The sequence below is a fragment of the Silene latifolia genome, chromosome Y (assembly GCF_048544455.1).
Source record: "Silene latifolia isolate original U9 population chromosome Y, ASM4854445v1, whole genome shotgun sequence".
Lineage (NCBI taxonomy): Eukaryota > Viridiplantae > Streptophyta > Magnoliopsida > Caryophyllales > Caryophyllaceae > Silene > Silene latifolia.
In genome coordinates, this window is record NC_133538.1 from 188780272 (window position 1) to 188852360 (window position 72089).

The window sequence follows — 72089 nt, forward strand, 5'->3', positions numbered from 1 at the left end:
TTTATTTTGAATGTCAGGAATTTTGAAGAAGAAGGTTTGAGAATAAAACAACATAAAACAAGTCGCGCAAAGAGACGGTGTATACAAAGAAGAGAATGACGCTGACAAATCAATCATGAAGATATGAGTAAAAAAGGAAACGTTCTTGAAGCTAAAATGTCATTAAAGACTTTTAACGTTATGTGTGATTATGATGTATACTTGCTGTAAACTTTTCACATTACTGTAATGGGGTATTGCAAATCATTTTAGCATATCAGGATCAGTTTGACTAGTGTGTATTCAATTGCCTTTTACTGTGCAAATAATTTAAGTTTGAACTTTTAACATTGTTTTAGTGATACTTTGATGAATCAATATTGTTACAATAACATAATTACTGTATCATTATTACTTTAATGAGTAAATGATGTTATAGTAATACTTGTTACTTTCTAGATGAGAAAAATTAATCTCTACCATTACATTTTAGAGCTACATTATACACCGTCTTATATAATAAACGAACTAAATAATTATTATTGTAACATTGTTGACATTTAACATAATTACGATTAGCAAATTAGGTATTACTATAATGAATAAATGATGTTACAGTAACAATGTTACTGTAACAATGTTACTGTAACATTATATTACTCTGATGAGTGACTGATGTTACAGTAACACAATTACTATAACGCGACAGAACAAGGATTAATGGTTGGATTAAAAATATGAGGAACCGCATACAATAAACAACATTAGACTATATGGTCTATTTGAAAACTTGACAATACAATCTTAAAGTAACTAAATAGGCTATATGGGATTCGAACCCATACCTTTGTACAAGTTTTGCACATTGCTCTCCCATTTGAGCTAATAGCCTTTAAACTAACTACTCAAACTTTCAAATGAAATGAATAACAATAGAGGTATCCTCCTCCTACAAGCTTAAACTTCACAATGATATAATAATAGCAATTATTCATACGGAGTTAAATTCTTTTTCATATGGCATATATGTAAACATTGAAACAACAAATCACTTCTCTAATGTTTATCTATAATAAATGATCATTATAATGAAACAACTTCATCAAAAGAAGAAGCTAAATTAACATAATACAATTATAAAAATATTATAATACAGTTTCACTATTACTGTAACACACTTACACAATTATATAGTAACACTATTTCACAATTATTTCAAATTGATTCGACATAAGCATTGTGATGAGTACGTAAATATGCACACAGGTGGTACTACAATGAGAAACTAATGAATGTTACAAAGAATTGAGATGCTACAATGTGGTGACATTAGCATTGACAGCAGAAACAGGGAATATTCACACAGTGGAGAGAGAGAAGAGCTCAAAAGCAAAGGAGTATTGAAATGTTTTGCAAAATTAATATCAAAAGTAGCAACGTATTGCTAATTTCAACGGGAAAACCAAGGACGATTTTAATCTACGGAAAGAATAAAGCAAATTTGCAGAGAAACACGATTACAAATCAAATTCGATCGAATTTGACGGAGAACAACACCGATGATAATGAAAGCAAAGGATAAAGCGAAATTGCAAATTCAAGAAAGAAAACAACGATTATAATCAAATACGATCTAATTTGACGGAGAAAACTAGGACGATTAGAAGCAAAGCAAAGGAAAAAGCGAATTTGCAGCAAAAACATAGATTATAATCAAATTCGATCGAATATGACGGAAAACAACAACGATTATCATGAAAGCAAAGGATAAAGCGAAATGGCAAATTCAAGAGAGAAAAAACGATTCTAACCAAATTTGACATGAAAAACAATAACGATTATAATCAAAGAAAAGGATAAAGCAAAAACAGAAAGCGATTACCTGCGCGCAAACTATTTTCAGTAGAATCGGCATCCATAGAAGTATCAACCATAAAGCAAAAGCGAGAACGATTGAATGTAGAAATAATTGAATGATGAATTGAAAAGTAAAATTATTTGTGTATATGTTTTTTGGATTTGTTTTATGCGAGAACGAAGAAAAAAGAGGGAAATTCGTAGAGAGAGAAAGAGTGTGAATGAAGAGAGAGAAAGTGAAAAGTAATTGTAAGGTTAGGTTAGCGTGAAATCTGAGCCTTATATAGTCTAATTATAATTTTTGAGATTTAATCTCAGCCGTTGATTAGGAGTAGATCTAATGGATGAGATTAAAATGCTAGACTCACCTAAGATACCTAGACTCACTTGATGCAATTTCTATATATATATATATATATATAGATTGTTACTGACCGTGGTTTGGGTTAAGCGCGCTCGAGCCAACGAGTCGGTTGGCTCCGATATTCAAAATCTTGCGAATTGAGCTTGTCATGATGGTAGAAAAGGTTATTGACTTAGAGTATATAGTTTACGGAGTGTTCGACTTAGCGCGGTGTATTCACTTTGATTTAGCCATAACATATCAATGATAGTCGTTTCAACCTTAAGGTATTGTTTGGTTAGTAGGATCATTATATGTGTGACATGTATCAGTTTTTAAAGAAAAAAAATATTTCCACGTGAGGATATTAATGATTTGAAATGTGAAAATGGATCACTACTTTTGAAAAAATAAGGAAGTCGAAATGGATTAACTAATCTTATCCTTACTCTTTACAAAACCCAAACTTCAGTTACTGTTCCTGTAATAGTGTTGCTGTAACACCCCCATACACCAAGGTGCCTTACCAAGACCACCTAATGCACGAGAATGCTACCATCTCGGTTACCCGAGGCATAGTAATCAAAAGTGACCATCAAGAAACGTACTTTAAGTAAATAGATTTAAAGTGTTTACATCAAAACCAAAACTGAGAGAATACGATAAAAGTGTTCCAAACCAAAACAAACTGAAATAAATAAAATGTTATGACACTACAGCGGAAGACTACTACTCGGACTTGCGGTGACTCATCCCCAGCTAACCCGCGCGCATCCATGCCATACCTGCTAAACAACTGCTCACCATCCCCGAATGGATCACCATAGTTTTTAAAACATTTAACGGGTTAGTTACTACATAAACAATATAAGATAAACCAACAAACAATTACGCAATCACAATCTCAAACACCGTCACATCACCAATCATCTGACTACACACTAAAGTGTGTAGCCCTGCCAGAATATTCACCGTATTAGATATTCCACACCGCCAGTGGGGGGCCTCAGTCGTTTCCACCTAAGCCCCGCTCATCTCTATCGAGCGAATAACCCAAGTTCCTTAATGTGCACATTACCCTTGTGACGGGAACCACAAGGGGCAAATCAAGGGCGTGAAGCCACTCCCGTAAGTGACTCCACTCAGCCGAGGGCGCACCTCACGAATCACAGACAATCAACAACAACCAATTACAATATCAACAATACCAAAACCAATTACAATATATACACATGCCAATAAGCCAACAACCATCTTATACAATTTACACAATAACTAAATAGAGAAAACTTACTTGGAATGAAATCACTGATCAACAATCACAAGCAGCGGATCAAAAGCGTTCCTCTACGAAATCACCTCCTATAATCACATAATCATACAATTACAATCTATAATCAACAAAACTCCGAAAATCCCCAATTCACCCAATTAGGGTTTAAACCAAAACAAATGAATCGACATAATGGAACAAGGACCTTACCCACAATACGACAATCTCAACGGTATAAAGAACTCCGAAATCCGACGACTCTAACCCTTGGATTTGATAGCAATGCGAGAGAAGGATTCAACGTAGTTTTGTTTTCTTTTGTAAAAAGGTTTAGAATAAAGTAAAAAGGTAAAAGAAACTGACGATAAATACTTTATATATCATTCACGCGTTGCTATCAAACCCAGCCAAAAACCCGTATAACCCGACTTACTCGATCGAGTAGGCGGGCCTACTCGATCGAGTATCCATCAGGAAGAACACACTCTAGAATAACAATCTAACTTACTCGACAGAGTAAGCCCCACTCGATAGAGTACACAACAGCTCATAAATCTGTCGTATTACAGTTGCACATTTTTCTCACGTGTCTTTCCACTCTCATGTCTCACCCTCTCATTTCCCCAAATTTCCTCTTCATTGTTCATTCCACTTTACCAATTAACAGTATTCATGTCCTCCTTCCCTAGGCACTATCTCAGTTCCTCCTTACTTTCACTTGTAATTTATATTCTCTAGATTCTTTCTTCTTCATTTCATTGCAAACACAATTTTGGGAGCCAAATACCCAACGGCTGATTCTTTTGCACTGTTTTGGACTAATTAGTAAGCGTTTGCAGATTATTTTTTTATCACTGTTAGACTGCCCAAAAATTGTTCGCCGATCTCGATGCCCATAAGCAATATTCTCCTGGTCCAACTCTTCTTAATTCAGTTATACGGTAATTTGTTTGAATCTCATCATTCCTTTATTTTTAGGTCAGTAATAATTGATTTTATTTCTGCGTTTTAATTGCTGAATTTTATAATTAAGATTGTAATAAGGTACTGGTTGTAGTTTTATCTATATTTTTGATCAATATTGTTGTTTTATTATCGAAATGTTGTATGCATGCTTTGTATGTACCTTATATAAATCGGCTACTTTATATATGCTCATTGGCCGCCGTCTCAATCCTTTGCCGTATTTGAGTCAAATCAAAGGTAGACAGGTGATTGAGAGGGAGTGAGTAGTATTTCAGAAATGTGAATGTTTTTGGAGTATGAAGAATTGTAGGTTAAAGACACAATATGCTTAGAATATTGGTTTTATTGATTTTAAATTCACTTCTAGCTGTTTTTGCTGGTACTTAATTCGAAGTTTAAGGGAACACTACTACAATTTTGCTCAAAGAGAACGGTTAAACACCGTTCTTGAAGCCTCTTTGAACCGTCCTGTGGCCAAGCGTTCTCTTTTATGTAAGAGAACGGTTGGTACGAAGTCAACCCGTTCTCTTTGTAATAACAACCAGAACGGTTGCATTACTTACCCGTGCTCATTGATATATCAAGGAGAACGGTTTCTATTGAGAACCGCTGTCTTTGATTAAGCTGTTAAATTTGGCGCCTATTTTCAAAGAGAACAGGTTTAACATGTAACCGTTCTCTTTGTTTCTGATATTTGAATTTCGCGCCTTTATTTTATATTTTCAAATAGAACAGGTTTAACATGTAACCGGTCTCTTTGATTCTGATATTTGTTTTTTAAAATTTACAATTTTTTCGTATCCCTACACGATTGAATTGGATAGCGCATATAAATTATACCTGCAATTCATATACTCAAGCAAGTTTTACGCAACAAGAACCTGAACATTCAAATTTAATTTGAATTCACAAGACAAATCCTTGTAAAATTATATCAACTCTTATCATGTCTTTAAGAGCCTAAAGGCTACAAATATCGAAAATAAGTACAAAACATAAATAAAAATCCTTCATTCCTCATCACTTAGTTGCCTAAAGTGCAAAAATAATTAAACGCCAAGAAGAAGCTGCCAGCATGGTCTTCATCGAACATTACTTTAGGGTTTGAAATTGAGTGTGAATTCAGCTCAAATATTTCGCACCTCGTCAATTTGGTCAACCGTATATGATGGTGGGGCGGTTAACATGAACTACATACATAAGACACCAAAAATTTAAGTTAATACACTATACGACATGTAAAATAAAATAATTACTATGATGAAAATGAGAAATACAAAGAGATGAAAAATGATTGAAATGATAAGGAAATGAACATACATTTGGGGTGATATTAACATATCTTGCTTTGATAAGGTCCAACATATATCGGCAAACATAATATCCGCATAATACGCTCCCAACCGGCTGCCGAGGACACTAAAATAAAAACCCATAATGAGATTTGCAAAATGAGTAATTACCGTAGATACCCTACTCATTATGCCCCACAATGGTACAATCATCATTCTAGTCATCTTAAAATGGAATTGCCTGGTAAATTTCATATATAATCTCATTAGACCTGGCAAACAGATCGGGTCGTGTCGGGTTCGTGTTCGTGTTGCATGTAAACGGGTCACAAACCCTCTAACCCAAACCCGACCCAATTAAATATCGTGTCGTGTTCGTGTCGACCCACTTACATTAATGGGTCATCAAGCCTAACCCTAACCCGTTAATTTCGTGTCGGGTTCGTGTCGTGTTTTCGTGTCATGTCCATATTTGAAAAGTTTAAGTATATTTATGTGATGGAGGATCAAGAAAAATTAGGATTAATTGAGTAAACAGGTCATTCGTGTCAGGTTCGTGTTTAGAGAGCTCAACCCAAACCCAACCCAATTAAATATCGTGTCGTGTTCGTGTCGACCCACTTAGATAAATGGGTCATTGAGCCTCAACCCAAACCCATTAATTTCGTGTCGGGTTCGTGTCGTGTTTTCGTGTCGTGTCATGGTTTGCCAGCTCTAAATCTCATATAGGCTGTCCCAATTTCATATAGGCTATAGAACAAATAGGTGGCAACAATGAAGTAACTAACATCTTCATCAGCCAAGAGACCTGAACTTGGTGAACAATGAGTGAAACTACTACAATCCTTAGTTTCTTTCCAACTTTTGTTTAGGATTACTTGTGGAACAGCCATTCCGATTAATAACTTCATCCAAATATTTTCATTAGTAGAATGGAGATTACTGATCAAGACATAATGACAATACTATACCACAGAGGTTTGAAGTCAATAAAGAGCATTTGATGATTAACTTGACATAGAGCTTAAGTAAAATATAAGACCAGTTTAGACCACTCCCCATCACAAATCCACCATATTGATACTAAGAACAAAATTTTATTGAATAAGTAGAAAATTTCCACAAATGTGACAGATGTGAAACTAAGAATATGCTATACTTCATGAAAAATAAAATAATATCTTAGATTAAAAAACGTAGATATATATATATCCATGTGGCTGAGCGATTGAAGTGATAAATCAAAAGATATACCTGTTGCCCACTAGGAGGCTCGTCACGCGGCGGTATTTTTTCTTGGGCTGGCTGTTCACAGTGTGTCTCTTGACCGGATTGTTCCTCGCTCTCTTGTATTGAGATACCATGAGAACCATCCTTAGATGCACCAACATTTGATCCTTGAGTACACATAGACGTTCCTTTCATAAAACATTCTAATACTTCTTGACTTGGCTTCTCACCACTTTGCCAAAAATGCACCATCATCTTTTGCATATCTTTTGCATATCTGACACTTGTGTTTGCAAAGTATTTATCTGCATGTCGTAAAAAAAAATTCTCAAATCAAGTTTAATGTAAAATAATCTACAAACAATAAATATATTTAGACCTTTTAATAAATTCTTTGCATTATATACATAATAAATTACCGTCTGTTTGAGACGCTCTACTTCTGTCGTCGGTCTTTTGGGAGCCTTTCCAAAATACTCAGTTATGCATATGCCATCAGGAACTCCTCGTACACGGCCACCATGTTCAGGTTTGCCGAGTGCCTTAGCAAGTATATCTTCTCGTCCTTTAGGCACAAATGTACCTGCCTCCACCTCTTTTTCTACACCCATTCATAATATTATATAAATACACATTTCTCTAAACTAGTAGGAAATGCGCGTGCGCCGCACGCGGCATCTGATATTGAAAAGTTGTTCAGGCGTCATCTGATATTGAAAAGTTCAATTTCAGGTGCTACCTCTATAATTCAGTCTTTAGTTATAAATTTGTGCAATTATTATAAATTCAGACCACAAAACAAACAATAAGCAAGCCATAACACAGTGTGGAGTGATTTGTGATCAAATAACATTCAAATTTGAATACGTCAATAAAAAGCGGTAAATATAAATGGGATGGAGCCTGGAGGGCGTATATTCTAAATTCAAACCCCATCTCTACTGTAGTCCCAAACCAATGTACCACATTCTTCAGCACAATTCAACCCAATGTGTAAACTAATGTACCACATTAGTTAGGACAATTCACCAAACCAAAAATTAATCCTTCTACTATTGACTGCAATACCCCACTTTAATTCTAGCAGTTTAATCAATAGCCAACATCCCTCTTACTTAAATTAACTGAACCCAAAACACAAAATTTAGACAATTTCAGCAACTACTCAGCTGTACATTCGTCCAAAAAATCATATTCAGAAGTTCAGACTCATAATAAGTCAATCACCTACTGATGTACTAACTCCGTCTCGATTATTTGCTTACCTATTTTTATTCTTTGTGAGCATATCTTAATCAAATGTAAACAAATGACTCAACCGGAAAATTACGAACTCGAGTCAAACAACTTCATTAAGCTACCAAAACTAAAAACAAACGAAATATGCTAAAAATCAAATAATGAAGGAGGAAGGCAGGAAGCTGACTGAATGGTTTTTTAGTAAATAATGACGTCAACCAAGGGCAGCAGCACACTGAATGTTGTGTCACGCAGCTATCCCCTTTTTTTATAAGAATAAGATTCCTAGAAATAAATAATGATTCATATAAAAATTGAAGAACTTACAATTTTCAAAGCGACTTCCTTATCATATTCGGTCAGATTTCGGTTATTAGGCGTCTGACCCTTTCAAAGCAATCCCACGGTAACCTGCTCGAGAGCCATAGAACCTTGTCTTCTTCATAGAAGCATTCATCTTGTTTTTTGCACTTATTTCCTGGCATTTTACAAAAGTATAGTTATATATATATTGTAGAAATGTCTCCAGTGCTTTTCTTTAGTTCAGTAGAGCATTAGATCCTATATATTTGATTTAATATAAAGTAATCATCTAGAATAGTATGAGTGCTAAACAATTCTATAACTAAAACCAAAACCTTGAAATGGTTGTCCGCTTCATTACTTTTAAGCCAAACATGCAGTAAAACAAATTAAATCAGAGCACCGACATGGCAACACCTTTGGAGACTCTGGTCATACTGGTTTAATTCATATTCCTGGATACATATCCGTTTCTACTATGAAATATCAAAAATTACACTTGTATCAGTTGTATGTCAGTAATCTATTACTGAACATCCTCTTACTAGTTCCAACTACACGCACCAACAAAGTTAGAAGAAGTATATTAGCTGGTTTACACGACACTAGGAGGACGGAGCGTAATTCTCTTTTCTATGATCTAAATTCTCAACATTGGAAACCTTAGCCTGGCCAGTAGAAAGCCCTATTTCACTGAATTCTGAGTGCATTTCAGAGCTCTCAGAAAAAGTGGCAAAAGTCTTAGTCAGGGATGTAGAGCCTAGCTCAATGCATTCTGAGCTCACTGTCACCTACAATGACCTTGCACATTCAGTTTAAGAACCTAAGGTACCACCTAGCAACTTAACTAGCATTGACCTCCTTAAAATGCATCTTTTAATATTTTGACAGTTACTGGGAGGGCAAAAGAAGCGTGTAACTACTGGTACTTTGCACTAATAAGTGAATATTACCTTAAATGCAGCAGTAGTGTGGGACGTCACAAACTCACGCCATTCATCTGGTGTTATATGGTCATACAATTCTGGTGGTGTCCTCTTTATTGCTCCCGTCTCGTCGTATAGCCACTCACGGACTAAGGTGCATTTCCACTTTCACCATAAATTCCCGGCCTTCTGAAGACACCAATCATAACGGTCTTCGATGCCGGTGAAAGTGCCCTACACATCAAACTCACAACAGAAGTTAAGAAGGCACGGGGCCAAATGAGTGGTTTAAGGAACAAATATCTGAGCCTTTTATGAGTGGTTTAAGGAACAAATATCCGAGGGTTGAGTGTTGGCATACTACCTGGAACCCTCACAACATTCCTAAACACTGCTTTATTCACTGGTTGTGTATGTTAGACAGGTTGCCTACGCTGGACAGGATTGGTAGGTTTGGTGTGATACAAGATCAGCTTTTGCAGACAGGAGGATGAGAATTTGTTAGCCACTGGTCAAAGGCATATGAATAAGTATATCTAAATGCTCTTCCCAAGGGGTAACTGGAACCAGACTCTCCGAGTTTTTAACGCAAGGGTAGAGCTGCATACATGATACATTCGACTCCCACTTACCTCACCATAAGCGGGACCTTTGTGGGTCTGGGGTAATGCTCTTGTATGTACTTCCTACTACCTGGATAAATAAATTGCTCAGGTCATCTTAAAAGCTGCTTACAGCTGACCTATCCCTATTTCAACATTCTGATAAATTATACATATACTTAGTTTCATTACATGATTATCTTATCCAGCTGATAAACATTTACCGACTATTTACATGAATGGGTTGTTCCTATCCTGTCTCCATTCATTATTTCTTCCTATAGATAGCAGATTCTGCTTCAGAGGAGCATGAGTTCAGGAAACAAAAGATGTGCATAAGCCTACTGAGAATCTGGGACTATATGATTTGGATGAGGAGGGACAAGGCACTCTGGGTTTTCAGTGCTGTCGAATGTTACAAGGCACTCTGTTTTTCACTTGCAGATTCAGTTCTTAATTACTGTATTGATCTATTGCAAGGCACTCTGGTTTTCAGTGCTATGGAAATCTGATGAGTTGAATTAGAAGAGGTGGTGGCAGGAGCAAGATTAAAAGAAACATCATCTCAGCTTAAGCAATCCTCAACAACAAGATTTAAGCAATCCAATCAAGCAAGATTATACTATATGATTTGGATGAGGAGGAACAAGTCACGAGTTGAAGAGAACCCAGAAACTCAACAATTCTAAGCCAAACTACTGCCAAACTTAAGCAATCCAATCAAGCAATCCTCAACAACAAGATTTATAAATTGAATCAAATAACAAGATTTAAATAAACTCAGAAAATGTTTATTCTTATTGTTTCAATAAAATCAATCACGGCTTGCTTCAATCAATCACGACTTGCTTCAATAAAACATAAAATCAATCACGGTTGCTTCAATAAAACATAAAATCAATCACGGCTTGCCACAATTATGTAGGAGTACAATATAAAGTGAAGTTAAATAGGGTCTTACCAGCAGAACGAACGCCAACGATGAAGGGCGTGTACAACCAGGTGGTGGACGGAGTAGAAGCGACCAGCGATAACCAAGGGTAACCAGCGACAACCAAGGGTAGCCAGCGAAAATCAAACTGTGCTAGGGCAAAACCAATGATCGCTAGGGCAAAAGTGATGATTGTAGCGTTTGAATGAGATAGAAGTGTAAATGGTAGTCAATCGTAGTCTAATTAGGGATTGAAAAGAGAACGGTGGAGATTGTTAACCGGTCTATTTGTTTATTTAAGAGAATAGTTAAGAGAACGGTGGAGATTGATAACCGGTCTATTTGTTTATTTAAGAGAATGGTTAGAGTAATTAACCGGTCTATTTGTTAAATTACGACGGTTGGTCAACTAGAACCGTTCTCTTTGTTAAAATAAAAGCACGGTCAAAACAACCAACCGTTCTCTAATGAAATTCTATATGCGCGCCAACCTAAAAATAAGAAAGAGACCGGTTCTGCTGTCAACCGTTCTTTAAGTGGCGTTCTTAAAGCCTTAAATTGTAGTAGTGGAAATTGTCTAATTGTTTTTCGTGTTATATGCGAGTTTAGCTTACCATACGGCATACCACTACATTAGTTTTGTAGTGTTTCATAGTGGGAGGCGCCAATGGCGGATCCAGAATTTACTTCTTTTGAAGTCCTATGCAATGCGTACATAGTTTAATTTTTATCAGCACAAACTATGAGCATACTCAAAATTATAGCTTTATGGTGCCTTAAATTTCCCAGGCGTATCTGCCAAAGATCTTAGGCTTGGTGCCTTCGAATTATGTAGTTGATTTTTGTAAATGTGCTGCACAAGATGTTGATTTCAGAAATTAGTTTCCCCATTTTTCAAGATTACCATTTCTTTTAGTTTCATTAATTGTTCCATCTTATTATCATTTTCCATTGTAGTAATTTTTTGTTAACCTAAGTATACATTTTATGTTTTTCAAGTGAGTGATTAAACGGGTACACTAGAGTTGCCATATACAAGTGTAATACTCCGTATTTAATAACTATATAATAATAATAATAATATTATTATATCGAATTTATACGAATTATATTTGAGACGGAATAATAAAATAATAATAATTATTATGAGATAGTAATAATAATAATAATAAGTTGTAATGATAATAATAATATGTAATACGATACATGTATAATATACGTATACTATACCCACCTTATATACTTCCACCTCACCTTATATACCCTTATCCACCCATCAACCCTATCCAAACACAATCTCACAATATCCACCAAAAACCTAGAGAGAAAGAAGAGAGAAAAAGAGAAAAAAAAGAAGAGATTTGTCTCTCCACCTCAAGTTCGTAAGGTAAGACCATCTCACAAGCTTATATATTATTTTATTAGATTCGCCTCGACCTTAACCCGCCTTAGACTACCGTTGACCACCGACTTGACCCACCATTGACCACCCAAAATGGGTTTGACCAAACTAGATCTAGGATTACAGCTTTTTGTGCGACGGTTTTAAGACGGATTTTTAACCCTCTATTCGTGACTGACTTGGGGTGGTATTGGGTGGAGGTTGTTGGGGGTTATGAGGATAGTACGATGGTGGTCTTGGGTGGCGGAGTGGGTGGCTGCAAACCGAGGGTAAAAGGGGGGTGTCGGGCTGTTTTTGTTGTTGTTGCCGTGCTATTGTTTGTTGTTGTTGTTGCGTTTTACTGCTGTTACGGGTGGTGGCTACCACCACGCTGGCTGAGGTTAGACCCACCATGGTCAAGGGGTGCCATGGTGGTGTTGGTGGCCACGGTGGAGGCGGTTGTGGATGGTGGTTGTACTGTTGTTGTTGTTGTTGTTGTTGTTGTTGTTGTTGTTGTTGTCGTTGTTGGTTGGTGGTGTTATTGTTGGCCGCCACTGTTATTGCTGCCATGGTGGGCTGGCGGTTGGGCCACCCTAGTCAGGGGAGGCCACGGTGGTAGTTGGTGTCGGTCGTGGTGGTCGGGAGGTGGTTGGCCATTATCTCATAGTGGTTTGGTGGTTCAAGCACTCGGTTCAAACCGTGTGTTTGTGTGGGGGACAACGGGTTTTGAGTGAAGTGTGAGTCGGGTTTTGAACCATGGTTAGCAGGGATAGTTAGTCGGGATTTGAATTTAAATTATCTAAAATTATTTGATTATAATTTAATTAGATTATTAGTAATTAAATGTATTTAATTATTTATTAGGTGACGGTTTTGTCGAAGACTATTATTATTTGGATTGCTTATGCGGATTGCGAAAAGTTAGGTTTATCCTACCCAGTTCGATAATGTATCTATTTATTAAATGAGTCGTTTGTCATTAATTTCGTTGAATGAGTCGGTAATTGACATGGTATACGGTATCTGGCATATTTGTGTTATTTCATATGATGAAGGGCTTGATTGGTTTTTTGTTGTTGTGGAGACGGAAGGCGGTTGGGGGACCATCTTCCGCTTGAGTCGCCTCTTGGTGTATCCCAATCCAAGAGGGATGTGCACAATAATGACTTGAGTTTGGCGGGACGCGTGTGGTGAGGCACGACGTCTGGCAGGGGATCCGAGTTGCTCTTGGGCCCGGCACCACCGACGTGTTCGGAGTACCTTGTGTGAGTATCGTGTCGTGGACGTGTTCCTAGCACCAGTGGTTGTGGGTACGTCTGGGCGTGTCCTGGTACCGGCGTGACGATTGGATAATTGTGTGTCATTCATATCATGATCATATTGTTGACTCACGCACTTGAGTCGTGTCACACTTTCTTTTATCGTTACTGACGTTTGTGTGTCTGTGTAATTGTCACCTATCTTTGGGTGGCTTGTGTCGATCCATATGATATTCTTTGGTCATATGGGGACCAGGTTAAGTACAGGTTTGTTTGTTGACGTAATCGGCATTCGGGCCGCGCTACGGTCTTTGGAGTTGAGTACATAGTCACTAGGTAGATGGCATAGTCATAGACGAATTGTATTTCATTTATTAGTTTACTTTTGTAATAACTAAATTTGTTCTTTATTTAATAAAGTTTCTTAATTTTAATTTCGATTTCACTGCCTCGGGAAACCGAGATGGTAACGCTCCAATTATCTTGGCCGGATAGTTGAGGTGTTACAAAGTGGTATCAGAGCGACGATTTTGGAACCTAAACCAATGAACCAATATGAACGTAGGAGCGTCTAATAAAATGAACCCGGCATGAGTATAATAGGTGGTCGGTTTTGCGTGAGAAGGATCCCTCATTTCAAAACTAGATCCTATTGTTTCGGTTGGTTAGTACGTGGGTGGTTATGAGTCGGGAAACGCGAAGTTACATGTTGCAAGATTGTTTGCGTGATGTGAATTCTACTTAGCATCTTGCATGATCTATATACTGAAAATGAAATGTTGCTTGATTACAGTAGTTGTGATTATAATTTAGCTCCTTGCTTTATGTATGGGTCTATTCGATGCATGATGATATGTGGCGTGATTACATGTCTGCTATAACAAGTTGATAAGTTTTTCATCATATCGTTATTTATGATGTGGTGCATCTATCGTGTGAAAATTGGATGTGAGTATTCATATGTATAAAGTGCCCTAATGAATGATTATTACATGTTAGAATGTGATTAAAAATGATTGTTAGTAGATTAGTCGTTAGTGTAAATATAATGGTTGTGAGTCGGAAATTGCAAGCCAAAGAGAGACACCCAGCCGAGTGTGAGCTAGCACTCGACCGAGTACCAGTCACTCGACCGAGTGAACCCTACCACTCGACCGAGTGGACCAATTTCCGGAAACTTGAAAAATTCTGGAAGTGAGTCACTCGACCGAGTGTAGAAGGCACCCGACCGAGTGGACTGTCACTCGACCAAGTGGACTCAGCACTCGACCGAGTGCCAGCTTGTGGGTTGTGAATTTCGCTAAAATTGTATTATTGCCTTACTTTACCTCTTTTATTCGTACATTTAAAATCATTTCCTTGAAAGACGTTATTGTTGGTTGTTCATTACTCGAATTCAAATTCTTACGCTAATTTTTAGCTCCTTAAATTGGCTAATTCCATCTTACAAGTGACGCTTTCTTTCCTCTTAATTCTTCCAACTTGGTTTTGTGTAAATTTACGTTAACTCCTTCACATTTTTGTCAATTCATTACATGTTTTGGTTAGATTTATGATGTTAATCACCTCATTCCGACCATTCGTGATGTCAAGTATAAAAAAAATTCATGTTGAATTTTATCTAAAATTTTCTTATGAACACGAAAATATATGTTATTGAATTGATAATTCGATTTTATATTTGTTTTTTGGTTGATGGTTTAACAAGGATCAAAATTTGGTTGTTATTACTAACCTTTATCGTATGTTTGAAAGTTTGCCTTGAAATTTTCGTTCCAAAATTTCCTGAAACCTTAATATTCGCTCCAAAATTTCGATTTTTCGTGTTTGAAGCTTAGTATAATTAACAAGTGAGGCACCATGTTGGTTAATAATGGCATGTATCATTTTGAATCGAAATAGTTTACCCGGATTTCGTTCTTTCATTATCCGCTGAGAAGGTAGCTATTATTGCAAAAATTGGCGAATACAATTTCATTTTTTTAGGGTGTTATCTAAAATCCTTTGAAATTTCATCGAAAAGTGAACAATTTTGATTTTTGCTCTCGAATGTGACTTAATTGTTTTTTGGTACTTAGTCCTTGTTGATGTAGTAATGTGTTGATCCAAATGTTGTTTAACAATGTTGGGTATGTTCTTAGAATTTGAAAATTTTGCTCTAAAGTTTTCTTGATTTAATTGAGTGATATGACTTCAATTTTGTTAATAGTGCTATGCATTGATTTAATTTGAGAGTCCTATCCCAAAATTTTGCCAAAATTTCTTTTATATACTATAGGGTATGCTATTAAATTTTACATGTTCGTGTTTAAAACATGGTTTCCTTGTTCATAATGTTGCCATTTTACTAATAATGTGTTGTTTTGCTTATATGTGAGTCAACGCCTAGTCAGCCCTGGGGGGGGGGGGGTGTTATATAGTCGTGATGAGTGGAGACGTATAGATATATATGGTTGTGTTGGAGAGGGTGTTAAACGGGCGTGAGTCGATGAGCCATGAGGATAAAGAGTGCTAATAATGTAGGATGAGTGAGCGTTGCATCTTGAGGATTTTAAATGAGAAACATGTGTTTTGTTGGAATTTAGGTAAATTTGATAATTGACGTGGTTATTGACTTTGAGGAAAAGAGGTACATGTACGGTGTCGTGAATGGTAGGTCATGTGATGAATGAGAATAGTATTGGTTGAGACCTTGGAAAATATGTTAGAAATAATTTGGGTTCGGTTATATGGTGGTGTAACTATTGCGGGTAAGAGAACATTGAATAGAAACTAGTCGTATATAAGTGTGTGTCTCGTTGCCTAGAGGTATTAATGCATTTAAGGGACTTAGGTGAAGGGTTGAAGTGTGGAATTATGTATAAACATCAAGTTGGGAATTTGGAAACACTAGGAAGATGAGTTACCCAATACAAAGTTATGAGTGAGTGAGTTGATTACATGAGATGACCTTGTGGACAATAGGACATAGAGTGATGTGTGATCTAGGTAGAACCTTTGTTGATTGATTGAACTTATGCATAGTGAGTGAGGTTGGGTTGTATGTTGAGGGATATTGTGGTTGAACATGATTTGGAAATCTTGAGTTAATAAATAAATGAGATTGAATGGTGGAATAGTGAGATAGCAACTGAGGTATCTAAGGGTAGAATAAAGTGATAATTTGGGTTATTCATAATTGTGAGAATATGTAAATTGAATTCAAGGATTGACGAGAATTGATAGATGATAGCAAAGATTTATGAAATAGGAATATATGAAGATATTAGGTTGAATTTGAGGTGATCAAGGAGAATTGAGGGTACAATATGTCTAGTAAAGGTCGTAGTGAGAAATGTATGGCGAAACTATTTGAAAGTTAGTGTACATATTGTGGGAAATTATCTCTATACTTCCCTTAAAATTGAAGGATTATAACGAATTTAATTAAGACGATCACTAATCATAAATAAAATACATAAACAAAATAAAGGATTCAGAAATAACCTTCGGTCCTACCAAATATGGCCTAAGAACATTATCAAAGTAGATATTCGCCTATTAGTTGCACCCAAGACGATATGAGATATGCCCTTCTGATTATGCTAGAATCGATCTAAAATTTTCTGTAAAATTATGTTGTTTTTGTGTTTTTCTGATGAGAGAGAGGAGGCTAGGTTAAAAAGGAATTTGGGTAGAATAATGATCTCCCTTTCCTTCTTATTCTCACCGAAATATGGGAGTCAATTAGGAAGATATAATCTTCCCTAATTTTGGCCCATATAACCGAAATAAGGAGTGTAATCTCCTTATTTTTGGTTATTCCAAAAATGTATAAAATGTGTTAAATTGTCATCTAGTGAGGATCGAACCCATGACCTCTTGGTTTGTGTACCCTCACTATTACCACTATGACACATTCATCTTGTTGATATTAAATATAACTGATTACATTTAATTACGAATTAACAGATTAATTCGTCCAAGCTAACATTACATACATTTAATTAAATATAACTTATTATATTCAATTTACGAATTGTGATTAATTCGTCTCAACTAATATTATTTAATCTTCATTAAATAATTGTCTCATCAACACATTGACTAACTGTTTAGTCATATTAGGCATCAATGTGATTATATTTCTATAACCACATTTCTCAAACACATCCTATAGGTGTGACATTTAGGGACCAGTTGATCACCGCCATCTTTATGATAATAACGTCAAACTGTCTAGCAAGCCAACCGTTATTAGGTAAACGTTAATCAACAGATTAAATATACGAAGTATACCCTTGTGAACCTGTAAGAGATTTACAAATGTTATCACACTAATTTGTGGAGGACACAAGCTCCAACAAACTCCCACTTGTCCTCACAAGTGTATGTGCGATAACCGATTCTCATATCCTAAAATTTCTCCCACTCAATGTAAAACAATTTGCAAATCCGCATTCACAAAGGTCGTATTTTACAAGCGATCAATATCAAGAGTGGTTTCCCCGACTAGAGAGTAACTTAACTGATAAACGAATCAACATTCGAGCATGGCCATGCATTTCAGTTACAACTCCTCGAGTGGCCCTGAGAAATAACTATACCTGATAAGGGTTGGATATTTTCTTCAACTCGAATCCTGCAGATGTAAGCACAGTATGAAATGACCCATAAAAAATCTACTTAGCCTACAGTTACGGCAGACCGTGAGAAAGAAACCAAAGTCACCCAAAAACTGCCTTAATCTCAAGAGACAGTCGATAGTCAAAAGAATCGACTCCAGGAACACAATGGATGTCCTATCCACGACCTGGGACCGAATGTTTTTAAACATTTAGGACTCCATTACGTTGTCACAAAAAGTTGTCCTACGAGGTATCGTTATAATCTCGCATCTGTGATCGATCAGTCAACCGTTTGACTTATGGCTCGTTGAACCCACCATCAATCGAGTGCACAATATAATAGCCGGAGTTATCAGCTCACATTGGCGATTACGGACCAAAACAAATATAATGTAATTCAGTTCACTTTGTGGCGTTCAATGTTGTCAGTACAATCCACATGAAAAACAAAATATTATAAATAAAACGATGAAGTTATAAATAGTATATGAAAAAGATAATATATCAAATCCATAATCAAGTACTACAACTCAGGAACACGTTTAATTCCCATGGAATTAACATGCCCTACATGCTTATCATAATTCAATGGTTTAGTGAGAGGATCCGCGATGTTATCATCCGTCGCAATATTGTCTATCACTATCTCCTCTTGCTCCACATAATCACGGATCAGGTGAGCTTTCCGATGTACATGTCTAGATTTGTTGCTAGACATTGGCTCCTTAGCCTGGAAGATGGCACCTCTATTGTCACAATAGATGGTGATCGGGCCATTCGAACTAGGAACTACTGTAAGTCCTTATAAGAATTGACGCATCCATATCGCTTCCTTTGCTGCCTCCGAAGTGGCATAGTACTCGGATTCAGTAGTAGAATCTGCTACAACACTCTGTTTGGAACTCTTCCGGTGACCGCAAAGCACCATTAAGAGTGAAGACAAACCCGGATCGAGATTTTGAATCATCTCGATCCGTTTGGAAGCTAGCATCACAGAATCGATTGCGATAGCTTAGTATCGCCTCCATAAGTCAATACCCAATCCTTAGTCCTCCGTAGGTACTTGAGGATGTTTTTAACACTATCCAAAGTGTGTTTCACCTGGAGTCTTTTGGTACCGACTCGTCATACTCAATGCATATGCCACGTCTGGACGTGTGCATATCATGGCATACATGATCGATCCTATTGCAGATGCATAAGGAACACGACTCATGCGCTCAATCCCTTCAGGCGTCGTGGGTGACGGAGACTTGCTCAACTGCATCCCAGTCGTCATTGGAAGGTTCCCATTCTTGGAGTTGGTCATGCTGAACTTCTCAAGAATCTTATCCAAATAAGACTCCTGATTAAGTGATAACGTCCATCGTGATCTATCTCTGTAGATACGGATTCCCAAAATGCGCTGTGCCTCACCCAGATCTTTCATCTGGAAATGGTTCTTCAACCATTCTTTAACCGAAGATAGGAGAGGAATGTCATTCCCAATCAAGAGTATGTCATCGACATACAATATCAAGAATACAATCTTGCTCCCACTCGACTTGATATATAAGCATGGTTCTTCGACCGATCGTGTGAAACCATACTCTTTTATCACCTGGTCAAAACGATGATTCCAACTCCGAGAAGCTTGCTTAAGTCCATAAATGGATCGCTTAAGCTTGCATACTTTCTTAGGATGTTCAGGATCTATGAAACCTTCGGGTTGCACCATGTACAACTCTTCCTCCAAATAACCGTTTAAGAAGGCGGTTTTCACATCCATTTGCCAAATTTCATAATCATGAAATGCGGCTATCACTAAGATTATCCTAATGGAATGTAGCATGACTACAGGTGCAAAAATCTCATCATAATGCAATCCGTGCACTTGAGTGAAACCTTTTGTCACAACTCGTGCCTTATAGGTATCTGGTTACGCGTCTACAGAACGCTTTATTTTGTAAAGCCATTTGCACTGTAGAGGTTTTACCTTATTAGGTAAATCAACTAGATCCCATACGTCATTCTCATACATGGAATCCATCTCGGATTGCATGGCTTCGAGCCATAGCTTTGAGTCGGAACAGGTCACAGCACCTTTATAGGTAACGGGTTCATTACTCTCTAGGAGTAAAACGTCATTCTCCTCGACCATACCAATGTATCTGTCCGGAGGATGAGAGACTCTACCCGACCTCCTAGGTTCCTCAGGAATATTAACCGTATCATCAGTTGGAGGAACAAATTCCTCCATCTGTTCCTCGGTTGTTGGTTATGGAATCTCCGACAGCTCGAAGGTTCTATTACTCGTCTTGTTCTCGAGAAATTCTTTCTCTAAGAACGTCGCACTAGCCGCAACAAAAACTCGATGTCCGGTAGGCGAATAGAAGTAATGACCAAATGTTCCTTTTGGATAACCTATAAAGTATGTCTTGACCGATCGCGGGCCGAGCTTATCCTCGTGTCTCCACTTGACATAAGCCTCGCAGCCCCAAACCCTAATAAAGGACAAGTTAGGTACCGTTCCCTTCCACATTTCATATGGAGTCTTGTCGACAGCTTTAGACGGACTTCGGTTAAGTATAAGAGCAGCTGACAAAAGAGCAAAACCCCATAATGAATCAGGCACTACCGTGTGACTCATCATGGATCCAACCATATCAAGTAAGGTACGATTTCTTTGTTCGAACACACCATTCAATTGAGGTGTTCCGGGCGGAGTTAACTGCAAAACGATTCCACAGTCTTTCAGGTGTTGATCAAAATTATTTGAAAGATATTCGCCACCCCGATCTGAACGGAGTGCTATAACCTTTCTACCCAGTTGGTTCTGTACCCTGTTCTGGTATTCCTTGAATTTCTCAAAGGACTCACTTTTATGCTTCATTAAGTAGACATAACCGTATCTACTCAAATCGTCGGTGAAAGTGATAAAATATCTATAGCCATCTCTAGCGGTAATTGACATAGGTCCACAAACATCGGTATGTATGAGTCCTAATAGGTCACTAGCGCGCATTCCAACACCTTTGAAGGAAATTCGAGTCATCTTGCCAATGAGACATGATTCACACGTGCCATATGTAGAAAAATCGAATGCGGGAATAGTCCCATTATCGACGAGTCCCATTCGACAATGCCATAGATAGGTTTGATCTTTGTCACCAACCTTTATTTTCTTATTATTCACGTGTAATACTTATGTGGTTTGGTCTAAGATATAAATTCCATTCATGGAAACTGCTTTGCCATAAATCATTTCATTGAAAGAGTAAATACAGCTATTATCCTTTATTGAAAATGCAAATTCGTCTTTAGCAAGTACGGAAACAGAAATAATGTTCTTAGACAAACTGGGTACATAGTAACAGTTATTTAAAAATAACTCAAAACCACTAGGGAGTTGGATTACATATGTTCCCTTCGAGACAAGAAGAACTCGTGCTCCATTCCCGACTCGCAGTCCACATCACCTTTTTCGAGAGGTATGATGTTCTTTAGGCCCTGCAAATGATTACACAGATGAGAACCACAACCAGTATCAAGTACCCAAGTTCCGAAACTTGCATGGTTAATCTCAATCATATGAATATAAGATGACATACCAACAGGAACGACGCGGCCTACTTTGATGTCCTCACGGGAGACGGGACAGTTCCTCCTCCAATGTCCAGTCTTGTGACAATGGTGGCACTCTATGTCACCGCCCTTGCTCTTTGCCTTGCCCTGTGAGCTACTAGTCTCACCAGGCGCACTCTTACCGTTTCCTGGCTTCTTGAACTTTGGCTTACCTACTGCTAGGTCGCCAAGCGCCTTGCCCTTACCTTTACCCTTGTTCTGAATCGTGAGAACATCCTGCTTCATGCTCCCACTCAATTTCATATCCTTCTCGGTCTGTACGAGAAGGGAGTGTAGCTCATGAGGACTCTTTTTCAAGTCATTCATGTAATAATTCGCCCTGAAAAGGGCAAAACCATCGTGAAGAGAATGAAGCATTCGGTCAATGACAATGCTCTCACTGATTTTACAATTCAGTGCCTCCAGCTTCTCGACATTCTCAATCATGTGAAGAATGTGTGGGCTAACCGGTTGGCCCTTCTGGAGTTTCGCATCAAAGAAGCGACAGGTATGCTCATATGTAACGATTCTCGGTGCTTTTGAGAACTCGTTAGTGAGTGTAGTGAAAATCTTGTTTGCACTTTGGGCAATGAAGCGTCTCTGCAAATTGGTTTCCACTGCAAAGATGAGTACGTTCTTTATCGCACCCTCTTCCATAACGAAATCACTATAAGCAAGTGTCTCGTTGACTCCTGCATTGGGGCCTGGGTTGACCGGTATTGGCTCAGTTAAGTACTTGAGCTTACCGTCAGCAATGGCAGCATTCCGTAGTGCCGCCTCCCAATCCGCAAAGTTGGACCCATCATTTTTCAGACGTGTGAACTGATTCATCTGGTCCATGAATACTTTCAGCCAGGACGCGCGATCAAGTGTGGCACTAGGCATTGGGATTGCGTTATTTCCAACCATTTCGTTCTAACAGTATTATGAAAAATAATTGTGTTCTACACTGCGAGAAGAAGAATAAAAATAATAAGCATGTGCATCATTTATATTTTTAAGTCTAATGAACTACTGTCATAACGCGAAGACTCAAAACATTTATACAATTGACCTCCCTCAAGAATTATATAAATGATCCCAAGACTCAATTCTCCGTAAATTGATAAGTTAACCTTTTAGCTAATTCTACCGTTAGAATTTTTGGTCGATAAATTTCTGTAAATTTTATCTTTAGTCCATCATAATCACGAGAAACTCTTCGGACTATGATGTTGAGGTAAACTAAGTCAACACAACTGCTTACCCAACGTGGAAGGGGTCATATTATGCCTACCGACGAAGAAGGGATTCATAGTTGTTTGCCCTTATAAAGACTAATCTCAATTTCGTTTTAGAGGAAGATCCCATCATCTTTATTTTAATTCATTTTAAGTGAACTATTATCTAGCATACGAGAATGAATAAACTAAGGTGATGGCTTAAAAAGACTGTGACATCTGTATGTCCATGAAAACTAACATACAACCTATATGAGTCAATTTTCATGCATTTTAGTAGTAGGTGGTTTGGTTTTAGGCGGAATATGATGCATAAACTAACATGTGAATGAAAAGCAATAAGAATGAAAATGTAAAAACACTAAAAGTCCTAGTGTGGCCTATCCTATCAAAATGAACAATAAATACAAGTTTGGAATCCATCCTTGGACCCGAGAAGCTTGTCTTGATGTTCCATCTTGATCCATGTAGCGGGAGTGAGCTCCAATCTCTATCTTTAGTCTTCTTTGAAATTACAATAATTAAAATTACATGATAAACCTATTTATTACAATCTAATTTCAAAACCCAAAACTAAAAATAAAGGAGATTCGAGATCTCATAATTACATAAAAATCATGTTTCCTTCATTACGAAAACATAATTTAACTAAGGCCACACTAAGTATTACAAATTACAACCGATTGCAAAAATAAATACGTAAATAAATTCATTCAATCGATTCATTCAACAAAATTAAAGTAAAATGCATCAACTAAAAATAAATTAAACATACATGACACAATTCCTTAATTATGTTGATTAATTTATCCAAACCACCTATTTAAATCAAATTAAGTGACAATTCCTCAATTAATCACATTAATTTCAATCTTAATTCATATTAAACTTGTAATATGAATTCAATCCGTCAAAATTTCAAACTTCTTTAAAATAATTCGGTATCTTTAAATTGTGAACCGTTTCACAATAACTAATTGGCCAAAAACAAAAAAAACAAAATCCATTTTTTTTATTTTGTCTCGGCTGAACAAACAAGTTTTTTTTTTTTATTTATTTCCAGCACGGCAAAAAAAAAACAGAAAACAAAAAAACTTTCTTTTCATACGGTAACTCAAAAAAACGAATTAACCTATGAAATTGTCTCGGTGTTTCAGCAAAAACCGTTAATTTTTTTTTTTTTTTTTTTTTTTTTTTTTTTTTATAATCTGCCGTGAACAGTAGCAAAAGCAAGGAAATTTTTTTTTTAAAAGAAAACCCTAATGCCTCCTTTTATTTTTCTTTTGCGGCAAAAAGCCCTAATACAAAAATTCGATGAAGAAAATGTTTACAGTTGCTATTAGAACATGATTCAGTAAATGAATTAATGAACATGATTAATCTTATATGCTAAAACTATATAGCAAAAACAAGTTCTTTTATCATCGACATGACGATTCTATTTTTATTTTAACTCGATCTTCATTAAATCAAAATCTACCAATTCTTCATATGATAATTTTAACTGATTAAAACAATGATATGAAAAAAGAAATTGGAAATAAATCATCAAGCAAAAGAAAAAAAACAGGCCGAAAAAAAAAATTTAACTCGGCAAAAAAAAATTTCAGCCGAGAAACCCTAAATTTTTTTTTTTTTTCGGAATTCCTCATTGCTTACATACAATTTTATGAAAATCATCAAAATTAAAATTCGTGGCCTTTGCTCTGATACCACTTGTCGGAAATTATCTGTATACTTCCCGTAAAATTGAAGGATTATAACGAATTTAATTAAGACGATCACTAGTCATCAATAAAATACATAAACAAAATAAAGGATTCAGAAATAACCTTCGGTCCTAGCAAATATGGCCTAAGAACAATATCAAAGTAGATATTCGCCTATCAGTTGCACCCAAGACGATATGAGATATGCCCTTCTGATTATACTAGAATCGATTTAAAATTTTCTGTAAAATTATGTTGTTTTTGTGTTTTTCTGATGAGAGAGAGGAGGCTAGGTTAAAAAGGAATTTGGGTAGAATAATGATCTCCCTTTCCTTCTTATTCTCACCGAAATATGGGAGTCAATTAGGAAGATATAATCTTCCCTAATTTCGGCCCATATAACCGAAATAAGGAATGTAATCTCCTTATTTTTGGTTATTCCAAAAATGTATAAAATGTGTTAAATTGTCATCTAGTGAGGATCGAACCCATGACCTCTTGGTTTGTGTACCCTCACTATTCCCACTATGACACATTCATCTTGTTGATATTAAATATAACTGATTACATTTAATTAGGAATTAACAGATTAATTCGTCCAAGCTAACATTACATACATTTAATTAAATATAACTTATTATATTCAATTTACGAATTGACAGTTAATTCATCTCAACTAATATTATTTAATATTCATTAAATAATTGTCTCATCAACACATTGACTAACTGTTTAGTCATATTAGGCATCAATGTGATTATATTTCTATAACCACATTTCTCAAACACATCCTATAGGTGTGACCTTTAGGGACCAGTTGATCACCGCCATATGTATGATAATAACGTCAAACTATCTAGCAAGCCAACCGTTATTAGGTAAACGTTAATCAACTGATTAAATATACGAAGTATACCCTTGTGAACCTGTAAGAGATTTACAAATGTTATCACACTAATTTGTGGAGGACACAAGCTCCAACACATATGTGTTATGGTAAGTTATTATCATATTATTATGCCGACGTCGGCCTTTTTCGGGGATATTATTTTGTGAGACAAAGAGATGAGGTTGCCCTTTGAAAGTCGGCTTTCGAGAATGTTATTTGTGAGATAAAGTTGTGGATTTAGTATTACAAAGCTTGGTTTTCGCGGTCATGAGAGAAAAAGTGTGGCATATGATGATTGATGATTCAATAATATTGTTGAGGTACTTGATCATTGATGTTATATAGCGTAACCGTTTGATTTAAGTATGCATGCACGACGAGAGACAGAGTAGTTGGTGAGATTTTAGTCTAACAGTGATAGTATAGATGTTGCGTGTAAAGTTGCCTCCCAATCGTCGAGTGAAGCGCCCACGGAGTACATTAAGATCTTATTATAGTGTCCATGTGAGGAGCTAGAATGATGGCCTTAGGCCAAGAGTTCGTCTATTAGCGTTGGTGTGATAAAATAAGAAAGTTTGGAACAGAGTTTGAGAAGGAAAACCTCATGCCCAGGTGACACTCGACCGAGTGCACCATGTACTCGACCGAGTGGTCGCCTACTCGGCCGAGTGGCCTCTTACACTCGACCCAGTGGTCCGCCTTGACCATTGTTGTGTCAATACTTGACCCAAATATTGGGTGTATACCCTTATATCGCATTTTATGTTAGTTCACTTGTGTTGGATGAACATGTGGACCTTACATAAGTGATATTTTGCGAATTATTTACGTTTGACCATATTGGGTAGTTTTGCTATTTAAGAGTGAAATTCAAATCAAAGTGGTAATTGACATGTATAATTGGATGACAAGAATGATGTGATAACCTTGTTTGATGCGTGTTAATTGAGATGATTTTATTTTGTTGTGTACATGTAAGATGGAAAGGCAAGTCATATGTCGCCTAATGGTCATTACATAATAGTGATTGTGGCCTTCCGTATAAGCGGAAATGTTAATGATGAATGGGAACGGATATGGAAACACGTGTGTGATCACGTTGTGGATTTGACGCGGTATATGTGCGGCATGATGTCCGAAAATGGGAATGTGGAACGTGGTTGAGTCACATTATAAGAATCTTGCATTAGTTGATTGTTTCCTAGAGTCCGTATAGTTAGTGTTTTGATATGAATGCATGTTAATGTATGAGGATTGACGTGATATGGATATGTAATAACAATCGAGTTATACACCGTGATAGATACGTATGCTTATAACCGACTTGAGTTGTGAGTTAGTTATGGGATTATAGAGTGGAATCGTGGGGTTAGACCTGGCGCTTGACCTTTGGGAGACTCGTAGGGGTACCCGTAGAAAGGCTTCTAGAGAGGTTTCTAGATTAGGATTATAGCAATGGCATAACATGATACGAGATTTGATAATGGATTTGCAATAGGTAAAAGAGTGTGTTGAACCTAAAACATAGTCATTTATAGAATTTAGTAACGAGCGTATGAGACCATAGTTTGACGATTGATAGTCGAACTTCGGGACGAAGTTCTCTTTTAGGGGGAGTAGATGTAATAATTCGGGAATTCAGGAAAGAGACAGTATAGAATGTGAGAAAGTAGTGAGAATTGAGTGAAGAACTTGGGATGAGTGTGATGTTTAGAAAGAGCGTATACGGGTGAGAGACTTGTGAGGTGCGAGAGAATGCATGAGATTTGGGAAAAGAGAGAGTGAGGTGAACTTCGGGGACGAAGTTTTTTTTAAGGGAGGAAGATTCTAATACTCCGTATTTTATAACTATATAATAATAATATTATATCGCATTTATACGAATTATGTTTGAAACGGAATAATAAAATAATAATAATTATTATGAGATAGTAATAATAATAATAATAATAATAATAATAATAATAATAATAATAATAATAATAATAATAATAATAATAATAATAATAATAATAATAATAATAATAAAGAACAATAGCCATGGATAGAGAGAAGACTTCTTTCTCAAGGAAACCATGAAAAAACCCAGAAAATACCAAAAACACGTCATTTTTTTCTTTTTTTCAGCTTGATTCCATGGCAAAGACTCGCGCACGTCAAAAGACAGTCACGGTAGAAGATACAGGAGTAGTTGTTGGTTCAACAGATGAAGTTTTAGTAATGGAGGAGGGTATTATTGCACCTATTACGACAGAATTGGAACTTAATCCAGGTAATTCATCAACTGTAGGTCAATTGCTTAATTTGAATGGTTTGTTGGATAAGCATGTAACTACTTCTGCAACTCAAACTGTGGAAACTGAAATTCCATCGACATCTGATATTACACCACCGGCTACGAACCTTGAAATTGGAATTCCTAAAACATGGAGTACTGTGGCTAAACCTAAGCCTGGAATGAATCTTCATTATTGTGATAAGACTGTGGACTCTAGGGTTGTGGTAGTTGAGGAGGAGGATGTTGAGGATGAAATCAAGTTCTGGAAAAATACTTTGATGGGGAATTTTTTGGGCTCAAAGCCTAAGATTAAAGAAGTGGATGAATATGTGCTGAAATATTGGAAGATTATTACCAGACCTATTGTGCAGTACTATAAGAAAGGATGGTACAGTTTTCGCTTTTTTTCAGCAGAGGACATGAATGAAATTTTGAAAGGAGGACCTTGGAATATGGGGACGAGCACTTTGGTTCTGAAGCAGTGGACACCTACTTTCACCAAAGAAATGGATTCTGTATCTATTGTTCCTGCTTGGATACTTTTCCCTGATTTAGACCCATTCATGTGGTCTGAAAAAGTGTTAAGTAAAATGGCTAGTATTGCTGGGAAGTCACTGTTTGCTGTTTTGCCAACCACTTACAAATCTAAACTCTCATTTGCCCGTGTGTTGGTGGAAGTGGATGTATTAGAGGAATTGCCAACTTCTGTGCAGCTTCATTCACCATATCATGGGGAAACAACTCACAGAATCATCTATGAGTGGTTACCACATTACTGTCATTGCTGTAGGAAACTTGGACATGTACAAGAGAAATGCAAGTTCACTAAGATCAATAAGAAGCTTGATGAAGCTAGAGCTAAGACTGACAACATGGTTTACAGACCACTGAAACCATCTGGTGGCACCACACCCACTGTTTCAGTTTCTCAGGACTCAGGAAGTTCTGTGCCAGGCCATAGCCCTCCTAAGTTAGTGGAAGAGGCAACTCTTGAGACAGAGAATAAGAACTCAGAATGTCTTGGACTAGGTTCACATTCTACTGTCTTGGGGGAGGTCTCTCCATATAATTATAAAGAGGTAGGCTCAGGACGCACAGAACTAGGTCAAATGAGAACTGCTAACAGGGATGTGGGCAAAAAGCCACAAGGAGATTGCAGGACTGCTATGCTAGAGTCTGATTCAGGAATTCTGTTGCAAAACCATTACACCATTCTGCAAACTGAGGATAATATGGAGACAAAACAAATAGGGGAAGTTTTACAGGAGAAGGAACCACCTCCAGACCCTGGTAAATGATAATATCTTCTTGGAACATTAGAGGGTTTAATGACCCAATTAAGCAGCAGGAAGTTAGGGGTTATTTGGCTACAAATAAAATTGAAGTTTTTGGTTTATTGGAGACTAGAGTTAGACTGAATAAAGCTGCTGCAATAAGTAGGATGTTTTCTTCTCATAGGATTCTCAATAACTACTCTCATCACTATAATGGGAGAATCTGGGTGTTTCTTGACACCAGACTGGTTACTCTGCTTTCTTCTAGAATACATGATCAACTGATACATTTGGAGCTGTTGCATCATGTTTCTAATAAAGTTGTTCACATGTCCTTCGTTTTTGGGAGTAATGATGCTGACATTAGAGAGACGCTTTGGAATGAGATGAGGCAGCTGGCTACTATGGTTACTGACTGGATTGTCTTAGGGGATTTTAATATTGTGAGAGCCATGGAGGAAAGACTTGGTCCACACCCTCCCTCCCTTTCTGAAATTATGGCTTTCAATCAACGTTTATTGGACTGCAACTTCGATGATATTCAGAGCTATGGATGTGAACACACTTGAACCAATAAACAAGATGTGGGAACTAGAGTATGGTCTAAACTTGATAGGGTTCTCACCAATGCTTCCTGGTTGGTGACTTTCCCTCATACTCAGGTGACTGTTTTGTCCCCTGAAATCTCTGACCACTCACCTTTATTGGTTCAAATAAAGGAACGTTACCAAATCAGGAGGAGATTTAGTTACCTTAATTACTGGGAGGAGCATAAGGATTATGATACTCTTGTCACTGAGGCTTGGCAGATCCCTACTAAGGGTAATGCCATGTTTAATCTGTTTGCTAAACTCAAAAATGTTAGACAGAAACTAATTGGTTTGCACAAAAACAATTTTTCTGATCTAGCAACAAAAGTAAAACAGGCTAGGGAGTCTTTGGAGACCTGTCAAAAACAGGTTCAACTACAACCTTTGGACATCCAGCTACTCACTCAGGAAAAAGCTTTACTGGAGACATATTGGCTGCTGAGGAAAACTGAGAGGAGCAGTCTCATTCAAAGGGCCAAGATTCATGATATTAATTACAATGATGCTGCTAACAGCTACTTTTATGCAAAAATTGCAATAAGGAAGCATCAGAGTATTATTGGTAAAATTAAAGATAAGGATGGCATTTTAAGGGAGGGGATGGAGGATGTCAACACTGCTTTTGTGGATTACTATCAATGGTTCTTTGGTACACCCATCGCTCGATGAGTTCCCACCTGAAGCATTGGAGGGCCCTAGGATCCAGGACACTGAGTGGGACTCTCTTTGTAGGCCAGTTGAGGAAATGGAGATTAGAAAAGCATTGTTCTCAATTGCTTCTAATAAAAGCCCTGGTCAAGATAGATTTTCCTCCCAATTTTTAAAAAAATCTTGGAATCATGTGAAGAGGGAGTTTTGTGCTGCTGTTCGGGCTTACTTTAAAACTGGGGTAATGTCTAAGCAAGCTAATACTACTCTCTTAGAACTCATTCCTAAGAAACCAGTGGTTACCTCTGTTATGGACTATAGACCAATTGCTTGTTGCACTGTCTTTTACAAGACAGTGAGTAAGATCTTATGTGACAGACTTAAGCCTCATTTACCTATCCTTGTGGGGAAGGAACATGGTGCATTTGTGGCTGGTAGATGTATTTTTGAGAACATAATGCTTACTCAGTCTCTGATCAAAGGATATGGACATAAAGGTATTTCCCCAAGGTGCATGATAAAGGTAGACATCAAAAAGCTTTTGACTCTTTACAACGGGATTTTATTGGTAGAATATTGCAGGTCTATAACTTCCCCCTTCAGTTCAGGAAATGGATAATGGGGTGCATTACATCTACCTGGTTCAGTATAAAGGTGAATGGCACAACCATTGGGTTTTTCAAAGGTGCTAGTGGTCTTAGACAGGGTGATCCCCTCTCACCTTTTATCTTTGTTATGGGAATGGAGATGCTTTCTAGAATTTTATTCAGCATACATGGAGGATATCAGGTCACTTATCACCCAAAATGTGGCAAAATGAGACTCAATCACCTCATATTTGCAGATGACTTGATGATATTTGTAAGAGGTGACTCCCCTTCTGTGACTGCTGTGTCTGATTCTCTGGACTTGTTTGCTAACATATCTGGATTGAGAGCTAATACAGAAAAGACTAATATCTATATGGGAGGTGTAAGAGATGATGTTAGGGAGTTAATCTTAAGGGGCACTGGTTATGTGGAAGGAACATTTCCTTTTAGATATATGGGAGTGCCTTTAAATGACGGGAAATTAAACAAGGGGGTGTTTGCTAAACTTCTTAGTAAAGTGCAAACTGCCCTGAACACCTGGTCTATACACAAATTATCCTATGCTGGCAAAATAAATCTGATCAACACTATCATATTTGGGATGGAGCAATATTGGTGTGCTACGTTACTAATCCCTAAAGGAGTACACAAATTAATCACTAAGTTTTGCAGAAACTTTTTGTGGCAGTCTGAGGAAGGGAAGAGAAAGATGATAATGAAGAGCTGGTCTTCATGCTGTGCTCCTTATCAGGAGGGAGGCTATAACATTAAAGAAATCCTTTCTTGGAACAAATGTATTATCTGCAAATGGATTTGGGCAATTGAGGTCAAATCTGATAGTGTGTGGGCAGCTTGGCATTACAAGTATAACATTAAAAATGATGATTTCTGGGCTATGGATGTCAAGCCTCACCATTCAGAAAGTTGGAGAAGTATTCTGCTGGTCAGAAATGAGCTTATTACTAGAACTGGCAGCATAGAAGGGGCAAAGCAGGTCTTGACTCGAAGTGTGCAGGCAGGTAAACTGAATCTCAGTCTACTATATGAACACTTTAGGGCACCAACAGCTAAGATCAGTTGGGCAAGGGGAGTTTGGAATACTGCTGTCCTACCTAAGCATGGGTTTATAATGGTCCTAGCAATGCAGGGGAAGCTAGCTACTGTTGATAAACTCAATCAGAAAGGACAGTGTATCGTGAACAGATGCATCGTTTGCAAAAATGATAGTGAATCACATTAGCACCTGTTTTTTAACTGTACATTTGACAGCACAGTCTGGACAGGGGTTTCGCAGTGGTTGGGAATGAGTAACAGAACTCAAAACATGAGGAAGGAACTGAAATGGATTGCAAGGAATCAGCAGAGGAGGCATTGGAAAGCTAGACTGTACTCCAACAGTTTAGCAGCAACGATCTACAGCTTATGGGAGGAAAGGAATGGTCGTCTCTTTCGAGAAGAGGAACATGGTTCTGATTATATTTTGAAACGTATACAATATGTTGTCAGTGTGAGGCTTCTCTTTGTAACTAATTCTCGCTATAAGGATGAGGTAGTAGATTATCTAAATGCTTGAACTAGGTAATTATTGGTTATACTTTGTAAGATTGGCCATTATTCCCTTTATGGATGAATAAAATGGCTTGCTTTTCTTGCAAATAATAATAATAATAATAATAATAAGTTGTAATGATAATAATAATATGTAATACGATACATGTATAATATACGTATACTATACCCACCTTACATAATTCCACCTCACCTTATATACCCTTATCCACCCATCAACCCTATCCAAACACAATCTCACAATATCCAGCAAAATCCCAGAGAGAAAGAAGAGAGAAAAAGAGAAGAAAAAGAAGATATTTATCACTCCGCCTTGAGTTCGTAAGGTAAGACCATATCACTAGCTTATATATTATTTTATTGGATCCGTCTCGACCTTGACCTGCCTTAGACTACCGTTGACCACCCAAAATAGGTTTAACCGAACTAGATCTAGGATTACATCTGTTTTGTGTGACGGTCTTAAGACGGATTTTTAACCCTCTATTCGTGACTGACTTGGGGTGGTTTTGGGTGAAGGTTGGTGGGGGTTGTGTGTAGAGTACAGTGGTAGTCTTGGGCGGCGGAGTGGTGGCCGAAAATCGAGGGTAAAAGGGGGTGTCGGGCTGTTTTTGTTGTTGTTGTCGTGATATTGTTGGTTGTTGTTGTTGCGTTTTGCTGCTGTTGCGGGCGGTGGCTGCCACCACGATGGCCGAGGTTGGACTCACCATGGTTAGGGGGTGCCATTGTGGTGGTGGCCACGGTGGAGGCGGTTATGGATGGTGGTTGTAGTGTTGTTGTTATCGTTGTTGGTTGGTGGTGTTGTTGTCGGCCGCCACTGTTGTTGCTGCCGTGGTGGGCTGGCGGTTAGGCCACCGTGGTCAGGGGAGGCCACGATGGTAGTTGGTGTCGGTCGTGGTCGTCGATGGGTGGTTGGCCATTGTCTCGGAGTGGTTTGGTGGTTCAAGCACACGGTTCAAACCGTGTGTTTGTGTGGGGGACAACGGGTTTTGAGTGAAGTGTGAGTCGGGTTTTGAACCATGGTTAGCGGGGATTATTAATCGGGATTTGAATTTAAATTATATTAAATTATATAATTATAATTTAATTAGATTAGTAAGTAATTAAATTTATTTAATTATTTATTAGATGACGGTTTTGTGGAAGACTATTATTATTTGGATTGCTTATGCGGATTGCGAAAGGTAGGTTTATCCTACTCAGTTCGATAATGTATCCTTTTGTTAAATGAGTCGTTTGTCATTAATTTCGATGAATGAGTCGGTAATTGAAATGGTATACGGTATCTTGCATATTTGTGTTATTTCATATGATGGAGGGCTTGATTGGTTATTTGTTGTTGTGGAGACGGAAGGCGGTTAGGAGACCGTCTTCCGCTTGAATCGCCTCTTGGAGTTTCCTGCTACAAGAGGGATGTGCACATTAATGACTTGAGTTTGGAGGGACGCGTGTGGTGAGGCACGACGTCTGGCAGGGGACCCGAGTCGTTCTTGGGCCCGGTACCACCGACGTGTTCGGAGTATCTTGTGTGAGTATGGTGTCGTGGACGTATTCCTGGCACCAGTGGTTGTGGGTACGTCTGGGCGTGTCCCAGTACTGGCGTGACAGTTGAATAATTGTGTGTCATTCATATTATGGTCATATTGTTGACTCACGCACTTGAGTCATGTCACACTTTCTTTTATCGTTATTGACGTTTGTGTGTCTGTGTAATTGTCACCTATCTTTGGGTGGCCTATGTCGATCCATATGATATTCCTTGGTCATATGGGGAGAAGGTTAAGTACAGGTTTTTCTGTTGACTTGATGGGGATTCGGGCCGAGCTACGGACTTTGGAGTCGAGTACATAGTCACTAGGTAGATGGCATAGTCATAGACGAGTTGTATTTAATTTATTAGTTTATGTTTGTAATAACTAAACTTGTTATTTATTTAATAAAGTTTCTTATTTGTAATTCCGATTTCACTACCTTGGGAAACCGAGATGGTAACGCTCCGATTATCTTGGCCGGATAGTCGGGGTGTTACAAAAAGTCTCGTTTTTCTCAATTCATATCAACTTTGGAGTAGACATGGTTAGTTAGAGCATATTCTCACGCTTTTACAATCAGCGCTGGGTTTGGTTGAGATGGATCGTATTTTGGAGCAGTCTGGTTAGTGATTCATGCAATTTGTTCAAACTGCTATCTATTGGAACATGATTACTCCCCTTTGGAATGAGTTAACGAAGTCTTATAATAAGTGAAAAATCAGAGTGTTTTTGCGGACAACCATATTTTATAAAGGACAAAATTCTTATTAAGTAAAGATCCTTTCCCCATTTCTTACGGTGAGTCAAATTGGGCCTGCAATGTTTTTTTTTCTTTCTAAGTTTGCGTTTTCCTGATAACTCAGTTGCTCTATATTCTCTGCAGGTTTCTGCGGTTGGTCCATTTTATTGCTTATTGTGCTATCCTGTTTTCTTGCCTGCAACTGTTTTTCTTAAGGGTTCTAAGACGTCGAACAACAATTGAGGTCTTTTTTATGAGGCTGTCTGGCCATAATTATTCAAATATGTCAGTATTTGGTCTTTCCGTTAACAATTCTTTCTCAAGTCTCACAACTATTCAAACTGCAATGTTCATTAGAACTGCTGACCAACAATTTGATTTACATTCACTCCTTTCTTGTCGTCATTTTATAGAGATTATCTTTGGGTCTTATGGCCTGTATAAATATATTACAGGTTTACTTTGACTTTTTGCGGAACTTTAGGATAGAGTTTGATGATTTTTTTTTGCAGATGGGATCATATATATGGTTGTTGTCGGACTTAGCCAAAGTGGAGATTTGAGATACCCTTTTTATCTCCTTGGTAAGCATGAGTTGTTGTTAGTGTTTTATGTTGTTATACTAAGCAAGACCATGTTACATTTTCTAATAGCCCGTAAGTTTACCGAGGGCAAGTTGGAATTGCACATAACGACTTTGGAAATTTCCCAAGACAAACTCTTTATATGTCTTATTACCTTTTCCTCTTATTGCTTAATATACTTGTGATTTTTTGAATGCGATTATAGTTGTGGTTGAGTACGGCGGAAATCAGGCTAAAGACCAGGCTATAGATCATCATCATATCATTCCCGAGGATTAGTGTTCATGATGAGAAACAACCTTCCCAGATCTTCAACGTTTGTTTTAAGGGCAAACTTGCTTTTGAATAACTCATGTGGTTGTTTCTTCTTTTGTGACTCCTCCATTTTTTTATGAGCTTTTATTGTAAGATTGTTTAAATTACATCCACAATTAGATGATGTATATCAAATAATACAATGATAGACCATCTTAGTGCTAATGTACCATCATGGAGTATACGGTCATCCTATACGTGAGAAATCAAACTACAAGTACTAAGAAAAGAAGGTGATAAAATAATAGGGTTTCTTTAGCATTGAAAGGTTATGGATTACGATAGGCTCATGATTAATGTATATCAAATGATATAATCATTGACCATCTTAGTGCTTGTTTTGTATGGATTTTGCGCAAAGCGAAATCAGGTCAAGGTAGGTCTAGGTAGGGTTAACTAGCTCTAACTTATTCGTGAATATGCAGGGCAGGGTACGAAATAAGAAAAGTAAAGTAAAATAAATAAGTAAAAATAAGACAAGAAATTTATACGTGGAAAACCCTAAATGGGAAAAAACAACGGGAACCAAGTCAGGAGAGGATTTCACTATATTATTGAGTAATAAGCACAATTGAATGTAAAATAGCTCAAGTATTGTATGAGAGAATTGTATGTTAGAGTATGTGTTGTATTGCGTTGTGTCCTTCGCAAATGATTTCTAAGTGCTTCTTATATAGCCATGCTGTACGGCTACATAATCTTGTAATTAATGCTGAATATTCTGTCTTAATTATCCGCCTTAATGCTCATTATTGCTCCTTTAATTGCTGTCCTGTATTGCTAAATCTTTTCCAATAATGCTCCAATTATTGTGCGAATATTGTCTATAATATAGTCATCTTGTCAAATATCGTCCTGATATTTTGACCGTTGTCCTCTCCATGGCTTGGCGCCTGTCTTCTTGCATCCTGGTAGGTTGAGGTCATGACACCTTGATGGTCAGGTCGGGGTAGGATATCATACTGGGATATCTGCGAATTTCTAGGCCTAACAATTGCCCCTTATCTCCTTATTTTCGCTGGGTCAGGCCAGAAATTAGGAGATAACTTCTAACTTTGGAAAACTGCTCTACAACGGTTGGATTATGACTGATTGGATCCTGTAACGGCTAATTGGCGGTTTGATGACGTGTGTTGCAATTACTGCAACTTCTTCAATAATTACCTTTGCAACTTGCGGTTGAAACCCTAAATTCATCGAGTATAAATACTCTTTACTCCATTGAAGTGAACTTTACCAAAAATCCTATCATTTCCTCTAAAAATCTTCATCTTCAAGTTATGTTAATTTCCAGAATTTAATCTTTAATAAATCTTCAACAAACTTTCGATAATGGCCGCAAAAAAAGAAATCTTCCGGGGGAGTGATGTCTCCTGGAACTCCATTGTTCCAAACCCTGAAGAAACCACCTCTGGAAATCTACCTGCATCTTCTGCTGCTCAACCTTTTGTGGTTGAAAAACCAATTGATCCTCCTCTTGAGATGATTTCAATTTTCCACGGTGAATTCGAATTTAAACCCACAAAAGCTCTAAAAGATGATCAGTCTCTTCCAAACCGTCTGAAACCTGAATTCGAAAAGGTGCTGAAGGATAAGGGAATCATTCCTGCTGATTCCGAAGTCTGGATCCCTGAAAATTCCTGTGTCAGGGCTGACTGGGCATGTCCTGGCTGGTTCCGTATTCATGACTGGGCCTTCAGGGCTGGTTGCAAGCTTCCTTTCTCTCCACTTATGGTGGATGTTATTAAAGAAATCGGTGTGCCTTCCTACCAACTGATGCCTATGGTGTGGAAGGTAGTCTGTTCCGTTGAGTATCTATGCAAGAGACACAATATTTCCTTCTCCTTGGAGGACTTGAAGGCTTGTTATGCTGTCAAGACTAACAGTCCTGACCGTGTTAGTTTCAAGGTCACGCCTTCTACTACTCCTCTTCTCAGCAATCTGGACAACGGTCATGACAAGAATTTGGCTGCTGGACATATGTTTATAAGGACCAATTCTGTGGGCCCTGATCTGGCATATTTGAACTATGATGCTTGTGTTGCTGGTGAGTACTCTGACTTTTCCCTTTATCCTGCATGTTCATTGTTTAGTTTTAAAGAAAATAAATAAATTAAAACTAGTCGTACCTCCCTTGTTTGCTGTTAATGATTGGGTTTCTGAAATTGAGTACCCGACTGCAAATATCTCTCCCTTTCTTGCCATTCCTCAAATGGAGAGGACTTGGCCTCTTTGTTGTGGGGCTGGTCACTTCCGTCATTGCCTTAAGACTGAAGGTACTACTAGAGTGCCCAAGCCCTCAAAAGTTGCCAGTGCTTCTACTTCAAGTAGTAAGTCCATTTTGTTCTCTTTTTTGTTTTAGTTTTCTTTCTATTTTGGCTTTTTCATGACATCCTATCTTTATTGCCAATACAATATCTCGCGTTATAGCCACTAGGTCATCCACTCGCCTTGCCAAATTTGGTATGGCTGACCTTTCTGCCAGGCTGGCCAAGGTTAAGAAGGAGACTTCCTAGGGAGGTCGTGATACTGGGCCTGTCATTGATTTAACTGATTTGCCTGCTACTCCCAAGGTCTCTACTACTCCTGTTGCCCCTGCTGAAACAATTTCAGTAGCCCAGAAGAGGAAAGTGGAAGAAATTGATCCGTCTGCCCCAGTTAGGGAAGTGCGAGCCAGGGTAGATAATGTGGAGGCTGCCAGGGTGAAAATTAGGGATTATGCTACTTCCAAATCTGATGTTATGCTCACCCTTGATCCTATTGAGACTGCTACCCAGGCAGTTGCTTCAGTAGATCATTATGTCAGCCTTTTGGCAAGTGCCTTGGCTTCTGTGAGGGAGGAATATAGTTTTTTTTATTATTATTATTAATTTTTTTTTTTTGTATTATGTATATATCTTTTATTTAGAGGTTTTTTATTTTTAGAACAGAATACTTATACTATTTCTGTTTCTGTTCAGGGTGCTGCAGCATGTCTCCATAATGCTTATCAGGCTACTTCTTTGGTGGCCAGGATTGATCTTATGAGATCTGATTATGATAAGCTGAAGTCTGAACTGGATTTTGCTCGAGCTGATCTGGGTGCAAGGACTCCTAATTTGGCGAAGGTACAGGCTGAGAGGGATGCTGCCAAGGCTAAGGCAAGCTCAAACAAACAACTTCTGCAGAAGGCACTGGAGAGGAATGAGGAGCTTACCCTGGAGAGGGACGATTTAGAGTTCAAGCTTGATGATGCTTCCCTGTATTTCTATATCAAGGGGAAAGTGGCTGCTATGTCAGAGCCTGTGGTGGCCAGGGCAAACTGGAACCCTGAAGCTGAGATGGCCTTTGCTGCCTCTAAGTATCCTGTCCTGCATAATATGGGCAATGAACAGGAGGTCGATTCTCCAGGGGAGCAGGATGTTGATGCTGAGGCTGATTAGGCCAAGAGTGGAAGTGCTGGTACTATCTCCAAAGGGGGGCAGTAATTTTATATTTCTTTGATGGTATTGGCCCATCCAGGGGAATGTCCCTGGACAAAAAAAATTATTTTCTTTTTTTCAGGTGGGTCAGGGAGGTTATCCATGGGCTTGACAAATATTTTGGTGCCTTTGCCCTAGGGGGTAAGGGCTTTATGATGGTAATGGCCTTTATTGGCTTAGTTTGCTTATTTCCTGATGCTTTGTTGCTTTTGATTTTCTTTGAGCCTTGTTCCTCCAGTCCTGTCAGCCTGTTAAATTTTTGATCCGGTTAACCTGTCTTGCGATTAAAGCCGTCGTTAGTCGTTCAACCACATAGAGTTTTTTCCATAGTGGTTAAAAGGGTGGGAAAACCGGCCTGTCAGAAGGGCTTGGTATTCGGCCAGTCAGGAGGGCATTTAGAGTGATGGTCGGGATAAAACACCCTTGCATCGTCTTGCTGCGTCCAGCCGGTTGTAGATGTGTGCAGCAAATTAGTCAGGCCAGGCAATTATTTCATGCCTGATTGGTCCTGCTATTTACCGTATCCGGTGATGGTTACCAACTCGTTAGGGACAATGAAGTGCATAAGTTTCTTTAAAAAGTACGTAAATGAGAGGTCTAATGTACAGTAGAGTAGCCTTCAATCCTGAATATTTATGCATATAAATATTTATCATGTATAATTGTTCAGGATTCAAAAATAAGAGAAATTGGGTTAGTTGCATATATAGACATGGATTGCACATAGGACATGTGAAACATGTAATTTTTCAGATAGCACGTCAGGTTGAATCACTGATAGCAAAGATATAGTTTTTACCTAGTTCAGGCTTGACATGGAATTTATACATGGAATAGTTTGAAATGTGTTACATTCCAAGATCTTGGTATCATTTATCCTTCTATTGTTTGGAGCTTGTATGCTCCTTGTCCGATGATTGAGTCAATTAAGTAAGGGCCTTCCCACGTAGGGGCTAGCTTGCCTGCTGATTTTTCCTTCTTATTTGGAAAAACTTTTCGTAGGACAAGGTCTCCTTCCCTGAAGACTTTAATCCTGACGTTTTTATTGTAAATTCTGGCTACTGCTTGTTGATATGATGTCATCCTGATTTTCGCAGCGTCTCTTAGTTCTTCTGCTAGGACCAGGTTATCTTGCATTAAGCTGCTATTTACTTCGACATTGTTCAGGCTATACCTTTATGTTTGGCCTGTTTATGTCTTCGGAGTTATCCTGTCTGCCCATGGCACTAATGGAAGTTCTTCAGCCCATCTGCCTCGTCTTCTCTTCAGTTTCTTCTTTAAGCAGCTTATGACTACCTTGTTGCTAGATTCAGCCTGACCATTAGCTTTTGGATATCCAGGGGTCGATGAGACCAGGTTAATGTTCCACTCTTGGCAAAATGCTTTAGTCTTTTTCCCCACAAATTGGATTCCATTGTCATATCTTATCTATGATGGGACTCCATATCTGCAAATGATATTTGTCGTGATGAAGTTACTTGTTTCTCAGTTACCTGCCTGAAAGAGTCAGCTTCAATCCATTTAGAAAAGTATTCGGTCTTGGCCATAAATACTTTCTGTCCTGGAGCTACCGGTAGTTTCCCCACAATATCCATGCCCCATTTCATGAATGGCCAGGGTGCAGAAATTGAGTGAAGAAGTTCAGATGGCTGATGTATTATTGGTGCATGAACTTGATAGGCTTCGCATTTTGAACAGTATTCCAAGCAATCAGCCCTCGGTGTTGGCCAGTAGTAGCTTGTCCTGAGTACTTTACTTGCCAGACTTTTTCCTCCTTTATGGTTGCCACAATGTCCATCGTGAATTTCTTGGAGTACTTGTTTAGCTTCACCAGGCTCTAAGTATCTCAGGTATGGTCCAGCCTGCGATCTCTTGAATAAAATGTTACTGATGATAGAATAGGTTGAAGCTCTGATTTTAAAAGCCCCTTGCTTCATGTCTGCCCTGAGGTAATATTCCTTGGACGAACCAATCATAATAAGGTTTGGTCCAAGAATTATTATTTTGATTGACAGGGTTGACTTGTTCAGTTTTACTGATAGCCGGCTCTAATAAATGAACAATGGGAATGGATGTGTGACATAGTGTTCATTTGCGTACTTGTGTATATGGTCTTCCGTATGAGCGAAAGTGTCGGTAATAAATGGGAATGGATGTTGAAAACACATGTTTGATCATGTGGGAATATTGAGCATAGTTGAGTCACATGACGAGCGACGTTGCATTATTTGGTTGTTTCATAGAGTATGCATGTTCGTGATTGATTTGCATACAGGTGAATGTATGAGATTATATGTGATTTATATGTGTATAGTAATGATCGAGTTATACCCCGAGACTTATGCATAGACTTAGAACCAATTGAGTTGGGTGTTATTATGAGATTAGGGTTTCGAACCGTGGGCTAAACCTTGTACCTTAACGTTTGGAAGGCTTGAAGAGTAGAGTTATATCAATGGCATTAGGACCATATCTGATTTATTTATGCATTTGCAATAAGTAGGAGAGAGTGTTGAACTTAGAACATAGTCAATTGTGGAATTTAGTAATGAGTGTATGAGACCGTATTTTGAGATTGATAGTTGAACTTCGGGATGAAGTTCTCTTTTAGGGGGAGTGAATGTAACAATTTGGAAGTTTAGGAAAAAGGACGTACGGAATGTGAGGAAATAGTGATAATTGTGAGGAAGTAGTGAGATTGAACACCGAACTGTGGGAAGAGAGTGCACCTGAGAATTGAGGGAATAGTCGAAAAAGGAAGAGTGAGGTGAAACTTTGGGGACAAAGTTTATTTTAAGGGAAGGGGGGAGAAGATTATAATACTCCGTATTTAATAATTATATAATAATAAAATTTTATTGTATTTAGCGAGTTGGACTTGAGACGGAATAATAATAATAATAATAATAATAATAATAATAATAATAATAATAATAATAATAATAATAATGATGATGATGATGATGATGATGATGATGATGATGATGATGATGATGATGATGATGATGATGATGATGATGATGATGATGATGATGATGATGATGATGATGATGATGATGATGATGATGATGATGATGATGATGATGATGATGATGATGATGATGATGATGATGATGATGATGATGATGATGATGATGATGATGATGATGATGATGATGATGATGATGATGATGATGATGATGAGAGAGGGAGAGAGAAGAGCGATTTGCGAGAGATCGTGAGATCGTGACCAGCTGCTGCTGCCTTTCGTTCGTCGGCCACCATTTCACGCCGGCAACCAGACCTCACGTCGCCGGTCGTGTGTGCTGGTGTATTGTGTCCTCTTTTTTGGTTTTTCATTCGTTTTCTGATTAGGGTTTTCGGTTTTTGTATTTCGTTTAGGGCCTTCCGATCACGTCCTGTTCTCGCCAGCTGCCACTTCTCGCCTCTGTCAGATTTTCGTCCTTTCCTCGCCGTCCATCTCTTATTTTCGGTGTTTCAAGGACGTTCCATTGTCGGGAGTTTCAGGTTTTCGGGGTTTCGGGTTCTCGAGATCGAGGATGTGTGGGTGTTGGCGTCGTCTAGTTTTCTACCGTCGCTTGCCTCGGTTGGGTTCCGGTCATCTGGTGGCTACCTCAGTTGTTTACTGTCGTGGTCTTGCTGCTGTCGTCTTTGTTTTGCACAGTTTTGTGTTTCGCAGTGCTACTATCACGTGTTTGCCGCCTCTCTGCCGTCGTGGTTGCTGATTGGTTGCTCAGACCTAGTCTGGTGTTAGTGTTGATTAGACATGGTGGTGGGCTGCATTTTTGTTGGTGGTCTGTTTTAGTTTGGTTCGTGCTTGGTTGAGCTGCTGCTTGTTCGTCCTCATGAGGTGGGGTCTGCTCTTAGTTCTTCCTTTCACGAGGTGGTGATCCATGCTTATGTGGATTGTTTTTTTTTCTCTTTAGCATTTTTTTCATAGTCATGTCTTATATTGTTCGATATCATTGTCCTTTTGTTGGTCTTCATGGGTGTCTGGATAATGGTGGTAAGGGTCTTATTAAAACCGCCATGCTACGGCACTTTCAAGATGGGCATTGTCGTGGTGAAGCTATGGTAGTTATACGTCAAACTCTTTCTAATAGTTTGACTGTTTATTCTAATGCTGAGATACTTTAAAGCGGATGGGGGTTTGGATATGTGGGGTGTGCCTTAAAACTCTTACCTTTCATATTAGATGTCGGCATAGTCGGGACGATGTTGTGGCGCCTCCGGATTGTGGTGATAGACTTGTTCGCTTTATTATTTATGATATTCCCAGACCCTCTGTTCCGTCTCCGTCAGTTCTCTCGTCTGATGTGGGGGTTGAGCCTACTGGTTGGTCTATCTCATTGCTTGATCGTTTGTTATCCTTGGGGTTACGCACCGTGAAATCTATCCCTCCTAAGTGCCGCCTTGGGTTTGATCGGGTTTTAAAAGGGGCTATAGATGATGTGGCTGACTCTCCTAGTGACATCTCATGCTGGATTCGTTTGCTTGTGTTGCCTCTTTGTATACTTAAGACCTTCTCCCCGAGGAGTAATCTTGAGTGTCGGACCGCTGTCAGGCGTCAGCGTCAGGAGGACAGTATTGCCAGTATTATTCTTTCTTGGGGGGGTGCCTGGAGGTAGTCTGCAGCTTTTGAGGGAGAATTTGGTTGAGGTTCCTCCTTCATTTCATGTGGAGGAAGACCTTGATTTGAGCGAGCTTAACCTCCGGCATTGCCGGAGGACGATTTGTGATGTCCATTATACTGCCGTTATTCGGGTGCTTTCTTCATTAGGTATTGTTCCTTATTCCGATGCCACTCTTGCTGCTCTGCGAGATAAGCACCCCATTGCCCCCTCTCCCATGTTGCCTCATTTTCCCGTTGATCACTTTCCCCTCGTTGCTTCTTCAGCCGTGGTTTTGGATATGATTAGGAGTTTCCCGCATGGCACGGCGTGTGGGAGGGATGGGTTCCGTGCTCAACATCTCATGGAATGTTTGGGTGGAGCTGCAGTTGCTATTTTAGATGATTTGATCACCTCTATCACTCGGGTGGTCAATCTTTTTCTTGGGGGCCGATGCCCGTAGGTTCTGGGTGAGTACATTGCTAGTGCTCCGCTCACCCCGCTTGTTAAACCAGGCGGTGGTATTCATCCTATTGCAATGGGCACTATTTGGAGGCGTCTTGTCTCCAAAGGCGGCTTCAGTTTGGAGTTGGGGTTTTCGGTGGAGGATAGGCTATTCCTCATGCCTTGAACCTGTTAGTTGAGGCACGTGGTGGCGAGGTTGGGCTTTCTTTGTTGTTGGTTAATTTCTAAAATTCCTTCAACTTGGTTGACCGTGATGTCATGTTACGTGAGGTTCGTCATCGCTGCCATGTTCTCTCCCGCTGGGTGGAGTTTTGTTATTCGAGTCCAGCTAGGTTTTTTTATGGGGAGCACTCTTTGTGGTCTTGTTAGGGGGTCCAACAGGGTGATTCTTTGGGTCCTTTGCTTTTCGCTTTGGTGTTACACCCTTTGGTGTGTAGGATTCGGGACTCTTTTGACTTGTGTCTACAGGCGTGGTACTTGGACGATGGCACTATTATTGGCTATACCTGTGGCGGGGAAGGTTTTGGAGCTGATCATGGAGGATGGGTCTCGCTTGGGTCTTCATCTTAATGTGTGTAAAACCGAGGTTTTTTGGCCTAAGTAAGATCATAGGAGTTGGCTTCCTAGAACTTTCCCCCCTGATATTTCTAGGCTGTCGCGTGGTGTCAAAGTTCTTGGTGGTCCTGTTGGGGTGTCTCCTCTTTTCAGCAGCGATCTTGTGTTGAAACGTGTGACCAAGACCATAGAGCTTATGGATTCTGTTGCCGAGATTGATTATCCACAGTCGGAGCTGCTTTTGCTCCGTGCTTGCACTGATATTTCGAAGCTTTATTTTGCTTTATGTACTGGCTCTCCCTAGGTTTTCCAGTCGGCTCATCTTCCCTTTGATGTGGCACTCCGTTCTAGCCTGGAGCGCATTGGTACTGCGTCTGGTCCAGGTTTAAGAGACTGGCAGTGGCGCCTTGCTACCTTGCCCTTTCATTTTGGGGGGCCTGGTGTCTACGCTGCTGGGGATGTTCTTAATTATGCCTTCCTGGCCTCCCGTTTACAGTCTGCTGGGTTGCAGGCTAAGCTTCTCTGCCCTTCTGGTATTCTGACACCTGGACCCACCTTTGATAGTGTCGTGCGTCTGTTTACTGAGACTATAAGTTCTGATATTTTGAGTAACCCGAGTGAGATCGCTGCCCCAAAACTTACGAAGAAATTGACAGACATATATATTTCACGAAGGTTGCTGTTACTGCAGAATCTGAGTTCTCTTTGACTTCTCATCAGGCAGCTTTGTGGAAGTCTCATCATGGTTCCCACACTTCTGATTGGCTTCGGGTGGTCCCTATTTCTGGGTTAGGGCAGACTACGAACGGGAGGACTTATCGGTGTGTGTTTAGCTATCGACTGGGTATTCCTTTGTTTTCTGTGCCTGGACCTTGTTCAGCTTGTTCGCGGGTCTTTGATGGGGATATCTACGGAGATCATGCCGTGTCGTGTGCTGGTACTGTTGGTATAAAGCATCGACATAACCTTGTTCGCGACACCCTTTTTGACATCTGCTTCCGCTCTGGGATCTCTCTTGGTAAGGAGGTGGATATTGGTTTGATCGATGGGCATGATAGGACCCTGTGTCCGGCGGATCTTCTGCTTTATTCTTGGGACAGGGGACAAGATGTGTGCGTGGATTTGACTGGATGATCTCCTTTGACTCAGTCCGGGATGTCTGACTTTATGCCCGGACGCGTGGTAGTTGATGCGGCTCAGCGCAAATGCGCCAAGTATCAGAGCTTGTGTGAGGGAGTTGGGGACAAATGCTGTTGCCTTACTCAAGCGGATTCAGAAATTTTTTGTGTCACAGGATGCCGGTGCTCGCGCTGCTACTTTTATTTTTACTAGACTTAGCTTTGCTATTGCTTAGGAAGTGGGCGCCCAAATTGTATCTCGGCTGCCCACCAATTTATTGTAAACTTTTGATTGATTAATAAAAGTTTGCGTTTTTATAATAATAATAATAATAATAATAATAATAATAATAATAATAATAATAATACATAATACATAATACATAATACATGTATTATACACTCTCACATACCATTCTACCTTTATATACATAACCCTACCCATACTACCCTATCCTTATCCTTCCATTCATCACATTTCCACCACACAAAATTGAGGGAATTCTTAGAGAGAAAGAAGAGAGAAAAACAGAAGAAAAGAGAGATTGTCTTTTGTCCCTCGTCCCGAGTTCGTTAGGTAAGACCGTCTTATGCTAGTCTTTATGTTATTTATTTTACATCCTTAACCCGTCCCGACCTTGACCCACCTCTGACCCGTCTTTGACCACCATAGGGGCTGTCGTTGACCACCATAATGGGGTTTGACCAAGAGGTTTGTTGGGTTTATGGGTTTCTATGAACTGGTGTAGGGCTTCGGTTTTAAGGGCGTTATGGATCGGGTTGGGTCTGGTTCTGGGTAGGTTTGGTCGAGGGTGGTGAGAGGAGTAGAGTGGTGGTTGTGGGTGGTCGTGAGGGTGACTGGAGGTGGCGGTTTCAGAGGAAGAAATGAGGGATGTCGGGTTTGTTGTTCTTGTTGTTTGTTAATGTTGTGTCGGCTGTTATTTGGGTTGATGTCGTATTGTGGGATTGTCGTTGGGTCCACCATGGTTAGGGGATACCACAGTGGTGGCTGGTGTCGGCCGTGGTGGCTGGTGATGGCAAATGGGGAGGTTGTGCATAGTGCTGTGTTGTTGTTGGTGTTGTTGTTGCTTGGTGCGGGTTTTGGAGTAGGTCGGCCGTAGGTGGCGGCTAGGGCTTACTTGGGTAGGCCGGACCCACTGTGGCTGGGTAGTGGCCCACAGTTGGGTGGCGTGGTGGTGGTTGAGTTTGATTTTGAGTCGGGTTTTGGGTAGCCGTATAAGACGAATTTAATTAATCGTATTTGTATAATTAGATTAGTATATTTATTCGTATTTGTATACAGATTAGATTGGTATACTTATACGTATTTGTATTATTATCATATTTTAGGAAATGGGTTTTGTGAGACGGTTTTACGAGACGGGCCTAGCTTGTGTGATGGATTGCTTATGCGGATTTGCTGTGAGGTAGGTTTATCCTACTTAGTTTCATTGTCGTATTTGTTTATAAAATGAGTCTTTTAGTGACTCGTATTGCATGTTGTTGGTCATGACGACCCTACGAGTCGAGATATTTGAGGAACTGGTATCCATGACATGCTTCGCATGTCATGGTGTATATGGTCTGTTATGCATTTCATATGGTGACGGTTGTGATTGTATATGTTGTAGGATTTGTGTTGTTGTTGTTTTGGAGACGTAATGTGACACCCCGCGATAAAGCGGAAAGTATAACTTATAAATTAAAGCGGAAATTTAGGAAATTTTTGAAACTTTTAAAATTTAAAGCGCGAGTTCATTAAAACCCAAAACACAAATAAAGATTGCGGAAATAAAGATTAAATTATACAAACGTGATAGTCAAGGTGAGGGAAAATATATCCCTCGAATGACAATACAATAAAAGGTGAGTCTAAACAATCCTAATAAACCAACTACTAGGCCAAAGTGCTCGCTAGCTCACACATGTCTTCACCCCATAAATGCACCAACTAGTACCTGTCATTCATGTAAACATGAACGCCACAGTCAGTGGGGAGTAACTCAAGGTTCTCCCAGCCACAAAATGTCGAAACGAACATAACAAAGAACTAAAACAGGTAAATCATGTAAGACACTTACAAAATATATGAATATCAAGTTTATAATTAAACATGGCTATTGAAGGAGATAGAACAAGATAGACCAACCTTAGCATAATATAGATTCAACTATTCATGTGAGACAATCAAATAACATGAAAGACAAGAATACGATCATTCATGCAAAAGCACGCATTTCAAAGAATTACAATATAGATATGAGATTCGAATCTGAATCATGTGAAGCACTTAAGTAAGGGATCAACCAATGAAAATTACAAGAATAGAAACTGTAGCCATTATTTGGAAAACCACATAGCAAACATTGTACGGGACATGGCTACTAATGTCACATTCATACTTATGTCTTGCATCTCACCATAAGAACGGATGGGAGCATCAATCCCGATGATCATATCGCAACTAGAGGGCTTATAGCTCACCCCTAGTATCCGATAGGACCAAGACAAACAACTCAAGGCATAACTCTTGCCTTGAAAGATAAATACCAATATCTATAACCAAGCAAGACCTTTACTACTCATATATAAATATATAATTCCCCTGGTAGGACGACAATGGTACTCCCAAAACTCAGTCCTAGTCTAAATCTGGCTAGACTCTCGGGAAAAAGTACAGTTCCCGATTCGACATGCGGCAGGACAGTCCGCATCCAAAACACGAACCCTAAATCAGAAATCGAGAACCCACAATCAGCAGGACAATCCGAAAGAGGCGGAAGATATGACTAAACCCACAATCGGCAGGACAGTCCGAAAGAGGCGTAAAGATAAGTCAAGCAATACGGTATAGCATAAAGGCATTATAAAGAATACGACTCAACCTAGCGATACGAATCAACTTGGAAAGAGACTACTACATGTAATGAACCGATGATAATCCAAGTGAGATATTTAATGCCACATCATAATCATGAATATGAATAAGTAACCCATTTCCTCAATATTTGTCACTTGAATAAAAATGTAAACAAACGGAGATGAACCATTTATAATAAGCAAAACAAGCATCCAATCATAAATGACTCAATTTAATTAAATAAGTAGAATAATTCACTCATATTTGAGATACGATAAAAATAAATGAGAATGAACGGATTAAAAATTCATATTATCGGTAAGTGAGACATTTCATCGAATTTTGACTTGAATAAATAATAAATTCCACTTTTATGATTAATGTGAGAAAAATAAATGAATGAACGATATTTAACGAATTAAGTTATATAAAACACGAGACGGCATTTAAACATTTCAAAAGACTCGGAATTGGCACCAAAACACCCATAACAAGTGTGGCCCAAAAACATAAAATGTAAACAAACCCAATCAAATAAGCATTTCAAACCCAACTAATAAAACCTAACAAGCCCCATTAATGAAACATGACAAGTCCAAAAGATTGAGCATGACAAGCCCAATTACCAAAACCATATAAATCACTAAGTGGTGAAAGAAGGGGAAACAAGATGGCTACTCACTACTCAACCCGTGACCACCCTAGCACGGCCAGGCCGTGACCCAGCTGCCACTCACGGCCAGTCACCTCGGTCAGCCCCACCGTGACCCATCCTCCAAAAGCAGTCCAACACACGACAGAATCCCTCATCCAAATCACCCATTCAAGTAAGCGATACAAGAAGCCTTTAAGTATAATCGAGACGGAAATTTACGACGACAATACGACTTAAAATAGTCGCACTCAGCCCCAAAACAGAATGTAACCCTTCCAAAGTTCGTCCCGACAACCTCTACCACGACTATCCCAAATCAGTCCCAAAAGACCACAAAAATCGCTCCAAAACATAGTGTCAACAGCCCTAACACACGCTCTATTCCCGTCCTAAAACAGTCTCCATAACATCATAATCTCGTGCCCAAAACAGAGCCCAACTCAGCTCTGTCACGGCTCCAAAGTCGAGTTCAAAATAGTCCACACGGGTCAAAATAAGACGGGAGTGTAAGCAAGGTTGAGACGGACATATTTGACGGGTGGAAACGTACTACCCCTGCTTCCTTTCCTTACCACCACCCAACTCTTCCCACCTAAGCAAGCAACTATCGGACAGAGCAGAAAACAAAATAAAACAGCAGGTTCTTCAACAAGTACAAACCAAGCATCATACAAGATACCTGAGTGTATACGGAAATTTTCTCAGTGACAACTTCAATTGCTCCTGCTTCCATGGAGACGGAAACAAGGCACGACTAAATGTGAATGTCAACCATTTAAATTATCATAACAATACTCGAAAAATAACATGTAAAACGGGTCATTTCTAAGACGAAAATTTACCATACACATGAGACAAGTAAAGAACCAAACTTTATCAGAAACAAGGCATATCAAACGACACAACAAGACGGAGTTTCAACATTTGTCGAGTAACCTATCACCGTTACCTTGGAAACGCTTTAAATCCTCAAGCAAACCTTCTACCAAACACGTGTCTTCGAAACCTTCATTAAAGGGCAAGAAAACGAGATAAAGAGGCTAGAAAATGAATTCACTTTCATAAGACGGCGACTTTCGAAACTACTACAAAGTCAAGACTTTCTTACCTTAAAAGAACGAGGAAGGAACGAGGAAGCTAATGGTACAAAAATAATGGAGTTTGGTTGAGAAATAAGAGAGGAAATGGAGGTTGAAGGAGACGATTTCAATGGAGTTGAGTATTGGTGTTGCTGCTGTTGTTTGTTTCGAAAAGATGAAAAGGACGAAGAAGAAAGGGGAATGATGCAGGGGGGTGGGGGTCACACAGTATTAGTAATAATAATAATAATAATAATAATAATAATAATAATAATAATAATAATAATAATAATAATAATAATAATAATAATAATAAATGAATTATAATATTATGTATAAAGGTAGAGTGTAAGAGCGTAGGTGAGTGTGATGTGTTGTCGATATGGGATAGGTCGAGAAAAGATTAGTCTCACAAGTGGAAATGTGACGGTCTATAGCTAGACGGAAATTAAGACGGGAATTATTATTATTACTGTCACTATTACTTTCCGACCAAAAATATGTATAAATGTATTCTTATATAAATTATGCCTCAAAAATATAATTTAATAATACATATTTTTATATAAATGAGTTTTTATATATATTACTTTTATGAAAATTGTGTTTGAAATAACATTAATTAAATTGAATAATTCAAAAATATAAAATAAAGTGATTAAACGGTTTAATAAATATTAATTGTCAAAATGGGAATTTCGCGGGTGTTACACGTAAGACGGTTGGGAGACCGTCTTGCGCTTAAGTCGCCTCTTGGAGCTTCCCACTCCAAGAGGGATGTGCACATTAATGGCTTGAGTTACGGAGGGACTCGCGTGGTTGAGACACGACGTCTGGCAGGGGATCCGGTTGGCTTCCGGATCCGGTACGTCTGGGCGTGTCCCGGTACATGTTTGTGGTTATCGGTATGTCTGGGCGTGTCCTGGTACCAGTGTGGTTTTCGGTATGTCTGGGCGTGTCCCGATACCGTGGTGGTTGTTGTTTGATAGTGTCTCATTCATATCATAGTCATGTTGTATATTCACACAATCGAGGTGGGTCACACTTTATTTATTTAATGAAACTGACGTTTGTTGTGTCTGTGTAATTGTCACCTATTTCCGGGGTGGCCTGTGTCGATCCATATGATATTTCTGATCATATGAGGATTAGGTTAAGTACAGGTTGTTTGGATAGCACGCTGGGGACGGGACAAGCTTGATGAGTCAAGAGACGAGTCTAGTTGACTAGAAGAGTATATATGTCATGAGTTGTACTTTATTCATTTGTTTATGTTTATGTAATTCATTAAACATTACATTAATAAAATGTCTTTTTTATTGAAGTTTTGAAACACTACCTCGGAAAACCGAGATGGTAACGCTCCAATTATCTTGGCCGGATAGTTGGGGGGTTACAATTATCCTAATATAAGTAGATGTTAAAGTTATTAAATTCAATTTCTAATAAAAAATTTCTCCTAATAAAAGTAGATTTCTTAAGATTTTAAACAAATTTAGTAAATTAACTAGATCTTAAAGTTATTAATTTCAATTACCAATAATAACCATATTTTACATAAGCTTAGCTAATTTTTATGACAGTTTCGTAAAAATCATATGCTTATATGTGATCCCTTTCATTATTTATTTTCAAGAGCGTCTTAAATAAAATGGAGGTCTTGTGCCCCACGAAAAAATGAGGCTCCAAATATAAGTGCACAAGTGTACTAATCCTTCCATACAAGTTATTTCGCGGTCGTGTATACTTGTTATTTAGGTTTAGAAAATTCTTCCCATAACTTTTGTTGATAAATTAGTTTTATATTTCGTTTTCTAATTTTTTTTTTTTTTTTTACAATCAAAATCAAAGTGTGATTCATTAGTAAAATAAGATATAAGACTATAAAGCATCTCTAATGTATAGTTTTATTGTTAATGTAGATTGTGCAAGGAAACATAGTTGGGAGGGAGATGTATGACTCTAAAAGCAAACCATTCAATTACTAAGTCTTACAAAATTGTATTTCCCAAATGTTGGAATTATTACTTCTCAGCAAATATCAAATGCGGCCTAATATTTTTTTAAATATTACTACACTACATTATTCATCAATCATAAAGTAAATGGATAGAAAAAAGATAGATATAAAGAAAATATGATTATAAGAATAATAGATATTTACATACCCGGTGGGTTAACTACCTTACATATGAAAACACGATATTGTTGGAAAACTTGAGGACACAAAACCAACATGTATAATACAAATTCTCGTGTAATGCGACATTGTGATACTACAAATGTGATAATAATTTTAGTGGTATTACATTCCACCTTCCTTAAAAATAAAGTTCTTCCCCGAACTAAGAATAATTTCAAAGTAAATAATTTTTTTTTTTTTGAAAAGTTAAAAATGTTAGAACAGTGCGTGCTAAGATATGACGATCTCAACACCTAACCAAGAAAGAACCCGCTCTGATACCAATTGTAACACCCTTATGACGAGTAACCCAGAAGGGAGAAAACACGTCAGCCGGGGAGCTGAATAACAGATAATACCTCAATATAAGCAGCGTAGTTTTTGGTCATGGCTTTGGAAACAGAGACATGTAAAAGTAAAAATAAACACAAAGAATAATGAAAACACTCTCCGATAACTAGTCTCAAACCTAAACTTACTCCATATTATTCCTTTAAATAATATTCATCTCTCACCTCCATAATTAACCAAGTAACAACTCATTACTCCGTCTCACTCATTACTCCATCTCATAATATAATACTCCAAGTATCGTATTTTCATCGTCGATCCTAAGCCAAGAACAAGGGGTGAGTGAACTGGCGGATAAGACCGCGAAACAATATTTCCATCTCAATATCGATTCCAAACCATATAACTAACTCAGTAACCATGGTCACACGGGACCATAACACATAACTTGGCACAACGGCCCCAATAACTCAATACCAGTAACCAATATTCATCTCAATTTCAATATCAATATCGTCAAAAGTTCAAAGAACTGTGCTCAACACTTAGAATACAAGGCTTTAAGCTACTCACCCACAAGTCCAAGGTCAAAGAAAAAGACGATTTAAACACAATACAGAAAAGAAAAAATCTTATCTCAAGCGATTAATTCCCAATCTCAGAATTGTTCTCGCATATATACATGTTGCATGTCAATTTTTCCATCTCTAGCTAATTATATCACGTATACAAGCTGTAATCATTAACTCTTGTTGGCTATTATCCATTAACCATAAATCTAACACCTCACAAATCGTTGGTTCATAATATGATTCCAGCATCTCCTAATCATTTGTTTATATATTAAACTTGTATCAACTATTTCCTTATTTATGCTGTCAAAAAAAAAAAAAAAAAAAAAAAACTATTTCCTTATTTCACATCATTGCTTGCCTTGCGGAAGTTAGCCGACCCCATCATCATATTAGAGCCATTATTGACGATATCCTTTGCTTAAGTTCAGGATTTCATTGTCTCTCTTTTAGCTTTATTCCGAGGACTTTTAATAAGATTGCCCATAGCCTTGCCTGTAAGGCTATGATTAGTTAGGTATGTGTTTTTTTCACTGCTGCCAAAAAAAAAAAAAAAAAAAAATTATTTCCTTATTCTATTCAATACCTTCAAAATTTTAACTTTCAATAGCACAGGACCCATAATACGTATAACTCACAAATTGACCTCTTCGACAATCTCAACCCATCTCACAAATTAATTAATTTAACAATAGAAAATATAATAGCTAGTATAATAAATAATATCACATTCATTCCCAATCAGGGGCGTCTAAAACTAAATGGAGGCCCGGTGCACCACAAAAAAATGAGGCCCCAAATATTAATATAAAAGTGTACTACACGTCGAGGTTTGTATTGAATTTAATTAATAAAGCTTATAAATTCGATAGTCAAAACTGGAGGCCCGGTTCCGCCGCCCGCGGTCGCCCGGGGTATTAGACGCCCCTGTTCCCAATGATCAATAAACACATATAACACGTATAAATAACACATAATCATATAATCTCGAACAATAATAATTATAATAGCATCGATAGAATCGTGTTACCTTATAACAGTAAGATCAATCCAGACCGCTTAAGGAGAACTCGGGGAGAACGGTGACCGTGACCGTGAATATCGAAAATAGAAATCAAGACGAAAACGAAAGGTATAGTTTTCATGTGGTAATAACAAGCAACTCAATGTTGGGGCTGCCGTATGGAATTAAAAGAAAACAAGGAAAACTCACGCACTAGAATGAGATCAGTGAAATATTGGGCAACATGTCCTGAATAACGTGATGGTGGCATATAAATCTACATAGTATAAAAGCCAAGTTTTTTCTTGGCTTCTAATTGGCCGCTAAGTTTTAAGAATAATTAATATATGGGCCCTACCATGTTTTCTATGCCAATTAATTACCCTCTCTCCTCAACTCAATTCATATTCTAATTAATCAACTTCAAATGTTTAATCTTAACAATGATGAGTGGTTAATTAAGAACATCTAAAATCTAAAAATTACAAAATTTACAAAATTATATCTAAAGAATAACTAATCAATGAATTTTAAAATTTATATTTACAATATAAACGATTTATTTTTTGCTTGAAAATATAACATAATAAATACAAATCAACATTTATTCTTTAGATCTATATTTGAGAAAACATAAAATTAAATAATCGGAAAAAAATAAATTTTTTGGTTGATAAAATCATAGAAAAAATAAAAAATAAAATCACATTCTTTGCAAAAAAAAAAAATCAAAATTTAAATCCCCAATCCATAAAATCAAACAAGTTCAAAATAACATGTAAAGAATCATTCATAATAAATCACAGTTGTTAACATATGGTTATCACTTATTACAAATTGTTATGTAAGAATTACAATTATTTTAATAACTCGATATTTTAAATTTATAGTTACCCCCCTCGACTCCACAAGTTATTTATATTTTTATTTTTTGCTTAAAGTATTTTAATCACTGAATACTTGTCCGTCTTAGACGATAGCTATTACTATTTACGAGATGATTTTACCCCGTGAGACGATTTCAATGTCCAAAATACAAATTGTTTATTAGCATTCGATGAATATTTTTTTTATAAAAATGAACCGTCTCATAGTATAAAACCACCTTATTCTAAAATTTGTCGTCATGTTTGTTATTTAGTAAAAAAAAACCAACTTAGCTAATATAGACTACATAACAAATGAATAATATATAAATATAGATGACAAGTGATCAGGACGGAAGGAGTAGTAGTTTCATAAATCAAACTCATACTATAGTCGTATGAGCTTTTATAACATTGAGAATGTCGGCCAAATAGTAATTTGACCAGATTAGGATTGTTCGTTCCCATATTATCGAGATAATATGTTTTTATGTATTGCATTGAAATTTGAACATTTAATTATTATTACGACCGTGCATTTTCTGCACGGGTTTAAAACTAGTTATGGTGAAAGCTTTGACGGCTTGCTCGGAAAACAATATAAGTTTCTCCATATACCAAGATAAGGGTTTTTATGGAAGTTTAGACTACTAGAGCTTATTATTAATAAGGGGAAATAAGATGGGGTTTGGGTTTGATACAATATTACTACGACTTCAATTCTTTTCCAAATAAAATAGTAAAATAGATAAAATAAAATAAAATAGAATAAATAAATTATTTTAAACTAATCTTATCTATATAAAAGCAGAAGACAATACTCATCAGAGAGCGCGCCACGTCATTAATACATTTTTTTTTTCGAAAATAGAGATTATGGTGGGACCCATGTGTGTGCAACGTATTTAATTACTAAGATATCCGTCTTTCAAAGCATGCACTTAAATACGTCTCGCAACAAATTATATAAAGTCATCTTACGGAAAACTTCTTCAAATTAATATTATGATAAAATTTTATACATTCCGTGTTAAGGTTACATTAATATCGTCATGGTTAAACGCTTCGCTTGTGCAATCTGCAAATAAGTCCATAATAAAATTCCGAAATTAAAAAATCAGAAAATAACGACTGGTGACGTAATCAGAGATGCCGTGAAAGAAAAATCTCCTCCGAAACCCGAACCTCCAATTAATTAAAAAAATTACAATTCGGAATAGGAATAACAGGTTCATGCAAAATACTCCGTAGAATATTAGTTTACATAACCAACATGTGAGTCAGGTCGGATCATAGCCATGTAGGTTGGGTCGGGTCGTGTCAGGCCCATATGCAGTAGGGTTAGGTCAAACCCAATAGACTAGGGTTAGGTCAGATTCATTAGGATCGTGCCGGGTTGGGTTAAATCAAGTGTTTCGGGACAAGTAAAACTGAATATTATTTAATTTTATAAAACAAATTAAAAAAAATAACATTTTTTAATGATTTCAATCAAATAAAATTAGAAGTAATATATCCAATTTATTTAAATGAATTAATTAAAACGTCCACATGTGAAAAAATTCAATCAATACATATCATCAATGTCACCTAGATCTGTTTATTGTGTGCATTAAAATTGACAGAAATTAAAACAAGTCACAAAATTTGTTACGGAGTATAAATTACCAATCAACAATAATACATCAGATCTGATTATTGAAAGCATTAATCCACAAAATTAAAAAAACTATAATTTTTTTGTTTTAAATTAACAATAAAATTGAAATGTATATGTATATAATAGATATACGAAGTTTTCTACTTAAAATGACATATATATATAAAAAAATGCACGAAAAGTTTATATAATGGAAAGAAAACAAGAACATATTTTGAAGGTGATATGTCTGAAATATACATTGCATATAGGACTCATTCGTAATTTTCACCTAAAGTGATGGAAAATTTACGGATCATTAATAACATGTCATTAAAGATTTTACAATTCATCTGGATGTGTGATTAAAAAACTTAAAGATTACAAATATTAACACTAATCATAAATAATTAAACTTTATTGTTTTTATTGTAAAATCGTATACAATTTTAAACAAAAATACAACTAAATTACTTTGCATGTTATTAAGAATAAAAAAAAGGTCGAGTAAAAGATTGTACCGTCATCGTCTTCATCTCGATTTTCTTTGTGTTTGTCATCATCATGTTACACGATCAAATATATGGTTTGTGATTGGTGAATAAATTCCGATTATAAGATCAGGTGTGTACTATAAAATTCATTTTCTTTTTGTGTATTATAAAATTGATCCAGGATGAGGAAGGCGGAATTAGAGACGAAATTAAAGAGGGAGGCAGAGTTAAAGAGAGAGAGAGAGGATAAGGGAGGCGGACTTAGAGAGATAGGGCCTAGGGGGCGAGGGAGGCGGTGTTAGATTAGGGTTAGGAATTTAGAGAGTGTTGGGAGAGGATGAGTGTATATTACAATGAGTTTATTAGTGTTGGGTCAATTTGAGTATGGGCTGGTTTCTTTCTTTATTTTTTTTTTGTTCGGCCCATTTGAACATTATATCGTGTTTGGCCCATTTATTTGTGTGGGGTTGATTGTTAGATTGTTAACATCCTATCTTTATTAATTCAGAAGACAATATTCAATCCACAGCGTGCCACGTCAATAATTCAACTTTTCTTTTTTTGGAAATACATGTTTTATGGGACCCGTTAGTGTGCAATGTATTTATTTCTTCAGAATTCCGGCTATACAAACGTGCGACAAATTCCGTCTTAGAACAAATACAATGAAATAATTTTATACATTCCGAATAAATGAAATTAATGGCATATAAGCGAAATGAATTGCAAATCGGAATAAATGAAACTAATTACAAATAAATGAATTACATAATTTAAAAAAAAAAAAAAAATTTACATAATTACGAGAAGGAATTCCATTTAATTACGGGATTGAATTACATATAATACGGATAAATTAAATGCATAATTTTAAAAACTAGATAGTTCGATATCTTTTTTTTGAAGAAAATATCCTTTGTTATTTCCTCTTAAACCATTGTATGTGAACACGTATTTGTAACAAGTTTAAACATTAATTATGTAGATCGCTGATTTAGACCAACTAAATAAGTACAACAGAAATGCAAAAAAAAAAAAAAATACATCCAAAAACATTAATACCGGCCCAAATACACCCGTGCAATTTTGCACGGGTTTAAAACTAGTAAAGGAACCTAAAAGAAATAACCAAAATATTAGGAGTATTACAGGCATTACACAAGAAGTTATAAAATGGATCTTTTAGTAACTAATTGTTCATTCAAATGGGTAATGATATTCGTATTAAAATTTCCCTTTTAACCAATTTATGCGTAAGACAACCTTACAGTAGAATAAGTGTTTGTATAAACCTCCTTTTTTTTTTTCTAAGGTTTCATTTTGATTTTTGTCAACATAAAATACTCTTAATTTTATTCAAATATATTTGACTCTTTTAATTGATTGTAAAAGTATTTATAAAAATCCACAGTACTCTTACTCTTTATGGTACGAGCAAGTATTTTAAGATACCGTACCTTTCTCATTTAACTAATTAGTAATATGGGACACACCAATTTATACACTATAAACTAACTAACTAATAAATTAAAAAGAAAAAAACATAAAATAACAACTACCAATCATAATAAAGGATTTCATAAATAATTATGAAGCTATATTTTAAATCATGCAAACGAACTATGGTCACATCTAATGGAGGAGAGAGAGTTCACTACATAAGTCAAGGCGGTTTTTTCACACATACGAGTATCATATATTGTTAGGGTCCAAACTCATGTTCTATATCGGTAGAATAAAAATGGAAGATAATCTTTATAACTGTCTACAAAGTATAGTATGAGGCCCTTTAGGAAGCGGACAATATCGTACTATTATGAACAGTGGACACCGGTATAGTATAGGCCCAACACGTGATATTCACCCTTCCGTACAACATATAAGAATTAGCAATGGAACTATAGTCAACGACATTCTCAGGATTGTTATGTTCTTCAAAGATTTGTCCTAATACTTACATAACTAGATATTTCCCAATATTTATAGTTGTAAAGAGACCAACGTATATTTTTTAACATTTCTCAAAAATATATGAGCGGAAAATATTATGATTTATAACTTTTTAAAATTAAAATTTAATGACATAATTTTTAAAATCATACTTCAATTACAAGTTTTTTCAGGTACAAAAATACCTCTTTTTTTTGTTAAGTTGGAAATAAAATGACATCTTGGATACATAAAAAAACGTCACAAGTAACTATAAAATTATCATGTACAACTCCCTTCTTTTTATAGAATATTTCATAAGATTTTTTGGGAGCAAAATCTGAAAACTTTACCTTAAAATATTTGAAAATAAAAAAGCTATAATAATTAAAAAGATAGATAATACAATTATATTTTAGGAAATTATATTCAAACAAAAAAGATCACTATATAATGTTTAAAAAATACGGTCAAAATATCAATTTTAAGAATGTAAAAAGTCAAAACAGAACATCGATCATGTTTTCTCCTTTAATTTTATAAGACATTTCAGTATGGTACCAAATTAGGCGTCATATTATATATTTTGCGTGAAGTTTCTAGGTGAAAAGCAATCTTAATTGTAGATAGTCAAAAAATGTTGTTTAGAGATCAAATGAATTCTCCAAATACGCTACTACATATACAATTGAGATACATGTTGTTTTGCGTATCACTAATTAACTTTTATACCGTCATATGGTTACATGCGGGAATATACTGGTAGATACCGTAGGCTAATCTAATTTCCGAAACTCATAAATGCCCGCCTTAGTTATGACAAGTTCATTCTTGGAAAATTAAATCACGTTTTCGACAAATGCGTTTTCTATTAAATAAAGAATGGTGGCGTGTGCAACAATAAAAAAAATAGTTAAAGGGGTTGATGATTTATCAATAATAAACACTATTTACCGAAATTTTGTTTGCACCAATTTTCAATAGGATTTTATTTTATCAACTTAGCTGACTTCTATTACCAAACTTATAAGTCCTAGACCCCTAATTAGACTCCTCTAATTAGTTACTAAATTAACTTTAATTTAGTGTTTATGTGATCTATTTACATGCATGTTAATATAATGACTTATAATTAAATAAAACGGAAAAAGATTTCCTTACATTGGTTTTAATGGCTATAAAAACAACAATAAATTGTCTTATGGAATATCTACAAAGCTTGGATGAACTCCTAGTACCCAAAATAGGATACCTCATTTGGTTTCCCCCAAGACTTAACCCCAAAATTACTAATAATACTAACTAGGTATTATAAGTAACAAACCCTTAAAAAGAAAGTCTCTCTCTAATCTGTCTCTAAAAACCCTAACCCTAACATTTCAAGTTCATCTATTAGAGGCCACCATCTACGAATTTTGCTAGATGTAAATGGTTCGGTTAAAACTCGTCGTCAAAAGCTACCAACCAAAACAATATTTATAACTTCACAAACTACTCTTAGCAAAGAGGTAAGTAAAGGTCGGATCTCAAGGGACGGGTATTGTTGTAGGATTTTCAATTGCAAAAAGCTATGTCTTAGGGTGTCACAAATTGGGTTGAGATGAGATATGGTCTAAACTAATCAACAAGATGAATGTAAATTAAGTAAAGCAAGTAAAGGGGTTGTAAGCAATTGATTAAAAGCACTAGGGTGTCATGGGATCATAGGGGATTCATGGAAATAGATTATACAAACATATTCTCAAATAGATGCAAACACTTATTGTTGTGATGGGATCGAGTTAGTGTATATCTTACAATCCCTAGGAGAATTTAGGTCCCGAAGCCGAGTCGTCTAGACTGTACAACACCTACAAGTCGACTTAGTCTCCCCCTATTCAACTCTATGCATGGTCTAATGAGGCTCGAGTTGGTTTATATCTTACAAGCCTCATTGAAAAGATAGGAGATGGGTAAAAAATGCAAGGATTCATAGGCTCGCATTTCATCAAACATAACATGTGCGTAGGTTGAAATCACAACAAACAAGCAAATTAATTATGAAAACATATTAGATTAAGCATAGATGCTAAGCCAACTGCTAAAGAACTGATTACAAGTGGTAACTATGACTGCTAAAGAACTCATGCGTCTGAACACCTATGCCGGTAGCGTGGTGACTCGATTCCCTCCATGGCCAACAACAACAACCAACTGTACCTGCTAAGCAAACTTCTCACCATCCCCAAATGGATCACCACAGTTTTGGAAACATAACACGGGTTCAGTTACTGAATAATTAAAATAAGAGAAGTACGATAAGTAATCAGCTGATCATCCTTCAACCCCGGTCTCCCGATCTCACACAGTAACCGACTACACACCAAGGTGTGTAGCCCTGCCAGACTACCCATCGCAACAGGTACCCCACGCCGCCCGTGGGGACCGCAGTCAATCCCCACCAAAATCTCGCTCATCAACGAGCGATAACCCTGTCCCTTAATGTGCACATCCCCTCCCGTGACGGGTTCCACGGAGAGCGAAATAGAGCGCGAAGCCACTCCCGCAATTGACTCCACCAAAACCATCACAACATCATCACAACCACCACACCACCACCATACCAACACTCCGATGATCGGCAAACAACAATCATACACAGTACAATTACAACATCTCAAAATAATTAAACAAAACTTAGTAGGGAAACCATACCTTATCGCCAACCATGAGAATGCATCCATACACAGCCAAGCTAGACTCCGAGATGTATCCTACAATGATGGCCACATCCTATTATACAACTACTTCCAACATTCTCCTGAAAGAGACCACAAAACAGCGACTTACTTAATAACGCGGACCGACGGTGACACGGACGACGACCACGCACACATCCTTCCTACGCAAGCCTCGTACTTCCCATGGTTGAGGTGTAGGCTACCTATATGAGAGTGTATGGAGGTAGGTGTGATAGGTGAGAGAGAGGTAGACTATGGTTAGAGGAAGAGGAACTGTCGAAAAATGAGAAATGAAATGAATCTTTCGAAATTGCGTTTTTATATCGACGCGTCGATAGGGCTGTCGTATACCTATCAAAAATAACTAACTAAACTAACTATATAGCTAGGGAAGTCAGGTCAATCTCCTCAGGGAGGCAAGATATCTGTAAGAGTCCGTCTATTTGGTAACAAATGGGCGGTGTTTATAATTTGATTTCTAAACTAAAAAGGTTTAATGGAAGAGAAATAAAGAAAGAGCAATTAAGGCAGAAAATAGGATTAAACTATCAATAGAGAAGGGACATGTCAGGATTTTGTTTCACTACGGTAGTCCAGTGACTCGACTGTAAACAACTTAGATAAACTACTGTGAGACGGATATGGAAAGGTCCTTCCGGTCCACTTTCTATCCTAAACTTCCCCTAACCTAACTTCCGTCCTCGTCAGGGTAGTCTACTGATCATAGCAGGTCTATTTAGTCCAATCTTCCGATCCAGGATTAAATTTAACCAGATTAAAAAGGTGACTCAGAAACGTGCACTCAACTAAGTCGATAAATACAGTTATATTGCTATGGGGGCAGAATCTCACAATTAATTCATCTAACCTATTTACTACATCATCACATTTCTACCGTGGATCCCCTAATCCTAACATGAAACAGATTAGCTACTCATGCTATTAATATTATCAAAACTAATAACCATGAATGAACTAACAATAAACATAATGAAACGATAATTAAATTACATAAAAGTAATTAGGGCAGAAAGTAAAAGGAACAAAACAAACAATTAAAATAAATGAAAGAGAGATTAATATTAAGAAAGGAGAAAGAGATTACAAACGCAAGAATCCTGTAATACTCCGTATTTATAAGTCTTTGGGTACTCTATCGAGTAGGCCTTACTCTGTCGAGTAAGGGTGAGTTGCGTTTTGAAATAGTTTCTGACCTGTTGGGTACTCGATCGAGTAACGTGGGTACTCGATCGAGTAAGGGGGCACTCGATCGAGTACCTTAGCTACTCGATCGAGTAGCCGGTTTTACGGGGAGTTTTCTCGGGTTTTGTTAATTATGCGATTAAGGTATATAAGCTTTGTCGTCATTGTTCTAAATCACTTTTGCAAAACCTAAATTACTGTTTAAGAGAGAAAGCAAGCAAGTTCTTCATTCTAATCGCATAATTAGCAATCCCCAGAGTTTGGAAGGTCAGTTCGCGTCGTTGGTTATACCGTTGAGTTCCTTGCGTCGAGGGTAAGATCTATGTACCCTTTTTATTGTCTTTCCTTTGATTTGGTTAAACCCTAATTTAGAGATTTGGGGGTTTATGTGTAGTATGTGATTTGGTAGCCTTTATGTGTTGTATGATAGAAGGAGGGTTCATAGAGGAGGCTTTTTGATTCAGCAGTAGAGACCGTCTGATTGTGTGCTTACCAGGTAGGATTTCCTACTCAGTATTAGTCCCATAATGGGATGATTGTTGATGTGTTGAGATTGATTGTTTGTTATAGTAATTGTATTGTGACTTTGTGATTGTGATTGTACATTGTTGATAGATTCGAGACGGTTGTTGATAATGTGATTGTGATTTGGTTGCCTATGGTTCTCGAGATGCGTTCTCGGTTGAGTGGAGTCACTTGCGGGAGTGGCTTCACGCCCTGGTTTCGCCTTCTGTGGAACCCGCCACGGAAGGGGATGTGCACATTAATGAACATGGGTTTATCGCTCGGTATGAAGAGCGAGGATTTGGTGGGTACGGCTGCGGTCCCCCACTGGCAGGGCTGGTCCAGTGGACAGTCGGTGATTGAGATTGTTGGGATTGGTGTGATTGTATGTGTGACGGTGTGAGCTGTCTATTTATCGGATTGTTGATATGTATATAAATTGTGTGATTATTACTGACCCCGTTTAAATGTTTTAAAAACTGTGGTGATCCATTCGGGGGTGGTGAGCAGTTGCTTGGCAGGTATATCTTGGATACGCGTGGGATATAGCTGGGGATGGAGTCATCACATATCGAGTCTTTAGTCTTCATTTGTGTTTGTTAGGACAGTTCCTTTGTTGGTTTATAGTTTGAGAGCGATTTGTATTTTGCTTACAGATTGGTTTTGTTATGTAATCACTTAACTTGTTTAATAAAGTATGTTTCTTCATTGTCTTATGATTATCATGCCTCGGGTAACCGAGATGGTAGCATCTTTATACCTGAGTGGTCCTGGTAAGGCACTTGGAGTATGGGGGTGTTACAAATGGTATCGAGCGACGATCCGAAAACTGTAACCAATAAATCCAAAGAATATAGGGAGTCAATTAAAATGAACCCGGGGTAAAGGTTGTAGGAGCTAATGCAAAGACTTGGGAGACGTCCTAAAGTCGCGAACTCGCCCTACAATTTTGAACCGGTCACCTTGGGATACGAGTCGGGATCGCTATGTGTTTACCTTGTGTATTGTGTATCTATATAGTAATGTGTGGTATGAACCAGTGGATGTATGATTGTGGAGAATGGGGAATGTGTAGACAAAGATGGTGACGATGTGATTTTGTATATGGTTTGTTGAAAGCATGTTGCATGATAGTTGGTTTACATGTTGGTTGGAATCATTGGAAAAGTATATGAGAATGATGAATGATATGGTAGAAAAAGAAAGTAGTTCGTATATGATGATGCGTGATGAATAATGATGTTGGGGACGAATGGTTTATAGTGAGGCAATCCTAATAACATGTGGTTAGGGGGTGTGATAAGATTTGTTTTCGTAGTTTTGTTTGCGTAAAGCTATATATTAAGTTCGTATAATTGTCTACTATCGTATCATATGCGCTTGTTAGATGAAGTATATGATTGAACTAGATGAATTGATTGGAAAAGATGAAGTGGCAATTTCGTAAGGATATGAATTTCTTGATTATGGAAGTGTTTATGTGATGAAGTGGATTTGTAATGTTGTTGTGTTATAAAAAGTTATGAAAGTTTAAAACATGCGGGTAATACATGATTGAAAGTTGAATGTTATATGAGCATGATAGATGGCAATGTTTGGCTTTTGGTAAGTAGTAACATGAAGAATAGAGGTTCAATGATATGTGTTTTGTATAACGAATTGGATGAAAAGCATGATGGTTGTTTATAACGTGGCACTTGATAACACAAAGTAGATTATTTTGTTGATTGTATGAGGAGTCGCTGTGATTTGAATGCGTAGTTGTAATCATAATGTTGAAATAATAATGAATGCATAGTACGTTGGGGTATGTGAGATAACATGCGGGTAGTATTCACGAAGTCTGCATGACTCGATCGAGTGGGTTTGATTCGATCGAGTGGGTATTTGTCGTTATTTTGACCAGAATCGTGTTTTTGGGCACTCGATCGAGTACCTCGGGCACTCGATCGAGTATGGGGTCACTCGATCGAGTAGCGGGATACTCGGTCGAGTAAGTCGAAGATCGGAAGGTCTGTTTGGGTTCGAGTCGGGGCACTCGATCGAGCATGATTGGGCACTCGATCGAGTAGCCTCAACTCGATCAGTAGGTTACGGTACTTTCGATCGAGTGGGGTCTGTGGAGTCATATGCGTGTTTCGGGTCATATGTTTATCTTTTGACATTCCTTGCATATTATGTTTAATTCAAAGGTGTTGTATTACTTCTTTATGCATTGTTTTACGTATGTGTTGGTCCTGAAGCGTAAGTTACCCAATCTTATGATGTAAAGAGTGGCACTTATGATGAGTATGAGTTCGGTGGGGAGAACATGAGTTATATGTGATTATGATAGACGGTGGAAAAAGAAAAGGAAGATTGGTATAGTTTATTGAGGCATGGCGCACGTTTTGCGAGACGGGATGAGTGATATGATTGTGTGTTGAGTAATGTAAAAGTAAGTGAATATGGGCAAGGGATGATGTGACTATAATGAACGTGAGAATAAAAGATTGAAAGTAAGGATGTGGATAGTGGCATCTTAAGATGTGTAAAGAATTATGGAGGGAAATGGTTAGGAGTCGTGTGGGTTATGGATATATGTAGTGAAAGTTCGTTTAAAGGGGTTGAGAAGAGTAATATATAGTGAACTTTGTGGAGACATGTCACGAGGTGTATTTGTAGACAGTGAGTGAGTTTGGGAGGTTTGGTTTATTAAATGATGAAACTACTGTGTGATTTCCTTGGGTAATTAACGCTATTAAATGAATTCTGATTTCTAGAGATGTAAAAAGGGAGATGCAATTGTTTGAACATTAAACGTTGATTCTATGGATAGATTAGTGGCAAGTGTTAGTGATAGCATAATAAGAGAAGATCCATGGTAAGAAAGAGTGAGATGATGTCGGTAGAAAATAATGGAATTTAAGTTTTGGAGCAACGAAGGGGTAACTGGATTTCTAAAGAGTTAGCTAGAAGGAATACGGAGTTGGACTATTAATTGGTATTATTGAGTGTAAAGAGGAAAGAAGGATAAAAGTAAGCTGAGGAAAATGTTCACCGGAGTTATGTGATATAAAGGTAAGGAATCATCGAAATGTGTGATAGTATCACGAGGATGTTAGCTAAAGGTTATATAGGAGTTTCAGGACAACATGATTGATAATGAGTTTCGAGGAATTAAGGGAGTAAGAAGTTGGTGGAGTATTGGCACGATACGAGATATTTGGTGGAGAGTTGGATGACAATACAAATAAGATGGTATTGGGAATAATGTTGAGATAATTTTGTGGATAGGTTTGATGTTCGTTATTTGGAATGTTAACCAAAAATAGGAGAAAAACCATGTTATGTTGATATGAGTGTAAGAGGTTGATATACGAGCAGTGGTGGCATGGTGGTGTTGTCACTAGTGGTTAAGAGTGATGGTATATTAGAAAGGTAGCAATTCTAAAGAGGTTGATTTGGTAGGGACCTGATTGTTGTGTATGATTGGGAGAGGGTATAAGATGTGGTTAGATGAGGCGGATGCTAATAGTTGAATAGTAAAGGTATGGTTATATTTGGCAGGAAGTGATGGTTGTGCGAATGGGGGAATATGTTATGAGGGGCATATGAGTTAAACTCGGGCTGACAGGTAACCTTTATCAGTGGTAACTTACGTGGTCGGGATTGACTAGTTGGTTGTGATTACGAGTCTATATTATGTATAAATGTTAGTGTGAGGTTCTGACCTCACAAGAAGTGGTATGGTGTGATAATTATAAAGTTGTTTTATGAATGTTCGGTAATATATATGTTGGACACGGTAATTTAATTGAATGATATCCAAAAAGGTAATAATTTGATTGATTTGACATGGCTAGTTATAATTTTATGTGTATTGATAACACATGTGTATTCCGTGAAATGGTAGAAATGATGTTCATGAGATGCTTATCTGTTTATCCATATAATATGTTGCGTGGTGATTTAATAAAGTCGATTTGAGTAAGTTTTTCTTGTACGAGAAGTTATCTTTGAGTCGGTATTTATGGGAATTGTATGCGGTTGTGATGTCTATCGGTGTGGTTGTGGTGCCTCGGGTGGTAATCCGGGCACGGTACATAGTCTTTGTGATGCGGGTATTTTCGCACTACGGTGTGGCTGTTGGTGGCGGTGTTGTGATGCCGTCACCGGTTGTGGTGGAGTAGGCAGGATGATTATGATTCGAGTTTCGAAAGTACATACCAGTTATACATAGATTGTTGTTTTGTTTGATGTTGCTCCCTGCGAGTTTCAGTTTGTGCAGATAGACAGTTGTCTGTTGATTTATGTTTTCTTTACCAGGTTAAGTTGGGAATGAGGTAGAATATGATATGAAATAGAGTTGTATATGTTTTCGTTGTTGTCATGTTATAGTGATATTCTGTTGATGGGATACGGTTGTGAGAGGTTGTTACAGTAATTTTGATCTTGTTTTCAGATGAGACATCGGTAGACATGGTAATGGAAAATGATTCGTGGAACATGTGTTGTAATGATCTGAAAGCGGCAGGTAGTTCATAATCTTTTGTTGAGACAGTGAGTGTAGGGTGTTTGGGGAATTAGTGTCATGTTAAGTTGTGTATGAGTTTTACGGTAATGAAATAAAGAACTTGAGGATCTAGTGTGCGTGTACGTAACGAGTACGGATCGTGAGTTATGCTTCTGGGAGATAAGTGCCTTACATAGAGAGGTATGTTGTTTGGCAGTAATAATGAAGAGTGGGTATGGTGATTTGCTACGAGTTTATGGTATAGGTTAGGTGCTATGCCGAATGAGTTGAGGAATGAGAAATGTTTATGTATGGGAGCCTTGGATATAAGAATGGTGAGTGTTCGGTTTATAGACGGTTATCTTTGACATGTGGTGGTACAGAGGGTAAAGAGATATAGATATGGTTTGGGTATTAGTGAGTTACGAGGACGTAACATTTGTCTTAAGAGGAGTAGGATGCGATAAAACAGATTTTGATTGTTGTACATATGATAATATATTCGGAAGTTGAGTCTTGATGTAGAATATAAGATCGATTCGTGTTGTGGGTGATTTTATTAAAGGTCATGACCGTGCTTGTAGTAGCGTGATGTTTAGGAGTGTGAGAATATTTCACTAGTGTTGACAGTTGGATGATGAGGTTACGAGTGTGAGTAAACTTCGAGGACGAAGTTCCTTTTTAAGGGTGGTAGAATGTAACATTCCGTTTGATGTCTATGAGTGTCTTGGTATTGGATTTGATAGTTGATGATATTATGGAGCTAGCAGCATTAGAGGATGGTAGTTGGTTATGCATGGAGTTGGTGTCGTGAGAGATATATATGTGGTAGATACGATATAGTGAGTCATGTTGTGGAAGTAAACATAGTTGGTGGAGTGGGTGTCAAGAGTTCATGTTCTATGTTCGGTCGAGTTCTTGAGTCCTTAGCTAAGTTGTTGTGTCTTGGTCGAGTCAGTATGGTTGTTTTTATGTATGGGTCGAACTTCGGGGACGAAGTTCTTTTAAGGAGGAAGGCGTAATACTCCGTATTTATAAGTCATTGGGTACTCTATCGAGTAGGCCTTACTCTGTCGAGTAAGGGTGAGTTGCGTTTTAAAATAGTTTCTGACCTGTTGGGTACTCGATCGAGTAACGTGGGTACTCGATCGAGTAAAGGGGCACTCGATCGAGTAGCCGGTTTTACGGGGAGTTTTCTCGGGTTTTGTTAATTATGCGATTAAGGTATATAAGCTTTGTCGTCATTGTTCTAAATCACTTTTGCAAAACCTAAATTACTGTTTAAGAGAGAAAGCAGGCAAGTTCTTCATTCTAATCGCATAATTAGCAATCCCCGGAGTTTGGAAGGTCAGTTCGCGTCGTTGGTTATACCGTTGAGTTCCTTGCGTCGAGGGTAAGATCTATGTACCCTTTTTATTGTCTTTCCTTTGATTTGGTTAAACCCTAATTTAGAGATTTGGGGGTTTATGTGTAGTATGTGATTTGGTAGCCTTTATGTGTTGTATGATAGGAGGAGGGTTCATAGAGGAGGCTTTTTGATTCAGCAGTAGAGACCGTCTGATTGTGTGCTTACCAGGTAGGATTTCCTACTCAGTATTAGTCCCATAATGGGATGATTGTTGATGTGTTGAGATTGATTGTTTGTTATAGTAATTGTATTGTGACGGCTGTGATTGTGATTGTACATTGTTGATAGATTCAGACGGTTGTTGATATTGTGATTGTGACTGGTTGCCTATGGTTCTCGAGATGCGTTCTCGGCTTAGTGGAGTCACTTGCGGGAGTGGCTTCACGCCCTGGTTTCGCCCTTCGTGGAACACGCCACGGAAGGGGATGTGCACATTAATGAACATGGGTTTATCGCTCGGTATGAAGAGCGGGGATTTGGTGGGTACGGCTGCGGTCCCCAGCGGGGTGGTCCGGTGGATCGGTGATTGAGATTGTTGGGATTGGTGTGATTGTATGTGTGACGGTGTGAGCTGTCTATTTATCGGATTGTTGATATGTATATAAATTGTGTGATTAGTCGACCCGTTTAAATGTTTTAAAACTGTGGTGATCCATTCGGGGTGGTGAGCGGTTGCTTAGCGGTATATCTTGGATACGCGTGGGATCTAGTGGGGATGGAGTCATCACATATCGAGTCTTTAGTCTTTATTTGTGTTTGTTAGGACAGTTCCTTTCTGTTGGTTTATAGTTTGAGAGCAGTTGTATTTTGCTTACAGTTGGTTTTGTTATGTAATCACTTAACTTGTTTAATAAAGTATGTTTCTTCATTGTCTTATGATTATCATGCCTCGGGTAACCGAGATGGTAGCATCTTTATACCTGAGTGGTCCTGGTAAGGCACTTGGAATATGGGGGTGTTACAAATCCGGCGTAAAGAACAAACAAATCCGAGCTAAGTAACCCCGAAAGAAAAATTTACAGTGAAAAGAAAAAGCGACGCAGTCTTTATTGTGAAGATGAATGATAGATGAAACTAGATAGAATAGAATATGATACTAATGACCTAGCTAATGTACGTTTAAATAGAAAATATGCTAAGTCCAAAAACTAAAACAAGTTCAAGGGCTAATTAAAGCCCACGCCAGCCAAAATCACTTGATCGAGTAGTCTGAAACCACTCGATCGAGCATTTCTCCAGAAAATCTACTCGATCGAGTAGAATTGTTCTCGATCGCGTAACCTCAATTTCCAACACTTTTTGATCGAGTATAAAACTACTCGATCAACCAACCAATGCCATAGAAACCACTCGATCGAGTAATAAAACTACTCGATCGAGTATTTTTCCTCCAAAACAGCTCAAACATCGTGACCGACTGCTCCGTAGACCATGCCTTCATGCATCTCAATGCAATATCTCGCTCTAGAAAATCCTGTCTTCTCAAAATGCATGCAGAAAGGACAAAAATGGTACGATTCCACTACTTTCGCGTTCATTTCTACAAAACGGACAAAATGAACCAAAGTAGCCAATTCTGGGGCAAAATGCAGTATAAACAGTACGAAAGTACATAGAATTACGTGCTAAAATAGGCTAAAAAGACTATACAAAATGCACGTATCAAATCTCCCCAAACCGAACCTTTACTCGTCATCGAGTAAACAAAAATGCAACTAATGGAACAGAAATGAAAACTCAGAGCTAGCTTAACTTGAACCAATTTAATGCAACAAAAATTAACAGTCAAAGCTAAACAGTCAATACGCAAACGAGTTATAAGCTGTTCAGAAATATAGCCAACCTATTGACCTTGCAAGACCAACAAAATCGGACTCTCACGTGGTCACTCTTCTCTCATGAAGCAAAGGGTGAATGTTATATGTAAAAGAGAGAAAGAGAAACAGACACTCACCTAACTGCGACCTACATAGCATGCATGCAACAAAAATGAAAGACAATTCAAGTACTAATGCACACACTCCAACCAATAATGTCCGTCACAGCCGAGGGCTTACAAATGATATGGGAATAGTGAGGTTCAGGTGAGAAAAGGCAAAGCAAGTTATGGAAATGTGGAGGTAAAAGCGTCAAGCTAGTTCCTAACAAGACCATATAAGACCGTTCAATTCTCAACTGACTGAAAAATAAAGTACAAGTGCCCTTCGTTTGGCACACAAGTCACTAATCTCATACACAATCTCCTCAAAAAT

General features: G+C 37.7%; 2 protein-coding genes and 1 long non-coding RNA gene across 4 annotated transcripts; 2 read left to right on the plus strand and 1 right to left on the minus strand.

The window, feature by feature from the left end:
- Positions 1-5282: 5282 nt before the first annotated feature.
- On the minus strand, positions 5283-11238 carry LOC141634117 (uncharacterized). Of its 2 annotated transcripts, XR_012538839.1 has the most exons (7): positions 10972-11238; positions 9436-9642; positions 8507-8657; positions 7360-7541; positions 6965-7245; positions 5739-5837; positions 5283-5608 (listed from the first exon to the last, which is right to left on the minus strand). It is a non-coding gene; the product is annotated as an uncharacterized LOC141634117 (long non-coding RNA). The 2 variants fall into 2 exon arrangements; XR_012538840.1 differs by lacking the exons at positions 6965-7245; positions 7360-7541.
- Positions 11239-29181: 17943 nt separating this feature from the next.
- LOC141629659 (uncharacterized) lies at positions 29182-31018 on the plus strand. Its single transcript, XM_074442631.1, has 3 exons — positions 29182-29604; positions 29824-30392; positions 30484-31018. Exons 1-3 carry the CDS (start codon positions 29182-29184, stop codon positions 31016-31018), a joined length of 1527 nt encoding a protein of 508 aa, XP_074298732.1.
- On the plus strand, positions 31018-35072 carry LOC141629660 (uncharacterized). The gene is made up of 3 exons (XM_074442632.1): positions 31018-32177; positions 32259-32538; positions 34974-35072. Exons 1-3 carry the CDS (start codon positions 31018-31020, stop codon positions 35070-35072), a joined length of 1539 nt encoding a protein of 512 aa, XP_074298733.1.
- Positions 35073-72089: the final 37017 nt, after the last annotated feature.

Coding starts and splice junctions, on each gene's coding strand:
- LOC141629659 (XM_074442631.1), top strand. CDS start 29,182: ATGATAATATCTTCTTGGAACATTAGAGGGTTTAATGACCCAATTAAG. Junction 29,605..29,823: donor TCTTAGGGGATTTTAATATT/GTGAGAGCCATG, acceptor CCTCATACTCAG/GTGACTGTTTTGTCCCCTGA. Junction 30,393..30,483: donor TTTGTGGATTACTATCAATG/GTTCTTTGGTAC, acceptor CTCTCTTTGTAG/GCCAGTTGAGGAAATGGAGA.
- LOC141629660 (XM_074442632.1), top strand. CDS start 31,018: ATGGGGTGCATTACATCTACCTGGTTCAGTATAAAGGTGAATGGCACA. Junction 32,178..32,258: donor AAACTCAATCAGAAAGGACA/GTGTATCGTGAA, acceptor TACATTTGACAG/CACAGTCTGGACAGGGGTTT. Junction 32,539..34,973: donor ATTCTCGCTATAAGGATGAG/GTAGTAGATTAT, acceptor TATTCTCTGCAG/GTTTCTGCGGTTGGTCCATT.